Raw genomic sequence first — 68,855 nt, forward strand, 5'->3', positions numbered from 1 at the left:
CGCCCTGAAGCGGTTTATTGTTTTCGTTGCTCGTTCAACTATTTTGCGCCGCCTAAAAGTATGCAGCTAATAAATTGCGCGTTATTTCTGCTGTGTTGTAGCATAGTCTGAACGACCGGCCGGTTAATTCCAGATACATGTTGTTGTGCTCTTTGATTACGTGCACGAGACGCACAATCAGCCAGCGACTTGGCAAAACAACAATTGGCCAAGTTACATCAACAGCCCAACCCGAAACCCATCAAAATCCCATCTCCCGGCGCATCTTCCTGTTGGATTTGTAGACACAACGGGGAAGCACCCCTAATCCGCATGATCTGTGGAGAAACCTGAGCCTGGGTAAGCCTCCGGTGATAAGGATTTGAAATTGCGTCGCACGACAAAGAGTACGTATACATACATACAGACATATATATATTTGTCCATATATCTTTATTAGAAGGAAACATTGTTTATATCTGCCCGCAAATTATCCAATTTACTTCTTCCAAGGCCCAGGCACAACAAAATTGCATTCTCCTTTATCAATTTATATATATATAGATATATGTATTCTCCTTTATCTTTATGCTACCACAACTCAATTAAAGATCAATAAAACAGGTATGTATGCAAGTGTAAATAAACTAAGAGAAAAGTGTGTGAAACATTGTCATTTAAAAGTTTCGATGATTAAAGCATATTCTAGGCCAATGATTGCAATTAACGTAATAATAATAGCTAATCTTTTGGAATATATTTAATTTTCTTAATTCTAATTTCTTTAATTGGCTCATAATCAAAAATAATAGTGGAAAATGGATTTGCTATAAAAGAAAAATTATAATAATAATGTCTACATCAGAAAGCAAATGTTTTATAATCTGAACACAATTCAGCATTCATGATTATTTAAACTCCATTCCACTTTTAAGGCTAATTTTGTAGCTGAAAGATTCGCAATTCAAGAAAAATATTGCAATATGTTGAATTCCCCGAAGTCTTGATCTAATTATTATTCGATACATTTCCGACTAACTTTCTTCCTACTAAAGTAGAAACATTTTGTTTATTTTATTTCAATACAACATTTTTTGTAAAAAAACAAACCTATATTGTTTATTTTCATAATAATCATATATGCAGAAAATCCATCATTCAATGCTTTCCCGAAACCGTGCTGATTCATTGCGATATCAGTTCGAAGATCTTGACATTTCACAGCATATATTGGTTTAGTTGTACAAATTTGCGGCAATGCTTGTGCTAAATATATGCATTATAGGGGACCATGTTATGGAACCCACATGAACCGACATTAAACCATTTTATAATGGTCGCCACACACTCACAATGTCGATAAACATCCGATCCAATGGAAGCCGGTCAAGGAAGCTGTGACGTCTAGCGAGGCGTTGATAACAGCGACCAGAGAACCGAAACCTAAGTGGCAATGCTCACTACTAACAATAAATACATATATATATATATATATAAATATATATATATACATATAATATATGTATCATAATTGAAAGTACAAAATGATAAGTTTAATAAGAAAGCAACTTAATTTTATATGCAAGCAGACGGAGCCAGACTCATAAGCATAAGCGTACATGTATTCGTGTAATGTAAGAATGTGGCTGTTCTTTTCGTACAATGGGTAGAATGAATGCTTTGCATATTACATTTATTAATTTAAAAATTATATATTATTTGAATTCATTTTGTCGATGCTAACAACATGTGAAAACATTTTCGTAACTGAAATGCTAACATAACCAACAGCTGTTGAGATAACAGTTATCAGTTAACAGTTAACAGTTTTGATGCTCGTACTTTTGTGCGGAAACAAACAACTTAAAATACATTCTTCACGAATTTCCTTAAACTGTATATAGTTATATATATGATATAACGTGTACAAAAAAAAAAACAAACCAAAAATCTCACCATATCTTGAGTTAGCACTTTATGCCACGAAATATGCCCATTAACCCATTGTAGATTGGCGTCGACTCAAAATCTTGTTGTGTGGGTGACTCCTAACCGATAAGCTAAGTGGAAGGCAATTTCAGTTTGTATATATACATACATATATTTCTCTCTTATTTCTGCGGGCGGTGGTTCGACGACAAGCTGAGATTTTTGTTGAAACATATTGTTGCTTAGCGTTCATGCCTGACTTTTTTATCAGCCTTTATCCTAATCTATATATAAAAATGTGTGAGCAAAATGTATGAAGCCACAAGTCAGCGTTTGCCGGCTGTGTTTTATAAAGCTGTCGTTTGCCTCAGCTGGCAGCAGTTCACATCGGATTGTCGCCGCACTCGCTCGGCGGGAAGCAGCAGTTAAAGAACAATATTTTTTTTTTATTCATGCCCTACACAAGTGAAAAATAATTTCGAATTTTTTTTCGAGTGCTTAAAACGCTGGGCTATAAAATTTGGACTAAATGTGAGAGCGCATGGCATGTGAGTCCCTCATTTGGCAGGTTTAGCTGATTTTCAATACGATATTGCTAGCTGCCTTGTGAAGGGCTTACGTGTGATTGTTAAACAACTTAAACAACAAATAATATAAGTAAACCCGTAAAGGATAAATGGAAATCGTACGATTTGATAAACGAATATTCAAGCTTTCGCGCCTAAAACTCTGTGGGTTTCAGAACTGCTTATTAACAGATTTGCTCCACATTGAACAACCTGGCTCCACAATGCAAAAAAATATCAGCATAACAGAATCTGAATAACAGAATTATCGATAGCATTGACCAGTGACATCGATTGTTGTGCAGCACTGGCTCTTAGAGCTAGAACAAAAAATTATATATGTATATATAAAACAAAAGAATACGAAAAAACGAAGCAACAGCAGTGCGCAAATGTAAAATGCCGCTGTGATAATAAATCTGGACGACGCAGCGGCAGCGGCGACCCATAAGCAATATCCACAACAACGTTGGCGGCGGCGTCGAGAACGCGACTCCTAACGCGCGTGTGTGTATATTTTTGTTGTCAGTTGCCAATCTCTGAATGTATTGTGTGAGTGTGTGTATGCGTGTATACATGTGCATAAATAATACATACACACATATGCAAATGTGTATGTTATCAATAGAAAAACTCAAGCGAACCTAACTTTGAATGTTGTGGAACAGCGGATTGAGAATTCATTTTACACGCAGGTGCGTACCAATTAACAAGTACAAATATAAATACATATATATAAATACGTGTGCATGTGCTTGTGTGGGTCTGTGTGAGCGCGACGCAGACGTGAAGAATTTTCGATTTTCCACTGCAATTTTGCACTGGGCCTGCTCCGCGCCAGCCAAATGCACACATACATAACATACACACAAAAAGTGTGTATGTGTGTATATGTGTGTTTGTACACGCGCAGGGCAACGCAAAAGTTTCAGAACAGACAGCCGCAGTAAGCAAAAAGTTTTTCACGCAAAATCCAATTGACATCAAACAAAAATGTATTGCTACTTAAATTTGCATGCGCCGCGTCTCCGTTCGTAGATGTCGCATCGTATTTAAGTTAATTGTGTGTAAAACTTAATTGAATAAAACAGGCGCATTCGCACAAAATGGCGTCGCGATGTACATACGTATGTGTGTAACAGTGGGCAGATACTTTGGTTAGATAACCCGTTGGAGCCTTTGTGTTGTCTAACGGTAAATGTGCTATGTACAGGCATACAAACATAGCTGTTGTTGTTATTGTCGTTGTTGTTGCTTTTGCCCACCATTGGCAGCGGCGCTGTAGCCATAACATAAATTCCTACTGCGAGTGTCCGTAATTCAAACATGCGCCGTTCCCTGCGCAACGTTTTTTTTTCTTCCGTTACCTCTTTTATATGTTTGTCTGTACACGAACAGAATTCCATGTGAAATGCACATAATGATGATTGGCAGAGGTGAAGAGAGGGTGGACATACACAGTGGGGCCAGCATACATGACGTATGCGTAATACTTGATTTCATGTAGTGTCGCTGCTGGATATTTGCATCTTCTCTATTTCTGCTGCTCTTAGTCTCTTTCATTTTTTCTTTCAATTCCAAGTACGAATTCCAATTCGAATTTTTCGCCTGAGCTTGCAAGTGTACGCATGCATACATGTGAGTGTGTGTGAGTACGCTTGGGGGTTGTTGGGCAGAGCCCACCCTTGAATTGAAGGGCAGATACACACAGCAGCCGTAGCAACCGTTATGCGCATACCATGCACTTTGAACTGGACACCACTGTTTGCAGCTGAGCACAGTCTCTTATTGGTGTGGGTTCGAAAATTCTAAGTAGAATCTTTCGAAACGAGTACAGTTCCAATTGGAAACCGCTGCGAGTTATTTTCGCTATTCTGTTCTACCTTAAAACAACATAATGAACACGGGGCATGCGTTAGCCATTTGCTGCTGCTATTTTTCGGCTTAGTGTGTTGATCTGCGCCGTCGCTGTTGCCACAGCCATAACCGCCGCATGCGTAACTTAAGTTTGTTTTTTTACGTATTTTTCATTTTTTGTCATCACTCTTTATCGCCATACTGTTATTGTAGACGTTGTATATGTATACAGAGAGAGAGAGAGAGAGAGAGAGAAAGCACAAAAGCGCCAGCAGCTCGCTGGCGAGAGAGCAGGAAAAAACAATAGCTATCGATTATTTATAATGTGTATGTATGTACGTGAGCATTTGTGTTGGCGGTGAGCGCGCTGACGCAGTGGGAGATATGTGCACACATACATGTACATACACACACAGCCACGTATGAATGTATTAAGAATAGATTCTAGGCGGCGGGCGCATGCACTTACAAACACAAACAAAAACACGCGAGACAAGCAGCGCAAGTCACTGAAAGAAGCAACAACAACAAGAACAAATTTGGTGTAAAGAAAAATAAAAAATATCAAACAGCAAAAAAACAGAAAGAAAAACAAGACAGCAAACTCGCGCGCGCTCTCTTTCTCAATTTTTCTAATATACATAAATAGCCAGCCCGATTATAGAAAAACCGCAAAAGTGTGACCAAAGCGCAGGCGCCAAGTGTGACCCTCTTATGTATGTATGTAAGTACTTAGCTAACTGTACAATCAACTTTTGGCTGGCTGTGTGCCATATGGGATGTTTTCATTAATAGTTGTTGAACAATAGATTAAATTAACATACAACAAAAGTGCATTTGTTTATTATACTCTTACATATGTATGTATACACAAACGCACATACTGTTAAAATTGGCGCTGGCGCATTTGAAGCAGTCGCCTTTACGCATTGGTGGTCACACTCAAGCAAACATTACATATACAAACACAATTATCTACATGTGTATGTGTGTGTATTTAACTGCCGTGCTAAACCTTGTAGCATGCTTCTCAGCGCACTAAACCCAACTTTGTGCCGTTTTAACACATATGCGTATTTTTATATGTATGTATATATATTTATACATATATATATTTATATTTATATTTATATAAATAAGCCAACTAAACATTGCGCACGCACCACCCAACAACAGTAAAGTCGAGCAGCAGACAGTGGCAGCCATTAAAGTAAGCGCGGTTTAAATATCGGACGTAAATACACGGAAAACTAAAACTAGAAGTTTTATTCCTTTATAAAATTCGTTGTTTCATGTATACATTTTTCTTTATGAATTTTTAAATAAAGAATTATTTTCAAGTGTTAAAAAAAATGCATTTATGCTATAATAACAACAATTCTTATGTTTTGTAAGTTCTTATTTTTGAATTTACCATACATACACATTGTATATCCCACTCTGCGTGAAATCGATATCGAGTATGCAATACTACCAATAAAAACGATAAATCTATCGATTTTAATTTTGTATTCGATACGTGACCTATTTTTTCGCCCAGCACTGTTAAAAAAAATTGCGGCCGACTGTCTGCCTGGCACGCGCAAGTGAAACGAGCTTACCGCATGAACTACCCCGCATGGCTGGTGTTTTTCTTCTTTTTTTTCTTTTATGTGGCAGGGGGTTGGTTCCAAGGGTGGTGTGCTGCTGGTGTTGGTGGTGGGTGGTGCAAGCAGTGCATGCGTAACACGTAACCATAACCATAGGAGCATAATAAAGAGCATAGCACGTAAGCATAGCACAGCGTCAGCGTCGATGGCAGAGTAAAACTTCATGATTATTGCCCAAGCGCAATGCGTTTGCGTGCGCTGTTGTTTCTGTTGTTGTTGTGGTTGTTGCTGCTGTTTTAGCTACTGCTGCTACTCTGCTGGCAGTGTTTGCATGGGGGATGGTTCTGATTCGCTTTTGGGGGTAGCTGCGCGCAGCCCTTTTTGCTAACTTACGTCTCGCATACAAACACATGCAAACACACGCACACAACACAATTGACGCCCTTGCCGACTCAAATCTATATGTACATATATAGCTGTCTCTATTCGGTACTGGAAAAAAGTTATTTGGTTGGAAGGGGTGTTAGGCTGGGTACGCATGCAAGTGGCAGCTTTTGACCTGACAAGAGCAGCTTTCGCAAAGCTTTGAAATGCGCACCTCTACCTCTGCTGCTTTGTCGCAAGCACGAAAATAAGAATCCACACAGCAAGGGCAAAAACAAAGCACAACAGAACACACACACGCACACACACAGACTCACACATGCACAGACAGAGCACGTTGTATGGTCATCTCTGTCGCACGCTCGGCCTGGCAGCTGGCTGCCGTCTCACGCGTCGCAAAGCGACAACGTCGACGCATGGGCGCAGTATTGATTTTTAACTGCGTCGACGCCGCCGTTTGCGTCGTCGCTGCCGTCGTCTCCGTTACCGAAAATGAAAATGCATGCACACGGCGTCAATCCGTGGGGTGGTTTGGCGCAGTGTGGTCGGTAGCTCGTTGCTCATCTTGTCGCGCGAGTCGTTTGCTCCTCTCTTCTTCCTCTATATTTTGCTATTGCTTGCTATTGTTGTTGTTATTGTCAGTGTGCGCCGCGTCGTCGCCGTCGTCTGAGCAAACGCAAATAGAACTTCAACTGGGCAGGCGGAAAAGGCACCGCAGAGCAATCGCACGCAGTATCAGCCGAAGCAGCGACAGCGGCAGCAGCGCCAGCCTAAAGATACACAACTGCCAACAATAACAATAAACTTCAGCTCGAACTGTAACTGTAATCATATTCTCTTTACCCGTCGTGCTGTGCGTTTACAATTTTACAATATTTCGGTATCGAATTTAATTTCTATTTACAAGAATAAAAACAAAAAGCTGATAAAATCGGCCAAACAGTTGTTGTTTTTACTTTTTTTTTTGTTATTTTTGCAAAATTAGTTTGTGTGTTGTGAAGTGCGTTAAATTCGAAAATCAGCAAAAGGCAAGCATTCAACAAAGTGATATATATTTTTGTTATAAATTTCATTAATTGCAAAAAAAAAAAAAAACCAAAAACTGCAAACTTTGTAAAAAGTAAAAGAGCCAAATGAAAAACGCTCAACGCGCACGTGCAGCGACCGCTTAACATATTGAAATTATATACACACATATGGCAAACGGTGGGGTAGAAGGGGGGCGTTATTGACTACAAAATAAACTGTGTTGGAAATCGTTGAGGAATTGTAAGTCTACCTGCTGAGTCTGCGCGTTGTGGGGTCAGTTCTAAATGTTAAAAAAGCTTGATTAAAATTTTGACTTATGAATTTAACGCTTAGTACATTGAAATCAAAACAAGAGAAAAAGAAAGAGAGTGAATGAGAATAAGAGCGAGAGAGAGGTATTTAGGATATTAATACTAGATAAAACACAATTCTAAATCCAACTAGATAGTGAGAGGCATATTTATATCGCATTCTAATTGGAACGCCAACAAGAATGGTAACTTGCTAACTACAATTGAAAACTTCTAAGAGGGAAAATTCAATGTGAAAAAACCTGCTCACCCCAGGTTAAGGGTCGCCGAGCTCAACCTTTAAGGGTTGCATACCTAAAAATAAAAGCTTTGCTATTAAAAGAAAAGGAAAACTCGGGTTTTTAACTTCTGCTGCTTGTCACTTTCAATGCTTATGCAAAAAGAGAGCCAACAATCGATTTACATATTGGGAATCCATGTTCTTATCATTGAATACAGTAGGCACTCGCTATAGTGAACTTATCCGATTATATGTTCTTTGGTAATATATGCTTAATTTAAGTTTAATTTGCTTTGTATTATGTATTTACTTTTTATATTGTCACTAAATACAGTAAACGCTCTCTAAAAGATACTTATCCTATAATTGGTACATATATATATGTATATACATATATCTATATCGAATGTTTGATTAAGTGTATTATGATAGTGATAAATGAATACTATTTTGCAGGACACTTTGTTGATAAGAGAGCAGATGATAGATAAAGATCTGTTCGTTAACACGAATGCCTACTGTATGAAGTGCTCATTTCACGTTTCACTTTTCGTTCCGTTCCGTGTTCTCGTGTCCTCTAATGAGGTATTTGTCAGATGTGCTCGCCTATAGCGGCCGCCGTACAAATTTTTGACAGCAATATATAGCACACACAAATTGTTATTGTTCGTACTAATTCATTAAATATGTATATAGCGCATTTTATGGTTGTTGTTGTTGTAGTTGTTCTCGAATGTTGCGCATGCGCGCTTTTGACCTGATTCATTCAACGCTTATCAGTAATTGTTTTTTTTTTTTGTTTTTTGTCGCTATCAAGCTCTGTACTCTGTGCAACGCACACCACACGCCATGAGCTTAGAAACAGTGTCAAACTTAGCATATCTTGGCAACAAATGCATCATCATGAGCTTTTTACAACACTAAGATGTCCAAGCCTTGAATTTTATTATTTTTAAATAAATTTTTATTGTTTTTTGTTTACCAAAAAAAAACATTGATAATTGCATATTGTTTTTTAATCTAAAACGGTAAAATCATCTCAGGAAATCTTTACATATGACTAGCTTAAGCTAGCTAATTTAGTAGGTAGTATTCTTTTCTAGTAAATACTAAAATATATCTATAAATTTAAAAATAAAACGAAAAAGTCTCTTGGATGCGAATTCTATGGAAGTAGATTTTTGTGATATTTAAATCTTTGCTGTGAAATACTTGGGGTGTACCTCTGAAAATGCAAGAAATCGATGTTTATCGATTTTGTTTCAAATAGGCTTGAGATGCACAAGCAATAAAGTCATTGGCCATTCATATTTATCAATTTATCTTGAGAAGATTTCGTTGACATAAATATAAACTCAAGTCGCAAAAGAGACCTTCATTGGCTCTTAAATAATGAGAGGCATATAAGGCATACAACGTAAATCTAGATAAGGTCTTTTATACCGGGTCACCGGACGTCTCAACCTAACATTACTTGTGTACACATCCTTTAGTTAATGCGGATATACATTTGTATTAACTTATTTAAACCTACCAGATTTTGTTTCAAGTCTTTGCTATAAGATCAGCCTTGTAGCTCGATGTAACTTCAACTTGTAACTTGAATGGATTACTTAGTAACAGGCGGGACTGATTGAAAAGATCTTATTCGCGAATGACAAATTAATGTTATTTTCTTTTAAACCTTTCTCATTTGCAGCTCACATTACACACTCAGATTGCGCATGCGATTGGTGTCACGTAGCTTAGGAGCCGAGTCCACGTTCGAGTTGCAACAGAGGAGCAGCAGTAGCAGCATCAGCACCACCACCACCTCGAGCAGCCACCAAGCTGGCCACCACAAGCTATCGGCTGGTTGTGGCGCCGGCTGGCAGCCAAAGGAGCGCTGGGAATGTCGTCGTTAGCACCGGCGGAACGGTCAACACGACCGTCAGCACTGGCGGCGGCAGCAATAGCTCCAACAGCGGTGGCCTCAATGTGACCACAATAACAACAACCAGCAGCGGGTCACAGGTGCAATCGTCGTCCGGTGGCCATAGCAATGGCACCACCTACAAAATCGAGATGCTCGACGATGATATGCAGAGTCTCGCGACGGATGATGAAGACGACGATTTGATTAGCAGCGAGGGCAGTTTATATGATGGTGATCTCAATACATTGGCCAACGATGACGTTGCCCATCAGCTGGCGGCTGCTGGGCCAGTGGGCGTGGCAGCGGCCGCTGCCATTGCCAGCTCAAAGAAACGCAAACGACCGCACTGCTTCGAAACGAATCCATCGGTCCGTAAGCGCCAACAGAATCGTCTGCTGCGCAAATTGCGCGGCATCATCTACGAGTTCACCGGGCGTGTGGGCAAGCAGGCGGTGGTGCTGGTGGCTACGCCGGGCAAACCGAATACCAGCTATAAGGTATTCGGGGCCAAGCCGCTGGAAGATGTGCTGCGCAATCTGAAGAACATTGTGATGGATGAGCTGGATAATGCGCTGGCGCAACAGGCGCCGCCGCCGCCGCAAGAGGATCCGTCACTGTTCGAATTGCCTGGCCTTGTTATCGATGGCATACCGACGCCTGTGGAGAAGATGACGCAGGCACAGTTGCGCGCCTTTATACCGCTCATGCTGAAGTATTCAACGGGACGTGGCAAGCCGGGCTGGGGTAGGGAATCGACACGACCGCCATGGTGGCCCAAGGAGTTGCCCTGGGCGAATGTGCGCATGGATGCCCGCTCTGAGGATGACAAGCAGAAGGTGGGTGGGGTGGGTGTTCAAAAGCCGCCCCAAAATTGTGAATCGTGTCTTATTAATCGCCCCATCCTCCCTCCCTCCCAAAAAACAACAAAAACCCACAGATCAGCTGGACACATGCGCTGCGCAAGATTGTGATCAATTGCTACAAATATCACGGACGTGAGGATCTGTTGCCCACATTCGCGGACGATGAGGACAAAGTTAACCAGCTTATCTCACAGTCTGGCGACGAGGATGAGGACATGGAGCAGCTGTCCAACACGCCCACCATACAAACGGTGCAAACGGTCACACCGGCAACAAATACAAACACCAGCCAAGTAAGTATACGCCACGTTGGCAGCCATAGTTAAGGGACAACAAATATTTCGATGCTCCTCAAAAGAAAAATAAAAAGGAATGTTTAATTAATGTTTATACACGGGATTCCATCATAAACACACACAACACATCTTCACCCTTTTCATACTTAACTAATACACACAACATTACATTCACACAACAACAACAACCACATCAACTGCAGCCACAACAGGTGAACGTGGTGAAGATCAACAGCGCTGGCACCGTGATCACAACGCACACGGCGCAATCGAATACGCCGGCGCCAACGATCATCCAGAGCACAAACAATCAGCATGTAACCACAACAGCCACGTTGCCGGCATCCACAAAGATTGAAATCTGCCAGGCACCAGCGCCACAGCAGCAGCAGCAACAACAGCAGCACCACCACCAGCAGCAGCAGCAGCAGCACCACCACCAACACCACCACCACCAGCAGCAGCAGCAGCAGCAGCAGCAGCAACAACAACAACAACAGCACCATCAGCAGCAGCAACAACAGCATCATAGCGGCAATACGGTGCACATACAGGCAGTTAGCCACAGCTCAGGACAGCCGCAGACCATACAGCTGACAACGGCAAGCGGCACGGCGACGGCCACAGCTGTGCCAACAACAGCAGCCGCTGTAAGTGCATCAGCGGCGGCGGCTGCCGCTGCGCAAGCAGCACAGCAACAACAATCGAATGCAGCGCAGACCGTCACCGCCCAACAGATAGCCAATGCCCAAGTTTGCATCGAGCCCATAACGCTGAGCGACGTTGATGTTCGTACTAATCTGTCTGAACTTGTAACTAAACTAGTCAATTTTCAAATTAACGGCTCCCCGAGCCCCCACCCCCTTAAAAGCAGCTGGCTTGGGTATTATGCGCGTGTTTTGCTCTCGCCAAATTTAAGCAAGAGCACCAAAACAAACAAAAACTACATCAAAGATTACATACATATGGCTTAGCAGTTGTTTTTTTTTATAAAAGCTCTAATTCCGAGCGATTGTTCCCATAGAAGACGCAGTAGACCCGTTAGGAGAAAAGTGAAGCTCGCGATTGCAGAATAAGTCCAAGAGATCTTGAAGACAAATTACTTTTTCATCCAACACCTTGTTTTCGATCGATAACTCCCATGGCATCTATTGGATATAGTATTCCGACTGACTGACAAGGGTTTATCACCTCGACTGTTAATGCTGATCTAGAATATATACATATATACTTAATGGGATTGGAGTCACCTCCTTCTATACTTTACACATTTCATGACAGAATTATAAATAAGATTAAGGAAATCCGAATTGGTTGTTTATTATATTAGAGTGCTAGCTAATATTAGAAGACTTCCAGAACCAAGTACCTTTCATGTTATTATCTCAGTTTTCTAGATAGACACTTGGAACCCGAATTTATAAAAACACAATTTTGCATGCATTAGTTTCCACGTAAGTTCCACACTTGTGTGTGAAATTTTCACTACTGAAAAGAAATCAGTTTTCAAATATTTCTCAATATCTTTCAACCATAAATTAAAGTTTTCGAAGTTTTAGTAATTTGCCAATATACCTAATAGGAATACTACTTTTTAATAATTGGATGTCGCGCATAATGCTCAAACCCAGCTATGTTCGTTATGTTGTTTTTTTACCAGTTTAAAATTGTTTATTTTTTTTTACCTTTTGCTTATCGTTATTTATTATTAATTTTTTGCTTTGTTAACTGCATTTTATGAAAATATATTATATTATATGTAAGCAAATATAATTATTAGTTTAAACAACTTTTCTGCTAAAAATTTGATTTTTAAATATTTTTTTTGTTGCTATTTGTTGTTTTTTTTTTTTGTCTTTTCGTTTGCAGCAACATTTAAATATGATTTTCATGCCATGCGCCCCCACAATATAACCCAAACAAAGTACACACACATGTAAATACACTATATTCGGCAACTCGGAACACAATAACAGCAACGACCAACACACATACAACAATTAACACTACACAAAAAAAAAAAAAAAAAGATATAATATCATTTTTTCATATTGCATTGCATTTCTTTTTCATTGTGTTTTTTATAATTCTCTTTGCATATTCAGTTTTTTACTTTTTTGTTGTTTTCTGTTGTGCTGAAGCGCATCCTTAACATTGTGCTGATTATTAACATGCTCTTAACATTCTACTTCTTAACAGTACACCACACAAACTGTGTTGTCGCAAAACGCCGATGGTACTGTATCGCTCATTCAGGTGGATCCTAACAATCCGATCATAACGTTACCGGATGGCACAACGGCACAGGTACAGGGCGTGGCAACGGTAAGTCTTGTAACTTTCGGAAATTAACATTCTTTTGGTGCTGTTGATAAACATTATTGATATATTTTTGCAGCTGCATCAGGGCGAAGGTGGCGCCACAATACAAACGGTGCAAAGCCTCTCCGATGTGAATGGCCATGAGAATATGACCGTGGATCTAACCGAGGCACAGGATGGTCAAATCTTTATTACCACCGAGGATGGGCAAGGTAAGTGCAAATAGAAGTCTGCGCAGCGGGCAGCAAGCACACATCGGACATAACCTAATTTTTGTTGTAACACAATAGGATATCCGGTCTCAGTGAGCAATGTCATATCGGTGCCCGTCTCCATGTACCAGTCCGTGATGGCCAATATGCAGCAGTTACAGACGAATAGCGATGGCACCGTGTGCTTGGCTCCCATGCAGGTAGATAACAGCAACTCATCCAACAGCTCCAATAGCGTTACGCGCAGCAATAGCAACAACAACAATAATAACTGTAGCGGCAGCACGGCTGCTGCGCCAGCTCCGCTGCTGGGCATCTCAGTTATCAACGCTAATGCGGTGGGCCGGCGTATCGCTGGCAGCGGCGCTAGCGTCGCAGCAGCAGTAGCACCAAATGCCGCCCAACAGCAGCCGTTTACATTGCAAGCGCTGCCGGGCACTCGCTTTTACTGGACCGCAAGTCCGGCAAGCGGCAGTGCCAGCAGCAGCAATATGAGTACCGGTGCTAGCTATAATCTCGCCAATAACAATAATAATAGCATGCTTACTAACAACAATAATAACAACAACAACAATAGCATAAAAATGCCAATGCCCATAGTTTTAACAGCACCAGCGACGTCGACTGCGCAGCGGCGTCATGAAACTAACACTTCGCGCAGCGCAACAGCTCAAAAGCGACGAAAGCTTACTAACAGCAGCGCAAGCGCCAGCAGCGGCAACAACAACAGCAATAAAGTTACAAGTTTTCGCAAAAATGCAAAGGATGTAACGGCTGTTGCTGCTGCTGCTGCCGCTGTTGAATCGAGCAGCGCTGCTGCGGCCATACGCTGTGTAGACAGCGCCAGTCTGACAAATGCGACCGGCGCGAATCTGCAGCTTCCAGCTAAAACCATTAAAGAAGAGCATTTGGAATAAACTTGAAGCAGCCACTGTAGCAACACGCACGCACGCACGCACTTGCCACATACATCCCCTCCCTCAATCCAAAGCTAGCTACTATTGCACATATCTAATCTAGTCAAAGCGGCGCTGCATGCACACACACAAACACACGCACGAACCACTTGCCATTTTTACTTACATTTAAACAAACAAACATAGCTGTACATACAAACACACACACACACACACATACATACATACATACATACAAACAAATGCAAACAATTGTGAATGCCGACAAATACCAAAAATCAAAAAGAAAACAACAACATGTTAAGCTTGCAATAATTTGCCTTAGTAATCGATATGTAGCATAATCGATAAGTATACAACAAAATATATATATTTAACACCTTACTAACATCCCCCACACTGAATTTAAAGTGAGCCAAAAATCAAACTTGTTTAATATTGAAACACTGAAACCAAAAAGTTGAAAAAAAAAAACAAACAAAAAAGTTGAAAAAAACAACAACAACAAAAAAAAAGAAGAAAGTATGCATAAAATTGAATTGCCAAGTTCCTAAAACACAACAAATAATTATGCAAAAAATTAGATTTTGTTTATGTTTATTATTTATGTTTTTTAATTTTGTAGTCGCGTTCGTGCTTCAATCCAAAATGTATAAAAATAAAATCGAAACACAAGCCAAATATTAACGTATTTAGTTCAACAATTGATTTCATAATTATTTTCATTATTTTTAATTGACTTTTTTTTTGTGCAATCCATGGAAAATGCTATGCAAATATTTGATTTAGTTTGTTAATAATTATAAGTAGTTGGATTTAGCAAACAGGGAATTTGAATGCTATAGTTTTTAATTGTGTTAAAAAACATTTGTGACGTAATCAAAATTTTTAAAATTAAACACCCAAAACAAACCAAAAAACGGAGAAAAAATATCATAGTCATATTGTTGAACTCGTCCAACGTAGCCAATTTGCATTCAAAATGTAGCAATTAATTAAAAAAAAAAAAAAAAAACAATAACAAAACAAACAAAGAATTGAACCGCCCACATGCCATTTGAGCTAGTTAAAAAAAAAAAAACAAATTAAAAAAATAACTAAAAAAAAATATTGTGTATATTATCAAAGTCATGTGGCCAAAAATGTACGTGCATACAATAATTTTATGTTTATTACAATTATTATTATTACTATTATTATTATTATTATTATTATTGTGTTTAATGTTTTTATTGCTGATTATGTTTATTATTATAATTGTTTTAGAGCAAATTTTAATTATGTGTAAACCAATGCAATGAAGCGAAAACAAAACAAAAATCAAACAAACTTATTGAATAAATTCTTTGTTGTTGTGATTTTATAATTTCAATTCCCCATTCATTTTTTTTATTTATATACTCTATTTAATTTGTTATACAATTTTCTTTTTTAGCAGGTCCTCAATTTTGTTATAGGTCTACAAATTTCCTTGCTTTTTTTTATTTACCTGATTTTTGAGTAAGTATGATTTTTCAATATCTTTATTTTTTGACTGTGTACAAAAAAAAAAAAGGCCAGCGACGAAATGATTAAGACAATCAAGTAGTAACAAGTAGTAACTAAGTTCAATGAAATATGTATTTAAATTATTATGACTAGGTGCATTTATATTGATTTCAATTTTTTGTCTCTTCCGTTTGGCAGGTGGAAAATGGGGATCAGCTGGAAACCATTACCGTTTCGCCAGGCATGCACCAAATGATGATCCAGGGCGGACCTGGCCAGGAGCCGCAGCTAGTGCAGGTGGTCAGCCTGAAGGATGCCACGCTGCTTAGCAAGGCCATGGAGGCCATCAATTCGGGCAACGTCAAGGCCGAGGACACAATCATAATGGAGCAATAGACAAATTGAAATATGGAACTGGCACCGCAATTGGAACTCAACATGAGCTTCAATCATAATCTAGATTGATCACGCATGTAAATGCTTGACTACACACTCATAGAATTAATGCATTTTTTGATATGATTACGCGAATATATATTCTATATTATATATATATATATTATAAATAGTTACTCAAATGATTATATATAGAACATAATCCACGACGCATAAACGAAAATATTTTAGAAGTACCTGAAAGGTGTTGCTAAAACAAAACAAAATGAAAAGCAATTTATCATTTAATTATTTGTTATATTTTCACAACCCAAACCCAAGTTATTTGTGTCGATCTAGTCTATGCAAACAAATGAACAATTCTAGTCTTCAAATATCCAGTCGTAATAAATATAAAATTCTATTTTTCTGTTTCTGTATTTGTACAAACAGTTTTAAATATGTCTTCGCATAGAATAATAATTGAAGAACATGTTAACTTTGGTATACAATTTTTTTTTTTGTAATCTTATTTAGTTTTAAATCAAATTTTCGTCGGCTTAACAAATAGTTAAATTAATATCAATGGAAAACTCTTAATTGAAATAACAGTTTTTGGGGACCCTCCCCACTAGCAAAGGGTACCGTACTTAACGTTTCTGCACGTACTCATATACCTATGCATATACCTAAACAATTTATATATATATTAAATATAAATAAAAAAAAACTATGCAGAGTTACTTGTACGTATGTTATGGGCTTTATCACATTAACTCACTACAATAAATTCTCATTTGCATTCATGCATTAACATCTAGTCATAAAGTTAAATTAAATATATATAAAAACCAAATTATAATTCATCTTAGGCCAAACAAAACTTCAACAGGAAACCCAATGCAATGTAAACAAAAACATCACATTAAATTTAATTATTAACATTAATAAATAAACTGTATACAAAATGTACTCACACTTATTATGTTCCTTCGAAAACTTTGGACCACAACGTACATAGATGAATCCACTTCCATGCCAAATCCTAAGATATATTCTTTAAAGGCTAGTAAACACAACAATATACAAAGAGGGAAAGACAAGGGATATAAGTTGGGATCTTCCCGATCGGATCAGTATGTTATACAGCTTCCATAGGAACGATTGCCCTTGGAATGTTCCAAATGTATACCAGATTTAGGGTCTCAGGCCTATAAAGACGGTTGGACATTGATCACGATTAAAACAATCATTTTCCCGTTGGACACAGCGGGGAACCCCCGAGAACGGGTGATTATCATATGGACAACACTTGTTTAAGCCTTGTGGTTTCTCTTCTTATTGTAGGGGTATACAAAATTTGAAGCTGAAAATTACTTTCACGAGAGAAACCCGAAGCAAATACCATGTATGAAAAACGTGAAAACCCTAAGTTGATTTCAGTTTAGTAAGATAAACTTTATATTGTCATTCATAAAGATGCATTTTTGAGTAGATCAAAGACATTTATATTTACATAATACTTACATTCAATGCCATAACCTAACCTAGAGATCATCGCATGATCAATTTTTCAGCACATTTCAGACAGATTTTTTCTTTTCTTGTTTTGTTCAACTTGTTTTGGAATTGGAATAAAAACAAATGTTTCTTTACTTTATTAACGGTATTTTCATTAATAATTATTGTAATTTATTAATAGATTACAGACTATATAGTTAATGCTAACATCTGTAACGCATTATTATCATTATTTGTTTTTAAAAATTAAATTGTACAAAAAATCTACACAACAACGCAAAAAAGAACACGAAATATATATATATATATATACATTTATATCTATATAAATATATATGTATATACATTATACAGGTGCATGTATAGCATATGTACATATATACATTTATGATGTACGCATGTATGCATGTATAACCCATAAGTGTTTTAAGAGCACAACTCGTCCTAAAAAAACAAAAGGAAAACAAAATTTTACAATTTTTCTCTTAAATTAAGATTAAAGTATATTACGCACTAGAAAAAAACCGAACAAACGAGCGTAAAGTGGAAAAAAAAAATATAAGCCAAAACAATAGCTTCGCAACAAACATACAAACAAATATAATATTAAATAATTATAATAATTATGGTTAATAATAGCTACACAAAAATTTCGCTATTAAACAAAAGGTGCTAACCGATAAGGCAAACCGAAACATGGAAGAGGCGACATCATCGTCGAGCACAAACAATGTTTGCCCGAGCTGTCGATGGGCGCTGGGGGAACTGGGGGTTTGTAATGAAAATTGACTAAACTTGTTGCATACGTGGGGCGGAGCGACGTTGTCAACAAAAATAATAATAATATATATATACATAAAGTTATATACACATGCCACGGTGGGTATATATATATTTATGTATATATATGTAGATAAATAATAAGATAAACTGTGTGTGCCCTATAGCTCAGAGTGCTCAGCAGAAAAACTCCAGTGCGCCTGGCTGGGATGATATTGTTGGCGGCCGATAAATAGTGGGTTTAGTTTTAAATTGAATATATATAACTGCTATTGTGTGTATTATATAATTGAGTATTAATTAATTACATTAGCATTGTATTTTTGCTTTCAACAGTTTGGTTATTGTTTACTGATTATTGTTCAGTCGCCAAGTTTTTCCGTTTTTTTTTTTTTTTTTTTTTTTTTGTAAAATATATTAAAGCTAAAATCTCTCTTCTCTCTGTCTCTCACTCTGTCTCTTTCAGTGTTATGCTATAATTGTGTTTTGTTTCTTGCTTCTTTTTTTTTCGTAGTTTGCAAAAGTTAAAACCTGCTAAATGTTAATGAGTAGATGTTCTCTTAAAAGAATATATGATTTTGTACTCTGATCGCACTGGGTCTTCAAATGGGATTTATTTTTTGGATGGTGTGTTGGTGCGGAAGGAAGGTGGGGTTGGGGGAGTCAAAGCTTCAGCGGTGCACTGAATACTGAGCTATTTGGACTAAATAAATAAACTTTGTAGCTAATCCGAAGGCAAAGGGCGTTGACTTCTCGCATTTCGCAACACTGGCATTCTTGAATTCCCACACTATTTATCGCCGCCGCCGCTCTCACTGGACGTTGTCGTCTGTTTGGTTATCACTGAAACCGGCTGATGCGCCGCTGGCATTTCGGTTGTTTCTGAAGCCGCCTTGTACTCGCTCTTGATGTTGACCAGCAACTGCTTCTGCATCTGATGCTCCAGCATTATGGCATCCATTTGCCGCTCAAACTCCGGCAGCAAGGTGCTGTGCTGCTCTTGCTGTTGCTTGTAGAGCGTTTGCGCATCCTCGCGCATCTTTGACAGCTTGGTGTCTAGGTTACGCAGCGAATTGGACAGCGCTGCTTGCAGCTGGGTTGTCGGCGACGGCAACGGCGACAGCAACGGCGACAGCAACGGCAACGGCAACGACTCCTCTGTTGCTGCTTCTGGCACCTTTGGTGTTGATGTCGGCGACGGCGTCGTCGTCATTAGCCTCTGCAACACACTGACGCGCGGCGATGCTGCTGGTGGCGGGGATGCATTGCTATTAACGTCGTCCGGCAGCTCCAGGCTGCTCGCACTCGCCGGCGACAATGTGGAGCTTTCACTTAAGCTATAGCTCAACTGGCGTATGACGCCGCCATTGGCTTCGCTGCGCTCCCGCTGCTCCTGCTGCATCTTTTGCTGCTGCTGCTGCTGCTGGTACTGAAGATTGCGCGCCGATGTCACGTTGACGACATTAACGGATTTGGATATTGAGTTCTTGACGTGACCCGGGGCCGGCGGTACTAGAGCCAACTGTGCCGGCGATGGCGCCTGCTCCTCCAACGTCAGCGTCGTGTTGCTCGAGGCGGGCGAACTGCAGCAGATATCTTCCATGGTATCCATGTTGATATCACCATTCGACGCATCCGGACTGCCATTGACACCAACACCATTCGCGCTCTTTTGCAGATTCTCAATTAGATACAGCACAATGCGCTCCAGCTGTTGTGGCGCCCTCGATGCAGGCAGATCGGGACTGGTATGCGTAGGTATATCGGCCTTGATAATGGTCGAGAATTTGTTCTTCATCTCCTGCACCTTCCGCTTGCCAGCCTGCTCGTCCAGCAGCGTATTGACGCACAGAAACGAGTGCACCTTGTTGCTGCTCTTGTCAACCTCGAGGAAACCCTTCGATTGCAGGTATATGAAGTGACCATTCCGGGACAACAGGCGATAGCAGCTCTCACCATAATCGCTATTGCAGTCATACATTTGCCTCAGCGCGACAATTACCCAGCGCACATCATCCAAATGCATAAAGCTGAACGGGCTCAAGTTGCGAACCTACGAACAACAAATGCACACATATACATATATTAGTTAAAACAAATGCGCAATAAGTTATTATAGTTATTACTAATATGTACTAACTACAGCTATATCTATATCTATATATATATGTTATGTATGTTTTGTAAATGCGGTAAGAAATATGAATACATATGCATGGATTATTCGCCCCTCTATTATACACTTATATGTCATATTCCTGTTCTGACCTCGAGCTGCGTTTATGTAGTCAACTATGTCTGTTTGTTAATCAAAAATTGCAAGCTCAGCGACAATAAGAGCTGTCTACATAGACACAGCAAGTTCAATGCAGATTCTCTGTTCAGATGCACGCACATTAAGTTTATTTAACATATTTTATCGCAAATCCCTCCTAGATTTTGACCTTCTATGCAATTGTCATCAGTTTAAGTAATTCAATGCTATATTTGATAACTGTTCTCACTGCCTATCTCTATCGTTCTCTTAATTTACTGTTATCTCTGTTGCCTTCGAGCGAAGACCTAAATATCGCCTTTCTATGCGATTTTCATGTGCTTAAGCAAATCGATGTCATTGGCATGTACATATTTGAAATAGTGATATTTATTAAGGTTTCTTTCATATCAATCGATCCTAAAAGCGTGCATATGTTTGTATGTAGTTGCCTGCAAATTAGAATGATTCGTTGCCAGTGTTGATTCTAATGTGCGAAAAATGCGAACTTCACGAAGCTCTATTCTTCTGCACGACAAATACAAATCCAATGCATATATACAATAATTAATATGTAATGATTTCGATTGGCTAATTTGATGGGGTTTTTCAAAAGTCTTCAAATACAAAAAGGCGAGCATACAAACAAACAAAAAATGTTCAAATTTAAGGCGTCAAATGCATGGCCAATGGAAATTATAATGTAGAAACTAGAAAGTTATTTTCAAAAGTTCTTGTTTGCCAGCGACGACTGTGCTTGTGCAAATAAATTGACATTGACATGCAATTAATAATACAGTTGAGTAAAGTACACAAGGTTAGGGGGCGGGCCACTCACCTCATCCTTCATGTAGCCCGCCACAATGCCAATGCGCTGATCACAGTCAATGATGCTGCCATCGATGAGATGGCGCGTGCGGTACTCCAGCTGATACGGCTCCGGCTGGCGGCACAGGAGGCTCAGGCAGGAGGAATCCTCGCGCATTACGCGTGCCATGGCCACCAGGACGATGTCGTTGCCGCTGATGCCGTGCAGCGCCGCCTGCGCAATCGCATCGTGTTGCGGCAGGCAGGGCGGCGTTAATGTCGCTGCTGATGTCGTCGATGCTGGCACCGTGCCTGCTGCGGCTGCTGCTGCGGCGGCGGCTAGCATATTGTTATTACGCGAGCGCCTTATCAGCTGCGATACGATTGGATAATTGGCGGCCGCCCCGCCCGTTACCGATGAGTCGCTGCGCCGAAAGCAACCGTCAATTTTGACCACCTCATAGTGACGCGTCGCCTCGGCCCGGGTCGAAGCACGCGCCAGCCGCACCGTGAAGCAGCGACGATCGGCACGCAGACGCTCATCGATGGCCGCCATATGGGCGATTGTTTGGGGGCTGGGCGTACGTGTACGCTCCAGATCCTGCTCCAGTTCATCATCACCATCATTATTGTCATCATCGTCGCTGGCCGACGTTGACTGCGACTGTGAGTGCGACTGCGAGTGCTGTTTACGTCGTTGCTGATAAAAGAGCGTCTCGATGTCACGTGGTATTAGCTGTTGACGCAACAACGCCTGATCATCGGGATGCGTTATCTGCAGCAGATTCTGTCCATATAAATCCGACTGGCAATGGCCCAGCAGCTGTTCCACGCTCCCAGACACAAGCACTATCTGCCCATTGCAGGTGAGGGTGAGAAAAAAGCTGTCGAGCAACTGCATCAACGTATCCGTTAATTGCGGCGTATCGCCAGCGATGACACCGTTACCATTGCCTCCACTTCCGCTAGAATCTCCACCTCTGCCGCCGCCCTTCACATTCAGCCTGCGTCGACGTCGTGTCGCCGACTTGCCAAATACGTACTGCAGCCTGAGTCCGTGTGTGGCAAAGCGCAGCACCGCGGTCTTATCCAGTCGCCGCGTTGATTCGGCCGCATGCGGCACCATTGTGGCCAGCTCCTGTATGCTGGCATTGAGCTTGTCCCGCCGCTGCTTTTCGGCCAGATTGCGCGCCTCCCTTCCATTTGAAGCGCCGCTGGCGTCGTTTGTCTCACTATCGGCGACGGCTACTGTCATAACTGCGACGCAGCCGCTGCCGCCGCCGCTGCCGTTTGCCGTGGCTGCAACTACTGCTGCCATTGTGTTTGTGTTTGTGTCGGGTGTGTGTGTGTCTGTGTGTGTGTGTGTGAGTGTAGGCGCTGCTTTTGTTATGGATGTAAATCGTTAGCTTGTTTTGATTTTGATTCTTACGTTTACGTGTTAAACGGCTTCCCAATTCGCTTTTCTCCATGCATTTGGTGTTTTATTTGATTTGTATTTTTATTTTCTTCCTATTATTATTTTTAATTGGCGCGCTGCGGAAAATTGTCACTCTCCATAACTTAGCGGCCGATGCCGATGCCGTTGCCTCTCTGCGCTCGGCTCTGTTTGCGTTTTTCGTTAATAATTTTGAGTTTTTTTTTGTTGCTATTTCTTTAAAGTTTTCAAGGTCTCGCTTGCCGTGTTGTTGTTGTTGTTGTTGTTGTTGTTTTTGTTGCTTCTCTTGCTGCTGCTGCTGCTGTTAACCACCTTTGGGCTATGCGCGCGGCCCCCTCCCTCTGTCCACTCACTCTCTGGCAGCGTATGTTATTTTCCGTTTTATGGAATTTTTTTGATTGCGTTGCGAATCTCAATCTCCTTTGCGTTGTGGCTCTAGCTCCGTTGTTTTTGTTGTTGTTATTGTTTTCGTTGTTGTTTTTGTTATTGTTGGTCTTACCGTACAGCGTAGACCAGTTGCAAGCGGATCAATGGAAGGTACGTACAATTACATAGAACATCGCACGCACTATTTTGTTTATATTAGTGATTAATTGTTTATTAAACAATTATGTAGCTCAGCGACATTTGGGGCAAAAAACACATATCGATACATCGATATGCGCGCACTCCTATCGGATTCCACGACAGGACAGTTCAAATAGTTCCGTCTGACTACAGCAAGCTACAATTATTGCGTGAAATATACGACAATATTTTAAAAAAAATTTACAATTATATGCATGTATACTTTACATAGTCGAGAAACCATTTCCACTAAATTTAACAATCACGTCATAGGGTCAGATCCGTTTCACCTGTGAACCAGCTCAAAACGATGACATCACGACTCCGATAATAATTCCAATGAACACGAACTCACACACGCCTAATCATCGTGTGTGATTCTTCCTCTTTCCCTAGCTCCACACTTGGCACATTTGCCAGCTGTGCACGTGAAAGCCGCCGCCGCAGCAGCAGCACCGACAACGTAAACGTAAACTATTCATGTTTGCTGATCATAGTGCTTGCGAATTTTAGATAATTTTAGTCCATTATACAGCAGGTAACCTGTCATCTACACCCTACACAGACATGTCCAAGGCCAAAGGCAAGAAGAAGGAACGCTTCGATGAGGAAGAGGAACAGCCAGAGAAAGTGAGTGCAAACGAAAAGAAAAATGCGTCAAAGAAGGGCAAAAAGGGAAAACGTGCTGGAGGTGGCGGCGGCGATTCCAGCGATAACGAATCCCTTACTGCCAGCAAGTTGTCCAATGTTGACGCAGATGATCTGGAAAGCGTGAAGTCCTCGCAAAGCAAACAGCAGCAGCAGCAGAAGAAGGCTGGCAAAAAGGGGAAGAAGGGGAAACGAAACGACGATTGGAGTGAGGATGAGCAGCCTGCGAAGCCCCTGGCAAAAGCAGACAGCGATGGCTCCGATGAAGAAACGGCGCCCGTTGCTAAGCCAGCTCCCAAGAAGCAACAGCAACAGACCAAGAAAAGTAAAAAGAACAACAAGAAGAAGGCGAATGATGGTTTCAGCGATGATGATGATGATGAAGATGACAAGGATAATATAAATGGTGAAAATGAGGAAGAAGATGAGGAGGAGGAAGAGGTGGTGGTAGCTATAGCCAAGCCGGCAACCAAGAAATCCAAAAAGAAGCAGCAGCTTAAAAATAAATTTGCGATGAGTGACGATGATGATGATGATGACGACCTGGAGGACAACAAGGATGCAGAAGATCTGGATGAGGATGAGCCAGAACTTGAAACGGCCAAGCCAGCAGGAAAGAAATCTAAGAAGCAGCAGCAAGATCAAAAGAACAAATTCGAAATGAGCGACAATGACGACGACGAGGAGGAAATCGAGGATGTGCAGCTGCTCGCGGCGGAGCCAATACCTGAACCTAAGAAAGAAGAGAAGCTAACTGAAAAGATTGCTGCCATCACGCTGAAAGAAACCGAACCCGAACCAGAGCCAGAGGAGCCAGCGACCACGCCCAAGTCCGAAGAGTCAACGGAAGCAGTTGCTGAATCCAAAGACAGCAAGGAAAAGAAAATCACGCATAAGGAGAAAAAGAAGCAAAAGAAACAACAGGAATACGAAAGGCAAATGGAGCTAATGACGAAAAAGGGCGGCGCCGGCCACTCGGATCTAGACAATAATTTCACCATGTCGCAGGTGCAGAAAAGCGCTGGCCAACAGGCAGCCCTTGAGCATGCCGTGGATATCAAAATTGAGAACTTCACGATATCGGCCAAAGGTGAGTGCATTTTAATTTCACAAGTTATGCAATTCTTAAATGAATCATATTTTCACCCTTTTGCCAGGCAATGATCTATTTGTGAATGCCAATTTGCTGATTGCCCATGGACGTCGCTATGGCCTGGTGGGTCCCAACGGTCACGGCAAGACAACGCTGCTCCGACACATAGCTACACGCGCGTTCGCAATACCGCCCAACATTGATGTGCTGCTGTGCGAACAGGAGGTGGTTGCCACTGACAAGACAGCCATTGATACAATTCTGGAGGCAGATGTCAAGCGTACCAAGATGCTGAAGAAGAGCGAAGAGCTAGAGAAACAATTCGCCGATGGCGATATGAGCGTTCAAGAGGAGCTGAACGATACATTTGCCGAGCTGAAAGCCATTGGTGCCTACTCGGCCGAGGCAAGAGCGCGTCGTATTCTGGCCGGTCTGGGCTTCAGCAAGGAGATGCAGGATCGCCCCACAAATAAATTCTCTGGTGGCTGGAGAATGCGTGTCTCACTCGCACGTGCCCTCTATTTGGAGCCAACGTTGTTGATGTTGGACGAACCGACCAATCATTTGGATTTGAATGCGGTCATTTGGCTGGATAACTATTTGCAGGGGTGGAAGAAGACGTTGTTGATTGTATCCCACGACCAGAGTTTCTTGGACAATGTATGCAACGAGATAATACATCTGGACCAAAAGAAGCTGTTCTACTACAAGGGCAACTACTCCATGTTTAAAAAGATGTACGTGCAGAAGCGACGCGAGATGATCAAGGAGTATGAGAAGCAAGAGAAGCGACTGCGCGAGCTGAAGGCCCATGGCCAGTCCAAGAAGGCGGCTGAGAAGAAACAAAAAGAATCGCTTACACGCAAACAGGAAAAGAACAAGACGAAGACTCAGAAACAGGAAGAGGAAGATGGTCCTCAGGAACTACTGGCCCGACCCAAGGAGTATATTGTCAAATTCCGTTTCCCGGAACCATCGCAGCTCCAGCCGCCCATTCTGGGCGTGCACAATGTGACGTTTGCTTTCGAGGGCCACAAGCCTTTGTTTGTTAAAGCTGATTTTGGCATAGATCTGACCAGTCGCGTTGCTATTGTGGGGCCCAATGGCGTGGGCAAATCCACGTTCCTCAAGCTGCTGCTCGGTGAACTGGAGCCGCAAGAGGGCGAGCAGCGCAAGAATCATCGCCTGCATGTGGGACGCTTCGATCAGCATTCGGGCGAGCATTTGACTGCAGAAGAATCCGCTGCTGAATATCTGCAGCGTCTATTTAATTTACCTCACGAGAAGGCCCGCAAGGCGCTGGGCTCCTTTGGCCTCGTCAGCCACGCGCACACCATCAAAATGAAGGATCTATCTGGCGGTCAGAAGGCGCGCGTTGCTCTCGCCGAACTGTGCCTTAGTGCGCCCGATGTCCTCATTCTCGATGAGCCGACCAATAATCTGGACATTGAATCGATCGATGCCCTGGCCGAGGCCATCAACGAGTATGAGGGCGGCGTCATCATAGTCTCTCACGACGAACGTCTCATACGCGAAACAGGCTGTACACTCTATGTCATCGAGGACCAGACAATTAACGAGATTGATGGCGAGTTTGATGATTACCGCAAGGAGGTTCTCGACTCCCTTGGCGAGGTGGTCAACAATCCCAGCGTGGTAGCCAATGCAGCTGTGCTGCAATAGCCAACGAATGAATTGGTCTCGTTCTCTTTAATTGTTGAAAATAACTTCACTAGATAGCCTTTTTTATATGTGGGCCACAGATCCCAATAAAGCAAGTACATAATGTTGAACTATTTGGAAAATAATTACGTGTTTATTTGAAAAAAAAAAAAAACGAAAAGAATGGACTTAAACCTAGTTGGACGCTGCGGGCTAAGCGGCTTAGGGAACCCTTACTTAGCCATGCCGATAGAACTGCTTCACATTGTTCAGCAGCTGGGTCATCGCGTTGTAGCTATCCGTGTCAAAGTCAATGTTGTCGCCGCCAAATTCAATAACCTGCGAATCAATTGAGATTATAGCGAGAATTTCGTCAGACATCAGCTCCACTTACCTCTTTGGCGCGTATGGCGTCGCCAGCATTTGGAATGCCTATAACCTCCACCCAGGCGCCCTGGGCAGCGCCTAGCTCGCTGGGTAGGCTAATGCGCAGCTTCTGGTTATCCGTGCTGACGCCCATTAGCGTCGTCCCGGCAACGCTCTCCACGCGCACCATAATGCTGACGGTTTGGCCGGCAAACTGTTTCAGCATGCCGCCATTAACAAGAGTACGGGGCTCAAAGGGAACATTCATGTTTGCAATCACAATATAAGTTTTGATACAAATTAAACGACCAACAAATGCAAATGCGTCGCTCAGCGAGAAAATAGCGCGTAAAAGTCAAGGAAAGCAGCTAAGACTAGGCAAATATCGATTGCATTTCGATAACTTTAGCGCAATATCGAAATGTGACATTAAAACCGAGAAAGGTGGCAACAATTTTAAAATTCGAATTGCCTTTTTTTTGTAATGAAAATTTAGTTTTATAATTGGCAGCCATTGTATTATATAACGCATGTATATGTTAAGCTGATGCTCCATGAAGTTTCAAGAACATTAGCTTCGATAGCTTTAGCGCAATATCGAAGTGTGACATTAAAACCGAGAAAGGTGGCAACAATTTTGAAATTCTAATTGGCTATTTTTTGTAATGAAAATTTAGCTTTATAATTCACAGCCATTGCACTATATAACGTATATGTTTATCTGGCGCTCCATTATGTCTCAACAACGTTTGATTAAATTAAAAATAGCATTTATATGTATTTAAAGCAAAATCGAGTTACAACACAGTTGACAAAAATAATACTCTTAATAATACTCTTAATTTTTATTAAGTAAGGCCCCATCTGTTGATTAAATCTACAAACGCTTTCGCAGCTTTAGAGTACGATAGAACGAACCCACCTCCTTTGGCAGAATGGAGGAGCGTGCAGCAGGCTCAATGGATTTCTCAAATGTATTGTACGTATCATCGTGAGCGATCTCGACGACCAAATTCTCATCGTTATCGTCACTGGACGGCGGCTCTACGCAAATATCCGGCGGTGGCAGTTTAGTCCGCTCCCTTTTGGCCGTGTGGCCCATGCTGCGTCTTCCCAAGCCCGAGCTGCGTCGTAGCGTGTTTTCCAGCACACGCACCTTCCTGATATGCGGCTTCAGTGTCTTCTGCGTAACAGCCACTGGACGTGGAACGGACATTCGCAATGCCGGGGATGCTTTCAAGCAGCTCAACGTCTTCATCAGATTCCGCTTGGCATTTGGTGTCAACACCTTAACGCCATTACCAGAAAGGGGCAACTTTCTCTTGTGCAAATTGCCGGTGGTTTTCGCCGCCGAACTTGTCATAGAAGACATCTTTAAATTGGACGGAGTCTTGCGCAATGACATCGTTGATGCAGACAATGCTGACGTGTTCCTTAGCGACAAAGGTGTGCGTGGAGCCATCGATCCGGGTGCAGCCGGTGGCAACATCTTGCCGTGAGTTGATGGAGTTGTTCCTCCCTGTTTCCGAGCAGAACTCTGCAGCTCCTTGGCCTGGCGAAGTCGCACCCAATCGTTGGCCATATGCTCCAATATGTTCTCCCCATGGACCAGAAACGGCGATTTATGGCGCATCTCATAGGCCTGCACCAATTCGGTAATTTGCTGCTCTATCTTTGGCAGCTTAGTGCCTATAGCCTTGCGCTCCCGTTCCTCCTTTAGAAGCTGTCCGCCGCGATTGTTGAAGCGATTGGGTTCGTTGGCCTTGGCCTCTAGCGCCTCCATACGTGCCCAGAACTCGGCGCGACTAGCAAAGAGCTCAAATATCTCCTTGTTGCTATTATAAAAACTCTTAAGATCATCCAGTTCCAGCTCATGCAGCTCCAGTAAATCCTCGTTGTACCACTCATTGTAAAAGTTGGAAAAGCGTTTGCGCTCCTGCTGTGATTTCAGTGTCAAATCCCACCACTTTTGAATCTCCACTCGCAGCTGCTCGATGAAGGTCTTCAGGTTCTGACGACGCAGCTCCTGGCAGCGCTGCAGCTCCTCTTTGAGCACATCATAGGTCGCCTGTGTATACTCTTCGGCCTCGCGAACTCTGCGCATTGCAAACTCGTCCGATTCCTGCAGACGCTCCCAAAGCACGTGGATCTTCTCGCGCATATCGTCGATCCGTTCGCGCAGTTCTAGCACCTGCGCGGCGAATTCTTTCTGCATGAAACGCAGCTTTTCGAAGATATTTGGAGTCAGGCTCTGGTTTGCCTGGCTGAGCAAATGCTCTTCAGCGGCTGTGTCCGGCCGTATACCGAGCAGCCTCATGTCCTGCTTAATTTGGCTACGCAGCTGGAATAGCTCTTCCATGCGGCGCGTGCGCTCTGCTCGCAGATGCTCGAGGTGTTTACAGAAGGATGACATTTCTTCCGGCTTTGGCAGTGGATCGGCCAGCAGCGGCAGCGGCAACTCACCCAGTTCTTCGCACAGCTGATCCTGCTGTAGAAGCAGCTCACATATCTCAGCGCGACGTATGCGCAGCTCCTCCCGCAAATGCTCAATACTCTTGTCTAGCTTTTGCAGCCAGACATCCAGCGGCATCTCCTCTGGCTTCTCGCCAATATCCAGAGTCCTGTGCAGCAGGCGCCTCAAATCTGCGGCCTCTGCTTGCAGTCCACTGATATCGTCCTTGATTAGCTGCTCCTTCTCATTTGATTCTGTCAGCAGGTCGCTGTAGAAATTTTTAACGCGGTCGTTTAGTTTGCTCTTAAGTATTAGACAATATTCCTCATCAAACATATACGACCACTTGCTGAATAAACGATCGACATGATCGCTGGTAACAGCCAGAATATCTGATTTTTGTGTTTGCTCAGTCATTATTTTAAGTCATTAATTGTTATTGTTATGAAAATTGCAAAGTGCAGTCAAAAGGAGACGCCAACATCAATTGAATGTTTCGGTAAATTTAAAACACAAATAAATGTTGCCACCTTTTCAAAATACTATCGGTTAAGTGAATAACGTGGAAAGCAGCGACACCTAGCGACCGTTCACGGCTGTTAAACGAACAGGTATTCTCCGAGGGCTGCAGAGAGCAAACCTAGCATAATTAACAAATAAATATCAATCTGGCGGTTGGTATTTATCGGCGTAACTCCTTTCTGTGGTGAATTTACCACATAAATGACATTATAAGAAGATATATAAAATGGAAAAGAAATTAAAAAAGGATAATGAATTTAAAAATCATTTTCTAACTGGATGGCGCTGCCAACTTCTCAAACTCTAGAATGCTGCGCCTGACTTAACATACAGTATTTTTAAAAGGTGGCAACGTTAATTTGTGTTTTAAATTTACCGAAATATTCAATTGATGTTGGCGTCCCCTTTAGGCTGTATTTCGTAATTGTACAAAAAATTAAATTTTTAAATACGTAAACATGGCCGAACAGCCATCAACAAAATCAATGATCTTGGCTATAACCAGCGATCATGTCGATCGTTTATTTAGCAAGTGGTCGTATATGTTTGATGAGGAATACTGTGTTACCCTTAAGAGCAAACTAAACGACCGCGTTAAAAATTTCTACAGCGACCTGCTGACAGAATCAAATGAGAAGGAGCAGCTAATCAAGGACGATATCAGTGGACTGCAAGCAGAGGCCGCAGATTTGAGGCGCCTGCTGCACAGGACTCTGGATATTGGCGAGAAGCCAGAGGAGATGCCGCTGGATGTCTGGCTGCAAAAGCTAGACAAGAGTATTGAGCATTTGCGGGAGGAGCTGCGCATACGTCGCGCTGAGATATGTGAGCTGCTTCTACAGCAGGATCAGCTGTGCGAAGAACTGGGTGAGTTGCCGCTGCCGCTGCTGGCCGATCCACTGCCAAAGCCGGAAGAAATGTCATCCTTCTGTAAACACCTCGAGCATCTGCGAGCAGAGCGCACGCGCCGCATGGAAGAGCTATTCCAGCTGCGTAGCCAAATTAAGCAGGACATGAGGCTGCTCGGTATACGGCCGGACACAGCCGCTGAAGAGCATTTGCTCAGCCAGGCAAACCAGAGCCTGACTCCAAATATCTTCGAAAAGCTGCGTTTCATGCAGAAAGAATTCGCCGCGCAGGTGCTAGAACTGCGCGAACGGATCGACGATATGCGCGAGAAGATCCACGTGCTTTGGGAGCGTCTGCAGGAATCGGACGAGTTTGCAATGCGCAGAGTTCGCGAGGCCGAAGAGTATACACAGGCGACCTATGATGTGCTCAAAGAGGAGCTGCAGCGCTGCCAGGAGCTGCGTCGTCAGAACCTGAAGACCTTCATCGAGCAGCTGCGAGTGGAGATTCAAAAGTGGTGGGATTTGACACTGAAATCACAGCAGGAGCGCAAACGCTTTTCCAACTTTTACAATGAGTGGTACAACGAGGATTTACTGGAGCTGCATGAGCTGGAACTGGATGATCTTAAGAGTTTTTATAATAGCAACAAGGAGATATTTGAGCTCTTTGCTAGTCGCGCCGAGTTCTGGGCACGTATGGAGGCGCTAGAGGCCAAGGCCAACGAACCCAATCGCTTCAACAATCGCGGCGGACAGCTTCTAAAGGAGGAACGGGAGCGCAAGGCTATAGGCACTAAGCTGCCAAAGATAGAGCAGCAAATTACCGAATTGGTGCAGGCCTATGAGATGCGCCATAAATCGCCGTTTCTGGTCCATGGGGAGAACATATTGGAGCATATGGCCAACGATTGGGTGCGCCTTCGCCAGGCCAAGGAGCTGCAGAGTTCTGCTCGGAAACAGGGTGGGACAGCCTCATCAACCCACGGCAAGATGTTGCCACCGGCTGCACCTGGGTCGATGGCTCCACGCACGCCCTTGGCGCTAAGAAACATGTCGGCATTGTCTGCATCAACGATGTCCTTACGCAAGACTCCTTCTAATTTGCAGTTATCTTCCATGACAGGTTCGGCGGCCAAAACCACCGGCAATTTGCACAAGCGAAAGTTACCTAATACCGATAGTAGCGGCAGGGAAGAGACCCCAAATGCAAAGAGGAGCCTAATGAAAACATTGAACTCTTTGAAAGCATCACCGGCGCTGCGAAAGCCGATGCAACGCCTAGCGATTGCCCAACAGAAGTCAATAAAGTCGCCGCTAAAGAAGGTGCGTGTGCTGGAGAATACTTTGCGTCGCAGCTCCGGCTTGGGCCGGCGCAGTATTAGTCAGTCCAACAAAAAGCGGCGCAGTAAGATGGCATCGCCAGGACGGCACATGCAGCCGTCTTCCAGCGATGAGCAGGAGCATGAGGACATCGGCAACTATAATAAGTTTGAGCCACCAGTGCGATCATCCGAGCTGCCGCGGACGTTGGCCTCCTGTCGTCAAATGCCCTCGACCAGCAATCGTCTCCACAGTAAAGAAAAACAGTATGCGCAGAGGCAGTTGAACGATGATCATATGCATCAGATAGAACTACCCGAGCCACGACGCAGCAGAATGTGGCAACCTAAGCTTAAGAAATGAGATTAGCCAACAAATGTACTTATTTTTATTTAAAACTACTTAATATGCCTATTTTTAATTCTTTTATTATTGTTTTAACGTTGCTGTGCTTTGACATTTATATTAGTTATACATTGTCTGTGTATTTAAACAAACTCCTTGCGTGAGGCACACATATATTTTTTAGATAATTGTGAAACTTGCTTATACCAACGTTGACAGCATTATAATATCGCAATCCGTCAATATCTTGAATAATTATAAGATAAAGAAATCAATAATAATTCCAATGCTATATGAGTAAATATTAAAATCTCGTTACAAAATTGGAGGACAGTGTTAAGATCAAATTAATATATTTTAAAGTGTTAACCATTTAATATAGTGTTTCGATCTAGCCAGTTATATACCATTCATGTATATACTGTCTGTGGTACGCAGAGGCAGCTTAACCAAGTTTCATCAACGTCGCTGCATAGAAACAGACCCGATTTTATCGACTTGCCTTTCTGATCAAGAATATTAATATAATTAATGTCGAAAATGTCGAATGAAAAAACACTTATTTACTAGCAGGAACCATAAACTACCCCAAACATCATCTGCATATCACAGCCCATCCATTGAATACAGTTTTGGGTTAACTGGACAACAGGAAATCGGGATGCTGTGATGTCTAAGTCAGGGCAATATTGCATTAGCCGTGTAAGTTAATAATAAGAAATTATGCTATGTAAATCGATGTACGCAATTTGTTATAAGAGCTTGTTAAACATCATATAAATAAAAATATTATTCACGCTTTTCGATTAAAACCACATTATTTTGTTCTTCGCTTCATTTGCTATTTTAATATGTTCGAATTTATTTACACGGTAGGTTACATCATAATTTGATATAGCTATTCGATATCTAAAGTTATACAAATTTCATTTATAAAACAAAGGGTTTGCAATTTTAGGTTAACAAATCTTGGAACATTTGATATACCTAAACGCATATTTTATATTATAATTAATAATTTAGTATTGCTGGCTTACAGAACTTTATAACGGTCTCACTGGTAGAAAATAGTTTGCTCAATGCTTAGATACAGTAGAAATCGCTTAGTCTATATATATATATATATATATATATATATTTTCAATACAATAAAAGTTGCTGTTAAGCGATTTTTACCATATACACATTGTTAAGGCGCGATTTTATATTGTACATATATACAAGATGAACTTAAGATTAGTTTGGAATAGCAACTTATTCAGTTGCTTGCGAATTTTATAAGGAAACTTCGGTTATTTTCCCGCCTCGCTGTCGCTGGCATTGCTCTGCTGGCTGCTTCCCCCATGGTTGTACATGAGATGCGCTGAGAGAACATAATAGATAGAAAGAGATGGCATTAGTTGGTGCGTTTGTTTGGGGGATGTATTTAAAGAAGCCTACCCATTACAACGGGTGCTATATTAAATGCACCAAAGGGCGCCGTTGCAGTAGCTGTTGCATTTGCCGGCGTACCCCCAAATCCGGCTGCATCCGGCACTGGAACGGATACCGATACCGGCGACGATGTATTGTAGGTGACCGGCGAATGTAGAATGGGCGTGGCAATTGTCGCAGCTACAGTGGACGGTGGCGGTGGCAATTGCGTGGTCACGGTGGCCATAGCATGCGTATCTGGTGTCGTTGTTTGCTGAAATCGGGCAGGGGGCATTACCACAGTGGTCAGGTGGGAGTGATTGGGCTCGTCCAGCAGGCCGGTGCGTTGTAGCCGACCAGTTTTGGTCTCAATATGCTGGTTGTGTGCACTGAGGCAATGGTTGCGCATGTGGTATAGCTGCAGGAAGTAAGCATCACAGTGCGGACACTTATAGCGCTCTCCAGTGTGCCGTCGTATGTGCGCCTTCAAGTCATTGCTCTGGCTGAAACTCTTGTGGCACTGATCGCACTTGTAGGGACGCTCGCCCGTATGGGTGCGCATATGTATGGTCAGATTGTAGGCGCGATGGAAGCTCTTGCCACACGTGTTGCACAGGTTGGGTTTTGTGCCCGTGTGATAGCTGAAAATATGGCATATAAATTAAAAATTAAAAAAATGGTCTGCATTTTGGATTAGGTCACGCAGTTGGGTCTCTTACCGTTCATGTACCTTAAGATCTGTCGCGCGTGGAAACGCCTTGACGCAGTAACGGCACTTGTATGGCTTCTCGCCATTGTGTCGTCGCATATGGACGCGCAGATAGTCGTTGCGTGCAAAACTGTCGCCGCATATGCAACAGAGGAAATTACGCTGGCCGGTGTGGGTCTTCTCGTGGCTACGTAACTGTTGGCGCTCCTTGAATGTCTCGTCGCAACTCTTGCATGCATAGAGGAATTCAGTATGGAGCAGTGTGTGCTTGCGCAGATATGTTTTGCTGGAGAATCGCTTGGCACAGTATTCGCACGTATGCTCGTTCATTTGCAGCTTAAGCTCGCTGCTGGCGTCCAGGCCCTCGCCATTGTGCTTGCTCATCTTGTGCCGTTCGAGGGCGTCGAGGCGGGCGAACGCCGCATCGCATAGCACGCATTTGTGCTCCTTGTTGCCGTGCAGGCTCTGCACGTGCGCCTTTAAATGATCGCTGCGCGCAAATGCTTTGGGGCAATGCGGGCAGCTGTGCGGCTTCTTTTCCAAATGCGACAATTTGTGGCGCAGCAAATGGCAATGACGGGAAAAGGTACGCATGCAGATATCGCAGCGATTCTCTGGATTTGCTTCCGCTTCAGCTTGTTTTTTGCGTCGACGACGTCGCTGCTTGCCAGTTGCCGGTTTCTGCAGATACTCGCGCACAATTTCCACTTGGGCTCCCTGGGCCAGCTTAGATTTGTGCACGGCCTGTGTCTCCAGCTCGTCATCCGGTTCGTCTCCATCTTCGTCGTCGTCGTCGTCGTCTTCATCAATGTCACTCTCCGCATTTCCGAACTCTTCCCCGTCTTCGTCCTCATCTGCGCTGTGCAAAATGTCAGCTGTTGCGGCCTCCATATCGTATTCCTCGTCCTCTTTGATGCTATCAACACGCTGTCGCTCCTGCTTAATGGACAATTGTTGCTCACCGCCGGTGACCGATGGCTCCTCTGTATAAGAAAATGAGAAATTATAGATCTTTATGGCCTTACGGTTCGTGAACCGTGACTTACCTTTTACCTCAGCTGCCAATGCACTAGCCGCAGTTTTCTGTTTGTCCACGCACTCATTCTCATCCTCCGTGTCCGTGTGAGCTGCAACTTTTAGAATTGCTCTTTTTCTGCGCTTGTCGCGATTTACTTGCGACCCTATTGTCTCCGGACAGTGTTCGAGTTCCGGCTCCGGCTCTGGTTTAATGTGCAGCCAGAGTGACTGTTTAGCCTCAGCATGCATGTCTTCGTCTTCACCTTCCTCGTTGCTTGATATGGGATTAGTGTGGCATTGATAGCCGCTCTCGGTGTTGTCATTCTCATTATCATCAGGATCATTGAATAAAACGGCAGCCGACTCCAGTTCATCACCGCTATGCATGGTCGCCTCATCGATGGGCCGCCAGGCCACATTGGATTGCACTTCCTGCTTCTCGGCCAGCGTCCGGTCCAGCCGACCCCGGCCATCCGCATTGTGCACAGAGCGCATATGGCGAAGCATATGATCACGTCGCGAGAAGGCGCGTTGACAGACCCGACATTCCAAACGCCGACGCAGCAACGGTGATGCCGAGTGTTGATCATGCTGCACGACGAGATGGTTCCGCAGCTGGCGCAGCTGCTGGAATTGTTCGTCGCACAGCTTGCACTTAAGCTCCTCTATGTGCATGTGCTGCCGCTTGCTATGCACGCGTAGTTCAAAAATGTTCAGAAATTTATCGTTGCAGATGCCGCACGGCAACATCGGCACCTGCTCAGTCTGTGTGCACACATCACTGCTGTTTGGCTTGGTAACGGGTGTGCGCCCCAGTATGGTCACAAGCGAGCGATAGGCCTTCTCTGCGTCCTGCTTAAAACGATATGCCTGACAGGCGGCTTTAATGCAGGTGTCGCACATATGATGCGGCATCTTGTCGTAACGCTCACAGGTGTAGCGCGTGCACTCGTTAAGTATCTGAGCGATGTTCGCGCCCTGTTCCACAGGCGCCTCATCGTAGATGAAGTAAAATTCGCCAACCTCGCGCAGGCACACGCGACAGACGCGTTCCGCATCGAATTGGCCGTAGGTGTCAGGCATTGCAGCAGCGTTGGTGTTCTTTAATATGTCTGTTACAATTTTTTTTTTGCTATTATTGCCGCGGCATTGCGTTTTGTGGGTGGTTTGTAAATGTTTGTGTTCTTTTTTTTTACATTTTCACTTGAATGGGAATTTCGCACTGGTCTGGCAGCACCCTCAACGCAATCCAGTGGCAACGTCATACGCATTGTTAGTGCTGCATAAAACCATCAAAGCGCGCGCATTTAAAAGCAAGTTTAGTAAAGTTAGTGCAAACGAAATCAGCATTTTTTTATTATTTACAAATTTACATAGTTAATTAGCATTATGTGGACATTGACAGGATAGTTTTAGAAATGTTTCTCCTGCGTCTTTGTCTGCAATCAATGTTAAATCCCCATGTGTCGGCTCTACCCAAGCAGAGGGAAAGTTTTTGTCCTTGTCTGCAAAAACACGCTGTAAAAGAATAAATGACATATAACTGCTGATTACTTTATTACCAATTGATTGCTGTTCATACCTTAACAACATCAGCTTTACTGGCACCTGTTACAACAAAGACTACATCTTTGGCATTATTTATCAGTGGCAGGGTAAATGTGATACGTTCTGGCGGTGGCTTAGGTGAATTACGTATCGGAATGACAATACGGCTGCTTTCCGACAGGGCAATTGGTTGCTCTGGAAACAAGGAGCACGTGTGTCCATCTGGTCCCATACCCAAAAGCAACAAATCAAACTCCGGACAACTTGTACCAAATTCGTCCCTAATGCATGCCGCATAATCGCTGGCGCAGTTATCCAATGACAGTGTCGTATCAGCCTTGATTAGTTGACTATCCGAAATATTGGGCAGTTTTGTTAGCATTTGAGTTTTGTACGCCCAGAAGGTGGATTCATTGTCATTGTCTGGGACATAGCGTTCATCGCAGAAAAAGAATTTCCAACATTTTGTGTTCAGATTACTGGATACTAGGGCACGGGTCAAGAGCTGCACAAGCGAGCCACCTGTTGATCGTATACATGAATGACCTTTAATGACTGACTTTGTGAATGAAAGTATGCGGCGCAAGGTCACCTTAAGTTGAGCTTCTCACACATACATGCACACACAATCTATCATGTATTTATGTGCATATAAAAACACGCACCTGAGAGCCCGACCCGGAAGGTGCCACTATTTTCGAGAGCCCGATTCGCGCAACGTTGCAGTACATCGCGTAGACTTTGCACTAACTTGACCTCTGTCTCGGCTATCGTTACATGGAATGGGCACTTTCGTTGTAACGACATGTTTTGTGTGAAAAGAATTCAGCCGGTCCACGCCAATAATGTTTTCAAAAGCAAATGAGCAAATTTATAAGTGTGGCTATTGCTTTTTTAGCTGTCAGCGTTGCCACATCGAATGAAGTTGCACTGGAATTGCACAGCACTAAACGTATGTCAGGCACCAGTTAGTGCTGTACAATACCAGCACGCCATTGTCATGACATCTGTCATTTACACAAATACAAATACATAAAGTCTGAGAATTTCATAAAATTGCGTTGCAAATTCGCGCTCTTTAAATATTTCGTCGTGCATCTCAGTTGCTTGCGACATCTTGTAAATATATTGTACACAATATTTGTGTTAGTTTTGTTATTTTTGCAGTGCATTTTTGCGCATTTGCCCATTTTGTCGGAATATAAACGATATAACAATTACAACAACAATTGCAACGTGTGCGCGCACCCAGAAGACCTTGTTTATCATTTCTGCGGTTGGTGCCATTCCCTTAACTCCTGTTCCGTGTGCTTGTGAGCAATGCCTAAGCGCGGCGGAGGCGGCGGCGGGCCACGTTACAACAACAACAATGTCGGCAATGGCAGCGGCAGTGCTGGCGGCGGCGGTGGCGGTTCCCGCTTCTCCGCCCTAAAAGACTACGATGGTAGGCTGTCTGTGTGGCATTAGCCCAATCTTTATTTATTCACTCAACCTTGGCTCAATTGCAGATGCTGACGACCACCAGCGCCGCAAGGATCGCAACAAGCGTCGCGTCAGCTTCAAGACCTCACAGTTCCCGCACAAAAGCGATGTCAAGCTGCGTCTGCAGGATGTGCGTCGTTGGGATGAGGATGATGACATGAGCGAAATGATAACAACCATTAAGGTTTGCTTAGCCCGGTCTTTGTGCTCATTCAATGCGCCTTAAACCCTTTTTGTTTTTGCTTGCAGGACCGTCCCAGTTCTCGACGTCGCGGTTCACCCATTCCACGCGGCAAATTTGGCAAACTGGTCCCCAATGGAGCTGGCTGGTACCAAGTGACGGTAAGTCCGTCTTTAAATACGACATATCAAATAGTGTACACTATACAAATACAGTGAAAGCTTGCACCGGCAAGTTTGATGTTGGATTATATCCCAACATTTTGAAAAGAGAAACTGAGTGCGTATGTACGCGCTGATATTACCAATCCATATATTAGTCGGAGAACAGTTTTTCAGTTACAAGGAAGCCTATTCCTTCGTCTGCAGACCTATACCCATATAATATTACACAGTGTCGTTCTTCACATAGCTTAATTTTTGATTTGATGGTTTTGATCTTTTCCTTTGCATTAAAATAGCCTAAAATTGCAAGACCAGTTTGCATAGACAAACGCATATGCATATTTCGACTTGGCTGTTGATACGGTTTCAAGATTATTATATATATATGTTATTTAGTCAAAGATTTATCATGCAATGTGCTACCGATTTCGTGCAACCGACAATAACTTTTGCAAACGTTAATTGGGTATATCTCATGGAGATTACAATCAAAAGCTAAACTGATTGCATTTGTTAAAATTCTATCTCTGTTTAGCTTACAATTTAGTCATATCGTGTGCTTGTTTTGGTCTCCTACAAACAACACCATCAACATTATTATTGTTATCCATAAAGGATTTGACACTTAAGACGAGATATTAAGGATAACATGAATGCTATTATGATTATATTTCTTATATATGTTAGTTATGCGGCAGTTATTTACCAGCAACCATTATTCTCGAAAACCAGACTGTCTTAACGTACACTTGTAATTTGTTTAGCACAGTTTACCTTTCGTTTGCTTATCGCATTGCGTACACGTTTATCGTCATGTAGAAAGCACACTACAGTCATCTGTTCCTGGCGTCTATATAGATATACAACAGTCTGTGCGATAAACGCCAAGACTTTGGCATTAATATTAATAAAAAATTAAAATCACATTTATTCTTGGCACATAACTCGTATTGCACTATAGTAGTTTAGTTTAGTGCTTTAAACGGACTGTTTCCATTTCAATTATGTATTATCATTTAATTGGCAGCAATAAAACAAAGTGACTGTGTCGAAATTTCTTTACCCATTGCTAGGTTTTTCCGAGAGCCTAGATAGCATAAATACAAATGTGCTCACGTGATTTAACTGAAATACCCTGTAGGGATTAAAGGGGTAAACTTCAATGCACGACAAGTGCCTGATATCACAAACATGCACATCTATAGTTATTGAAGCTGCTAATATGATTACATCGAGTGCAGGCTGGCAACAGTTTTAGTCCGCCATGAGTTTATTAATTCCGCTGAATCGTAAAATTCGTAAACAAAACAGTATAAGAATAGATCCAAACTGGCATAATAATTACAGTCTACACAAGCAATTGATTGCATACTAAACATATACATATGTGGGCGACAGTGCATCTCCTACGTTTTGCTTAAGTTCTTATGAGTAATTCTGGACAGGTTGAAGGCATGCCGTTAACGGCCAGTAACATATACATATGTTAAAGTGACACTGTTAAAATGGCACACTCTTTATGTTATCTTGATTGCATCTTTTAGCTTCAAGATATGGTTACAAGCAAAAGCCCCTTACCTAACTCTAACGACCTTGTTCGCATTATAATCCATTATAAAACCTCGATCCTAGCTTTGCAAGCTGGTATTTAATATTGATATTCATGTTAAATATAATACCATTTATACCTATACATGGATTGTATGACATGTTTGCACAATATGCGTCTGTTAAATAGTTGAATTATTTGACAGCACTGTTTATTATCCTCATGCTGATCGTGGGGCCAGAGTCCACTGTACCGCATCGGTCACAGCGTGTGTCCCAAGTGCTAGTAATGAGTATTGTCGCCAGCTAAGCTGCTATCTCTCAGCGGCGGCCCGATGAAGCTATAAAAAGTGGCAGCGCAGCGCGGTTTCCTTTTAGCCGCTAAAGCTGTGTAGTTTTGGTTTATTGTGCAGTCGTTGGCTGGGTATTTGGGTCATTTCATTGACGGCCGGCAAACGTTAAAGACGCGCGCGTGTTCGCCAGCGCAAGCAGAATCTCGAGAGCAAGTTGGACTTGCAGCTGCTACATGTATTTGATATTGCTGGGTATTATCGCCTGCGCTTATCAACAAGCAAATATTGTTTGTCTGTCGATTAAAGGGCAAGGAAATTAACAGCTTTGTGCACGCCCAATAATACGCTGACGATCTGCAGTGTTGAGAAACGCAGAAACGCGCGCATCGCTCTCTCTTTCTCTCTCTCGTTCGCATAGCCTGCAATTGTGCTGCCAACCCGTCGAAGAAGAAGAGATCAGCAGCTAGAATGGCCACTCTTGGCGCCTGGGACTATATCATCCTGGCCGTAGTCCTGATCATCTCCATTGTTATCGGGATCTATTATCGATTCGTGGGCAAAAAACAGAGCAACACAACGGAATATTTTCTGGCTGATCGCTCCATGGGCGTTACGCCAGTTGCATTCAGTTTAATGGCCAGCTTCATGTCGGCTGTTACAATACTTGGCGTTTCCATGGAGATGTATCAGTATGGCACCATGTTCGTCATCATCAATCTCTCCTATGTGATATCAACGCCCATTGCCGCCTATCTAATACTGCCGGTATTTTATCGCCTGAAAACCGCCAGCGTCTATGAGTATCTGGAGCTGCGCTTTGGCTATGCCACCCGCTTGGCCGCATCGCTGGCCTTTTCTATACAGATGATACTCTACATGGGCATTGTTGTGTATGCCCCGGCACTGGCGCTGGAGGCAGTCACTGGCCTGAATCAGATCTTCTCGGTGATAATTGTTGGCGTGGTCTGCACCATTTATGCTACATTGGGTGGCATGAAGGCGGTGCTCATGACAGACATATACCAGTCGATCCTGATGTTTGTTGCCGTTTTCAGTGTCATCATCTGTGCGTGGATCAAGGCCGGCAGTTTCGGTGTCGTGTGGCGTACGGCTGTGGAGAATGGACGTATCGAATTTAATAACTTTAGTATTGATCCAACTACACGGCACACCTGGTTTACGCAGGTCCTGGGCGGCTGCGCCACCTATCTGGCCATCTATGGTGTGAATCAGGCGCAGGTGCAACGCCTACTGGCTGTACGCAATCTGCGCTCAGCACGTGCCGCACTCTGGTGGTGTTTGCCCATTCTGTGCCTGCTAAGCATCAGCACCTGCTTATCGGGCCTGTGCATCTATTGGTATTATCGCGACTGTGATCCGTTGCTGGCAGGCCGTGTCAGTTCTCGGGATCAGATTATGCCGCTGTTTGTGGTTGACACCATGGGTGACTATGACGGCCTGGCGGGCCTCTTTGTATCCGGCATCTTTTGTGCCAGCCTGTCGACCATCAGCACGGCTATCAGCTCGCTGGCTGCAGTCACGCTGGAGGATTACCTGAAGCCGCTAATGCTTTGCTGCACGAAACGCTCGCTCGACGATCACCAGACCATGTGGTACTCCAAGCTGTTGTCTGTCTTCTATGGCGCACTTTGTGTTGGCATGGCGTTCTTGGCTGGCTCCATTGGCGGGCTACTGCAGGCGGCGCTGTCCATCTTTGGCATCATTGGCGGTCCATTGCTGGGTCTCTTCACGCTGGGCATGTACGTGACGTCGGCAAATCAGAAAGGCGCCATTGGCGGTCTACTTATATCGCTAGCCGCATCCTTCTGGATTGGTTTCGGTCAGCCGAGACCGCCGATACCCAGCCTGGACATGTCCATTGCTGGCTGCCCCGTTCAACGCAGCTTTGCCCGCGACATACTCCTCCTGCAAGCGGATGCACAATTCACAGCTGCCCCGGACCCTGAACCGGAAACGTCCTATTTCTACCTTTACCGCATCAGCTACATGTGGTATGCCCCACTCGGTTTTCTCATTGCTTTCTTCGGCGGCTGGCTGTTGTCCTGCTTGTTTGCGGCCTTCAACTGGGACAGCAATCGTCACATCTATCAGGATGCGGACTGCACACTGATCAAGCATGATCTCTTTGTGCCGCCCATTGCCAAGCGTTTGCAGCGCCGCCAAATGCCGCGTGTTGTCGTGACCAACACCAGCAGCGGCAGCCACAGAAGCAGCAGCAGGAGCAGCAGCGGCAGCAGCGTTAAGGAGCCGAAGCCTACGGCACCTCCGCCGGACTGGCAGGACACATTACCAGCGTCGGCAGCGGGGGCGGGGGCGGGGGCGTTTAAGCAACGTACACTGGCATAAGCACAATTTTAATTTATTTGATTTTTTTTTTATTGTTTGATTAAGTGCATCGCATTTTACATGAACAATGGATATAGCTTGGTAATAAAGTTCGTCATAAAATCACAACCTACAAAATAGATGACTCTGTCGGGCCTAGCTTGGAATGGGCCGTGTTGTGGCTGCTGCTACAAACTGTTCCGTTCCATGAGCATGTTGTCCTTCGGCCTCGTAGAAGTTGCGCCCCTGCGTCATGTGCCAGAGAGCTAGCAGACGAGTCAGTTCCTTGTAGCTGAGCGTTGGCAGTGGCTTCTGCTCCGACGTTTGTATGCCGGCGGCGCGCAGCTCCTCGACTATGGTATCGTAGACGCCAGTCCGCTCCTCAGCCAACTCGGTGTCCGCCTGTTTGGGCGCTATTTTCAAGATATGCCGCATATCCTGCGGCTGTTCGACCTGCTCGACAGAGTCCAGTGCCACGAGCTCATCCTCGTTGGCCATGGGCAAAGACGTAGTTAGGGCTATGGAAGCCAGGAGCACTATGGCCAGGCATCCGCTAAATTGCATGATCACTTTTGGCCTGCAGATGATTAATTTGTTGTGATTTGATTTGATTTGATAGTTTTTGGTGCGCGTTTGCTGATCCGTCTGGCTGCCTACTTGTCGGAGGGTCGCGTTTGCACTGACAACCGCACACAAACTTAACATTTGCTGCCGTCGGCTGATCGCGCCGAGGCCGGGGCCGTGCCGGACCCGCCGGCCCCCTAACAATCGGCGGGGGCGGCGGTGCGCTCCAATTTCTGTTTTCTATCATTTGTGCCCAGCTAACCGCCCCTCGCAACCCGTTCACAATCGACGGTCCACGGTTCGGTTTTGTGTGTGTCTTGTTCCTCGTTTGACTTTAGGGTCGTTCTTGTTGATGTTCAAATTGTTTTATCTATATAAATGCGTATACATGTACGTATATAATATATATATATATGCATGTATGCATGTCGTTCCCTTGTTTTGCATTTTCTTTAATTGCCTTTTCTGCGTCGTTTGGTTTGGTTTGGTTTGTTTTTTATTTTGTTGCTTGATTTACTAATACAAAATTTCTGTTCTATATGTGGACATTGTATATTCTGCATTTGTCCACATGTACATAAATAAATACGCACAGAAATACACACATATATAAATGCACACCTATATAAATGCACACGTAGATGTGTTGGCAAATTCTTTGCTCTCATCTAATCTTGTACTCACACACATATATATAAATATATATATAATACACCAATGTAATAATTTTGTGTACAATCTTATCTTTAGTTGGCTTCTTTTTTTTTAAGTTTTAACGCAACGCATTTTGTTGTTCTTAAATTTGAAATCGAATTTGTTGCATGCATTCGGGCTGAGGTTTTAATGATACGCTACGACTTGCATGACATGCCAGCCGGCTTTTAGTTAGATGGCAACGCTGCTGTAGCAAAAGTTAACGGCTTTAACAATTTCAAATATTGAAATCAATAAATAACCATATAGTCCATTTTATTTCTCTTTATATAACAAAAAATCGTTCAATTGTTGTTTTGTTTGTTTCTTTTTCTTTGACATCTGCAAACATTTTAAAACATTGTTCCACATTATATTTTAAATATTTAAATTTCAATATAAATCTTGTTCGTTTGATTGAGCAAACAGGAATCTCCGTTCTATAAGATTGATTCAATTATATACAAATATAAATTTATAAAAATTCCAATTACTGGTTAACCATTTGCATATTAACTGGCAGTACATGTTTTACATATAACATTGGTTAATTAATATAATATGTAAATATGCGAATGAATTACAGTATGCAAACTATGAGACGACAGCATTTCGATTTCGATTTGGCATTGTTATTGTTAGTATTATAATTGTTATTTTTATTGTTAATGAGTGCAGGGAGAGCAACAGCAAGTGCATTTATAACAGAACGCACGTGCAAGGTGGCAGCTTAGTCACCATTTTATTTACTTGTTAAATGTATTTTTGTTTTGTTTTTGCTCTAGGCCAAAACCATTTGCGCGAAAAGTCCCAATGAGAGAATTGGCACAGAAACTCATAAGAAACTGAGTCACGAAGCGTCCAGAATAAGCCCAAAGCCACTGCATGGGTGTGTTTTACCTTGCATGTGTGTGTGTGTGTGCGTGTGTGTGGGTGCGTATGTATGGGCATGGGCATTTCCTGCGCTCTCCCGCTCTTTTTCTTCTATTCTCTCTTTCAATTTTGTTCTCTGTGCATCAACAGGCGGCATCAGGCCCTGATGTCATCGACAAGCAATGTGCGAATGCGTGTGCAGCTGAGCTTTGACAGGCGGATGGTCGGTGGGTGGGCAGCAGGGTAACGGCTCTTATCGCGCCGGCAATTTTCGTCTCGATTCCTAGCCCAATTTCGATTTGGATTTCGTTTGTTTTTTTAAAAAGATTCTAGGCAAAACGAAAAACACATAGTTGTTGAAAACGCTAACCGTTAATTGTTTATTACACGGTTCAACTCTCTTTGAGCATAATAATAACAGTACTCTTTAGCTGGCAACAACGTATTAATCATTGTACATATATTCACAAACACACACACGCACGCACTGGCTCTGGCTCTGCCTCTGCCTCTTGCCAAGCAAACACACATGTCACAAATGTTTCTTTAAAAAAAAAATTATTTATATATGGTATATATATATATATATATATGTATGTACATATATGCTTAGTTAACAAAATTATGGAATTAGGTAAAAAAAAAAAAGTAAAACAAAAAAAAATAGAAGGAAATTGGAATTAAGAGCTTTTGGAGTGTTGGAGCGTGTGGCTACTGCTTAGCCTCAGGATCTGCATCAGCATCAACTGCATGTGCTGTTGTGTGTTGCTGTTGTTCTTGTTCTTGTTCTTGTTGTTGCTGTTGTTTCGTTGTTGTTGTTGTCGTTGTTGTTGTTGTGCGCGTTAACGTAAAAACACCCGTTGTGCCCACATCATCCATGGGCTGTGCTATGATAGTCGATGTGGTGCTCTGTGTATGAATTCGCATGTGATTTTGGTTTAACATGAAGTTTAAGTGCATTGCCTGGGACTTACGCCATTTTTGGTCTCCTCGGGACTCCATGAGCGCTTATCATCCAAATCCTTTGAGCAACAGCTGCCCATTTTGTTTCTTTTTTGTAATTGTGTGTGTGGGTTGGTTTTTTTTGTGAATTGTGGGTGGGTTGCTGGGTTGTTGCTTTAACCTCGCACGGCTGTTAACGAATGGCGCTGCGTTTGCCGGTGCGCGCTTGTTAGCCAGCCCAGTTGCCGTTGACGCTACGTCGCAGTAGCAGTGGCAGTCGCAGTCGCCATCGGCGTCGCTGTTGACGCGTCGGCGTCATCAGTCATATCAATTCTGGAAATACATGTGTCTCAGTGGGCGCTCGTATTTCTCATTGTTGTGCACAAAAGCGGCATTTATATACTCATAGATTCATACTAACCAACCCATGTACGCACTCATTCACTCGCCAATACACCCAACCAGGCAACCAATCAACCGCCCACCCATCCATCCATCCATCCATCCACCCACCCATTCATCCTCTCTCAATCTCAGTCGCAGTCGTCGTCGCAGCTCATCTAATTTCCGATAGGAGTCATGATTCTTTTTTTTTTAGCAAATGTTTCATATAACCGTTTCGGTCTCTCATATCTGATCTATTCTTTGAGCATTTCTTACAAATATTTGTTAAAGATCACAATTGTTTAATTAAATTCTATATAACAAACCTAATTCAATGACTAATTCAGTAGGTACTCAAGTACCTTAACATATTCATTTGAGGCTTATCAAACAACTCAAGACCAACCCCAACTAACAGATAACAGATACTAACAGATACCTACATATAAACGGCTAGCAAAACTTAACGCAAAGCGCTTTGATTGAAAAATTTTAAGGATTTTAAGCGTCGCCCAAATGAGGGCAGGCAAAATAAAAATGAATTAGAGTGTCTATCGACAGTGTCCAAATGGCAAATTCAGTGATAAACATAATAAACAAACACTAATGCTTCATAATAAATAAATTTATCGCATATGCATATGCGCAGCAAAATGAAAATGAATGGAACCGAGTAGTAAGTGGTCGGTCATAGCTACGCCCATCTTCTTTTTATTTATTGTATACCCTGTACCCACTCAATATGGCTAAACGGGTATATTGCAGTTGTGTCCACACCCAATCTATAAACATACGTTACCGGGTCGAGTTGATTAGGCAAAGCGAAAGAAGAATAATAAGTATATATTATATTTATGTTGTGCACTTGGTTACAGAGTATTTACTAGCCGAGTACACTCACCTTTTTTTTTTATCTAATGAGCACAACGGATTCATCGCCAGAATGAGTGTGACACAAATACTATGTACATACGTAGTATACATAGTGTATAATAACGGTATATGATCTAGTTTGAACTTAGTTAAACTTAGTTAAAGAATTGTTCTCTGCACTAAGGAAGCGACAGATCTTAATATACCCACAATAGAAGAAAGCTAAAGCGCACAGTCACTTGAAATCGGCTTTGCGTAGTTCCTGAACAGAGATCTACACAAGAAAAGCTAATGTGTCTGTGTGTGTCTTTGAGTGGGTGGATGTGAGTGTGTGTGTGTCTGTGTGTGTGCCTGTGCGTCATAATCATAATCAAAATGCTCATAATTAAATCATAGACACTTGAAGATAAGCGCACCCAAAAGTAATTAAAACACAAAGAGGCCCCAGGCCAGTCACCGAGTCAAAATCGTTTCGAATTGGTATGCAAATATTGAGTAATTGGGAGTGTAGCGTTTAATGAGCAACGGAAATACAATAAACCATACAATAGCAACAAATATATAATGCCCAAAAATATGGGACCAAAACAAACGATACGATAACTGGAAAAAATGCAATGCTTCAAATGGGGCCAACTCACATTTCCCGTAATCGAACACCGAAATTAGGGCAATTGACTCATTTACTTTGGAAGGCGAATCGGAGTCAGATGTAAAATCGATTATATAGCTACAATAGTCTATATAGGAGAGTTAGCCCTGTCTGAGAGATTGACTGACTGACGCACTGCCCGATTGATCACGGATGACGCATAGGCTAAGCGATAAGAAGTTGTAAATTGAAGCTTCCTACCGAATGTCGATACTAAGCCGGGGCTATGTAAAATGTGTAAAATGTACGGAAGTTCTTTATAGCAAATCTCTAGAAATGTCCCCCATTCAATTGTTTTAAAATTATACTTGAACTTGTGTTTAATAAGCGACATTTCCTTCGTTTTTTTTTCGCATATCTCCTGACGAATGGATAATACAGATACACAATGGCCAGATCTATGAAAAGGAGACGCTGTTGCGTGCCTTGTTGGCGGCAATGTCACCGCATGTGTTTGTACCGCAATATTGGCGCTCGGAGCGCCATTGTGCCGTCTTCTTTACGGATGACTTTGAGGTGGCCGAGCGTATACAGCAGCTGGGGCGGCATGCACAGCTGCCGGATGGGTTTCGGCTGATGCCACGTGTGCGCAGCGGTGTCCCATTGGTGACCATCGATGAGGAGTTCAAGGCAAAGATGAAGGTCGTCATGGCCAAGCGTTATAATGTACAAACCAAGGCGCTCGATCTGTCCCGCTTTCATGCCGATCCCGATCTGAAGCCCATCTTTTGCCCGCTGTTTCGTGTTAACGTTATGACTGCAGCGCTGGACATCATTTGCGACAATATTCCCGATCTGGAGGCCATCAATCTCAATGATAACAACATGTCCACCATGGAATCGTTCAAGGGCGCCGACAAGCGTCTGCCTCATCTCAAGATACTCTATTTGGGTGATAACAAGGTGCGTTCATTGAATTCAAAATGTTGGCTTCTCAATTCTAAGATTTGTCCGTCTTCTGGTCTTTGATTACAGCTGCCTTCGTTGGCCCATCTTTTGGTCTTTCGCAATTTGCCGATTGTGGAGCTGGTCTTGCGCAATAATCCGTGCCGTTTACGTTACAAGGATCCTCAGCATTTTGTCAGGTATACTATGGTGTGATTTCTTGTTCCTTCTGCATTCTAGAGGATGTGGCAGCGCAGACAGCGAATCATCAACGTGGGAACTGGGCTAGAGAGGTTGTCAAAACTGTTGTGGATCTCGTATCCCGTCGACAAATGCCTTGTTCTTATTTAATCCTTCTTTCCTATTGTGATTTGCTGTGTTCAGCTGTATTTTGTTTACACTGTTGCAACTGTAATTTGGAAACTGCAGTTGTCCGTACCCCTCGCTGCTTTTATTTCCAGGCATTTTTAGTAAGCAAATGCATTGGTTGGCATGGGAAAATTAATTTAAAATTGTTGCCATTTTTATGATAGAAGCAACTAAGGCGGAACCAAGCTTTTGACAGTAAATAGAAAAATAATGAAACAAAAAAAAAATAAAGAAAAAACAAATAGAAAAAAATAAACAGAAAAAAGAGAAAAATGATAAAAAAAAAGCAAGAAAAACAAAAAAAAAAACCCCAATGAAAAAAAAAACAAGCAAAAATCTACATGCATCTGAAAAGCAAACACAACACTGACTGCCAATTCGACGATATGGTAACTCCAAACAGACTTCATACGCACACACACACAGACATACAAACAGACTTTACTACGACGCACTTGCATTTCCAGTATGTAGGCAAGCATGCAGCTGCGTTTGGATGTCCTGTTATATTATGTGACGGACAAGCGCATCAAACATAAATCCAAACAAAGCAACCCACGTAAACGCACAGACGCATGCGCGCGCACCGCAAACGCACGCATTGCAAACACACGCACGCGCGCTCGGCCGGCTCCATTGTGAGCTGTTGCCATTTGCAAATTTCTAATTGCGCTGCGCTGTTGTGTTGCTGTTGTTGCACTTGCGGTTAGCGGCAGCGTCAATATCGTCGGCTTCATTTTACGGTGGAGTGCGCGCGCCCAGCAGACAAACACACTGACCCCCAAAGACGTTCAGACTGCATCACATTCCCGCCCCCCAAACCAAAAAAAAAAAAAAGGAAAAGAATAACACGACTTTACAACACTCGCTGGCGCAGGCGGCTCTGATAAAAGCTTGTCGACTGCGTTTTTATGCAAGCCTTTCATTTGTGTATTGATTGGCGGTGGGCGTGTGCTTTGCCTGCGGATGCTAGGCGCAGACGACAACGACGATTGTACACAAAAATACAAAACGAAACGAAAATACAAAACGAAATCAAAGACAAACGGACAAAACAGATCGGATGCAGCAGTGAGCTTTTGTCCTACGCTTTTGGGTGTCAGAAAAAATGAACAAAAAAAAAAAAAAAAAAAAAAAATGAAAAACAAAAATACAAAAAATACAATAAAAAAAAAAGAAAAAAAATTAAAAAAAAAAAAATATATTTCTGCCTAAAAGTTTGGCTCTCCTGAAAATGTAACAATCGCTGCAAAGTTGCCCAGCCTCAAGCGGAAAGCAATCGCTAACATAAACCAGATGCATCTGCTTGTTCAATAGTTGTAAAAACAATATGCCAAAAGTAATGTTAAATTATACATTTTAAAAAGAAATTGATATTGAGCAAGTCTGGCGAGGCAGGAGCAAATGCAATTCGAAATGACAGTGCAACATGATGCAACTGCAACAGCCACACAAATATGCATACATATGTGCGTGCGATAACTTAACATATTTGTATGCATGTGTGTGTATATATATATGTATGCATGCGTGTGTGTGTGTGTATGCCAACTGTACAATACTAATGCCACAACAAAAACGGACGCATATCCAACTGCAAACTATTTACAGCGAAGTACGTCGCAAGTTTCGCAAAATTTTGAAACTGGTAAGTCTCAAGCTTTGAAATAGCCAGACACTGCTTAAAGCCTCACTAATGATAATAATAATTTAGGATGGGGAAACATTGCCGCCACAGGTGCATTTCGATTTGAACGAATCGGCCGTCTTGCCACCGGCAAAGGCATCCTTTTTGTGCGACAGCGCCGGCGCTGAGGTGGTCCGCCAGTTTTTGGATCAATACTTTAACATATTCGACTCGGACAATCGCCAGCCACTGTTAGATGCATACCATGAGCACGCCTTGCTCTCAATGTCAATGCCCTCGGTCAGCCAGGCGGGCAGGTAAATATGCGTTTAACAGTCGTTTCAACAGTCTAACGCCAACTAATCTTGATCTTGATCTTCGCAGGCTGAATAACTTCTGGAAATTCAATCGCAATCTGCGCCGCATTGTGAGCACCGAGCGGGAAGATTTGCGTACACGCCTTTTAAAGAGCGGCCGACTGGCCTGCGTATCGACCTTGGATGAGTGGCCACGCACACTGCACGAGCGTCGCACTTTCACCGTCGATCTGACAATATATAATGTAAGCAGCAGCAATTGCAACACCATAATAAGTTGGCCCTTAACAAATGCCCGCCTATTTCTGTTTGCAGCCCCAGATGATGGTGTTCACCGTGACGGGTCTATTCAAAGAGCTAACCGGCGATACTGGCAACTCCACGCCCAGCTCTATGCAGGCCTACGAGCTGCGCCACTTTGTGCGCACATTTGTTGTGGTGCCGCAGAACTCTGGCTTTTGCATTCGCAACGAGACAATTTTCATAACCAGCGCCACGGCGGAGCAGACGCGCGAATTTAAGCGTTCGCAACATCAGCCAGCGCCGGGCGCTGTCAGCCTAGCTCCAATCAGCTCGTCCATTGCCGATAACTCAATACAGAACCGCCTTCAGCAGGGTCAGCCCGTGGCTGGCGGTGCCGTTGCCTTGTTGTCGCCGCCAACCAACATGGCCAGCCCGGCGGCGGCGGCGACGACTGCTGGCAGCACAGCCGCACCCAATGATGCCACAAAAATGCAAATGGTGCAGGCCATGAGTGCACAGAGTCAAATGAATCTGGACTGGAGTCGCAAGTGAGTAGCCGCCCTACCATCTATTTTATTCCTGTACTATAAATATACATATTTACATTGTAGATGCCTTGAGGAAACGAATTGGGATTTCAATCATGCCGCCTTTGTGTTCGAGAAACTTTTCAAGGAGAATAAAATACCACCCGAGGCCTTTGTCAAATAATCGGTGCCTCGAAACCCCCGCTGCAACAACATCAAACATCAAACATCAAACAACATTAAACACAACTATCAAAAGCAATAGATTGAAAATTATAAACAACAACAAAAAAGACGCCATTCTTGGCGTGCAATTGTTTAAATGTGTCGCCTCAACGTTTGTTTATAAGACACAATAAAATTCAAATTGTGCTATTTTCACACAACTAACATACACGTTAAGCGTTTACACTAATCTATTATTTTTTAGTAAATTTGTTTTTCATTTTTTTATAATTTATCCATTAGATTTTAAGATCGGTTTTATGCGCGCTCTGGCAAGGGCTTCTTCCAAAGCAAATAATCATATCATATGAGCTAACACATACAAGCCTTTGTGTATACATAGAACATTATTTTGATACACCTATTTTGAAGTGTATTCAACGTTTCTCATATTGGAATTGTCAAAGCCCTCGCCAGGGCATCTTAAGCTCACACACTACAAGAAATAATAAACTAAAATAAACACCAACAAAACAAGCAGCAATCAAAAATTGGTTTGCAATTGCACAAAAAGAACAACAACAAAATAATTAATAATTAGCAACTTGTACAAAATTATATAGAATCTTTGATTAATTACACTGAACAAAACATTACACTAACAATTGTAAATTTCAGCTTCTGGTCTAAATGCTGTACCTAATACACACACACACACACAACACACACACACATACAGAGTTTTTCTGCTTAGATTTTCGTTAACAACTAGTTTTTGTAAGTGAAAGTGCATTAACGGCATCGTATCCATAAGTTAGTAGGATTAATATGACCAGACCACAAACGATCTAAGCTTGTAAGCATATATATTTAGCTTAATAATTTCATAATAATAAATAACCTAAAAGTACAGGTTTATGTAATGAACGAAACAATTTTAATTATTTTGCTAAAATGTTTTTTAGAACTCAGAATGCATAGATCCTATACTCTGTTTACGATGCGAACAAGTGTATATTGGTTTTTTTCATTTTTTTATTTTTATATGTACTCTCTTATACCAGTATCAGATAAAGTATGAACATTTCCCAAATCGCCAACAATTTATATCTCTGAGAGGATATATTTTGATCCCAAGTTAGAAGGGAAAACGTTTAGATTTAATGCAACTCATTCTATTGGCTTTCTTTTCTTCGAATTTGTTACGAAGTTCGAAATTCGAATTTCTGGAGAGACAATCGCCATTGCCAAAACTGCAAAATCAGTTGAAAACCGTTCGCCGTTAGCTGAGGTCGTCGCAGCAGCTGCATTTAAAATTCGGATAAATTACAAAATGGAGGCGAAAAAAGAGCTTTAAAAAAGAGTCGCCTTAATGTTATATTCAATCAAAACAAGCTCATAAAGTAAGCAAAAAGAAATGGAATGCAAATCATACGAAGTGTCAGTGGCTTTTTTTTTCATTTTTGTTTTGTGCTCTTGTGTTCTTAGTGCGTTTATTACCGTTGTAATGTTTACAACGATGGCAACGCTTTCGAGGAATGGAGTGTTTACCTATGTAAGTGGAATATTTCTCTTTAATTTGCGCAAAACATAAGAACGAAAGTAATTCAAGAGAATGGCATACCAAAAGAAAATGGTCTTACGTCCAGTCAGAAAGAAAAAAAACCATTGGTGTTGAGGGAATTTTTTAAGATGGGAACATAATTCAAAAGGGGTTTTATGTTATAGACCTAAATTTATTTCTCTTATATTAAATACATATGATTTATTGTTTCCCATTTTCTTGAATATTGTGATGCATTTTCAATGTCTTGAAATTGACTCGGGCAATATCGCCTAATTTCTTCTAGTAATCAGTTAGTATCTTTTTGGCCTGTTATAAAAAAAAACCAATTAATTAATTGCACAATCCAACGATAAATTTAATTTGCCTAAAATCCCGGTCCAATTGCAGTTTTTGCAGAGCTGCATAGCGAAAAGCTTATCAATTTACCCAACTTTATTTTCGTTCAAAAGCTCATTAGTTGCAATAACAACCACTTTTTAACGAAAAGATTCGGTGATCAAATGCCAGACAAATGTGTTGATAAAAGCCGCCAGATGTCGACGCGTTGCCAATCATAACTATCGTATAAAAAGCTCTTGTGTTGCATAGTCAAGACATGTACCAATTCAACGAACGAACTCAGTGATCGAATGCTAATCAAATGTGCTGACAAAAATCTCGAGATGGCGAGACGTTGACAATCGTAACTATCGTTGAAAAGCTCTTCCGCTGTATAGTCATGAAATCCACCATGTTAACGAACGGATTCGGCGATCGCAGGCCAGGCACATGTGCAAATAAAAGCTGTCAGATGGCGACACGTTCTCAAACTGTTGCTGAATTAAAACGCAAATAAAAACAGAAAAACCTAAATCGCAAGTAACAGTTATTTGATATTTGAATGTCCGCGAAGAAATTGATATAACACCCTGAATGCATAGACACACACACACTCACACAAACACAGCTTCGGTCGCTGGCGTATTTGGCCCGGCTTAACAAAAGAACTCATAACAAAAAGCTTTTCTAGTTTCCTGACGCCACAGCTGCCAATAGGACAGGCCGGCGTTCGGCGTTCGGCAAACTGGTCAACTGGTCAACTCGTCAGCTGGTCAGCTGTTCAGCCGGTCGGTTGACTAGTCCTTGGCCAGGGTGTGAAGCGCCGGCCGCACAGCATCCCAAGCGCAGGCGTCCTGGTTCCCATTGCGCTGGCAGCTGTCGGCAATCTTCGGGCATCTTCAACAATGGGCATTGAAAGGGGTTTTTGGGCCAGCTGTGCCGTGGCTAGATGCTGACCGCTGACCGCTGCTGGTTGGCGCTTTTGTCATTCATAATTAGCCAACAGAAATGTCTTTGTTGGCGGGCATCTGGTTAAGATTTCAAATCGGTTTTGGGTACAATTTGGGCCGGCTTTACAGCTGCCAAAAAAATAGAATACAAATTTGGGCGCTTGGCGAAACAAAAAGAACAAGTCTATCTTGTTGTAACTAACGGTCATCATGGGATTTCATTAGACAATCAGAGCAAAAGAACATAACGAAATAAATTCCCACAACAACAAGCATATGTTCTTTTATGTATGTATGTATGTACATACATCCATTCATACAGCTTGCATACACACACATACATACACACAGATTCACAAACACACACAAATGCACTTATGAAGAATTGCCAGCTTAAGCGCCAACCAACCAAGGCCCGTTAAGCTGCACTCATACATGCACCCACACCCACACTTCAGACTATTTCTCTCTCTTGCTCGCTCTCTTTAGCGATAAGCACGGGCACGCACGTACACACGCACACACACAGGCACATGCACTGAGCGATAGAGAGGCGAGCAGTGCACGTGCTTTTGCTTCTGCGTTTGTTTTTTGCTTTGCTTTGCTCTGCTTGCAAATTGCATTTTGGCTTATTGCTGTTGTTGTTGTAAATGGCGTCGTTGCGTTTGCCGATTGGACATTGGCGTTTTGTTGTTGCTGCTGCTGCTGCTGCTGCTGCTGTTCGTCGCCACAAAATGGCCGCTGCTATTGCCTACGATTGTTGCTGTGCTTGCAAAAGGTAGCAGAAAAGTAGTAGGCGCCAATGTCAGAGCGCCAATTGTGCCGTGAGAGCGCGCAAATGCAAAATATTGCCTGCTCTCACTCTCTCTGTCACTCTCGCTCCCTTGCGGACTCTCTTACACAACCAATCCCATGGCTTGTTGTTGCGCTGAGCTTAATGAAATTCATTTTTGCTTGCTTTTTTTTTGTTTTTTGTTTTTTTATACTTAAGCATTTAAATTTGTTGCGCATCTGCTGCCTGGCACACACACACACACATATAAATGAGTAAAATGCGTCTTATTGTTGTTGTTCTTGGTAATCGTTGATTTTTACGATTTTGCAAATAAAATGATTGAAATTGCGACAAAAATAAGCTCGAGAATAGCACGCAAATAAACACTAATGGCAAAATGAACCGCAAGCATGTGTGTGTGTGTGCGTGTGTGTGTGTGTTTCTGTGCATGCATGTATTTGTTAGGGGTATTCAGACAATGCACGCAATTTTATCCATTACCAATTCTTAACAAGTTTGATTTTTAAAATAAATACGCACATGTAAGTACTTAAGCTACACACATACATACATATTCATTTATTTTTTACAAACACGTATTAAACATTTCTGTCATTGCAGTGAATTTGGCCTCCTTGAGTTGTAACGTTATCCTTGCAGGCAGACACACAGATACGGCAGGGGAGCTGTAGGGGCAGGGGCAGGAGCTGGGGCAGGGGCAGGGCATTGCATTGCCTGACAAAAGTCAATGATCGCACGGCTGTCGGGGCCGCAAATATGCGAACAGCCAAAATGGGAACGGGAACGAGAATGGGAATATGTGAAATCGCAATCAAGCGCTAAGGATCAGCGCTGTCCTCTGTCCTCTGTGCTCTGACGCGGGGACGGGCCGTTCCATAATCCGGCTGTCGCAGGATCAGAGCACACGCAGCGCAAACCGCGAGTGGATTCGCTCGTTCATTCGGAACATTTTCGGCAATTACCGAAAAATAAAGAAGCGAATTAATGCCAGCGCGCGCAGCTAGACAGAGAGTAAGATAGAGAGAGAGAGAGAGAGAGAGAGAGAGAGAGAGAGAGAGAGAGAGTGAGAGAGAGAGAGACGTCAACTAAGGAACAGACATGCCGAAAAACACACACAGGACCAAAACAACAAAAAGGAAAAGAGTTTGCACCTGTCCAGCAAAATGCAGAGGAACGTCAACGGCAACGGCCAACGGGACAACAGCCGGGCGCAAAAAGTAAACGAAATTAAGGATAAGCAGTGCAAGGATCAACTGCGAGGACAGCGCGCGCGTGCCAACTCGGGGTACAAGTAAGAGGCTCCAGTCGGGAGTTCCCGACTAGGGGATACCCATGTAATAAAAATAAATTATGAAAAAATAAAATTAAATAGTTCCTTCATTCGGACTCGAACTCGCAACAGACCACACCACTTGCCATCGCCTCTACTCAATAGCCACACCAACAATTGACTCTTAACGAGCAAAAAAGGAATTAATATAGCAGCACATACACACAGCCCAGAATACAATACAATCGCAGTTGCAATGCTGTTGATAGAATTCAATAAAGACGCGCTTGAATGTGTGTGTGTACATGTACATATACAGAAATTCTTGGCGCAAACACGTGGCCAGCCAAAACACGTTTGCTTTAATAACTCTTGTGTTTCTTAACTGATATCGATGAAATTGTCAACATTAGATCTTATTGTGCTATAGAATATTTGTAAGCTTTCAAAAAGTCAATTGCATTTAAATTGTGGCTTGAAGGTAGCTTTGAGGTGGTAGCGGGCAGGTGGTGATACCTATAAAATGAAAGAAAATTGCTATATATATTTAAATTCTATTCAAGAAGTTAAATGGCAAATTGGGTGACTCTAGCACCAAAACCCTAAAAGATTTGGTCAAAAAACACGAATTCGATATTGATTTTTATCGATTACTTGAAAACGGGGCAAGTTTTCGATTATCGGAAACAAACTTGAACTGCGACGAGACAGACGGACTAGGTTAGATCGACTCGAATACATAGACTTTATGGGGTCGGAGATGCTTCCTTCTGCCTGTTACATACCTTGGCACATATACATAATAACCCTTTTAGTCATTTTCAATGGGTGCACGGTATAAAAATGCCAGCTTAATTTCGCAAAAGGTGCGCACTCACAGGCGCCCCGATCCTCGGCTGTCCCTTGCTTGTGGGTGCATACGGTCTACGTGCGCCCGATCCCGATCCCGTTCCCGATCCCGCTCCCGCACCCTTTCCCGCTGCCGTCTCTGGCCGCCTAACATTGTCTAAGTTTTGCGTGCCGCTTGCTTTTTGTTCTCGTTCACGTTCCTTATTCGCGTCTCATTGTTATGCATTTTAAATATGAATTTTTTATTGCCGCCAGACATGCAACGCGGCGCAGCGCAGCGCGGCACAGGACAAATGTCCTGTCGCTGTCGGCTTGCCTTTGCCAGCTTCAGACATCGCCGGCGATCCTTGAGCCCAGTTCTTTTATTATTATTATTATTTTCTTTTTTGTTTTGTCCAACTAAATGCTTGTTAATTCCTGGCGTTAATCAGCACGAGCGCCCGAGGCGCTGAGCACTTGGGTGGCCCGCAGATGTCCTGCCTGACGACCAGGCAGGCGCCCAGCCGATCGAACTCTTCATGGAGCCTGCAATTGGCCCGGGCCAATTAAAAAAGGCCTCAATTTCTTTCGCCCATTTACGGCCCCTAATTAATTGACATTAACACTCTGTGGGTATTAACTGGGGGGACTCGAAAATATGTTTCACAACTTTTTTTACTTAACTCACAACTGGTTTTGTTCTTGGAACAGAACATTTGAAATTTAATGCAGCCACTTGAAACTTGCACAGAGCTGAAGCCATTCCCGTGTCAGATTTGCCTTTCAAACTTATTTATTCAAATGACTAAATGAATCTCATCAAGTCTCAGCTGAAGGCCATAGCCAAGTTTTGTAATAATAACAATTTTGTGTAAATAGAATTTGCTTTTTGTATTTTGAACATTGCGATGTGTTGTAAATGCACGCCAACGCGTAATTTTGGACAATTTCACTCGCAACATTTCACGGAAACATTCGCATGATACTCTCCGAATAGAAACTCAAGTTCTAAGAATGTCGTGCAAGCTTATGAAAGGGCTTCAAATTGGTTTCCAAGTAGTTCTATAAAAATTCATTTCAAACGTATTTCACACTTTTCCCAAAATCCGCACCTACGGATGGAAAATGCGTGTAAAAGCATATATTTAATTTTCGGCTTTAAGCTAAGGACGTGTTGCGGGCATAAAGCTTTATCTTGAGGCTTGATTAAGTCAGGGCTAATTATAAGTTGGGTTGGACTTCAAGTCCTTTTCTCTGTTAAAACTCTCTCATTTCTATCTGATAAGCTGTTCCTGTTGTCTAGCAACTTTTATCAGAGTGAGGATCGAGGTGTTCATAGTTTGACAATAGCTTGTGTCTTAAAGGAAGCTTAGCTTAGATATTTACAGTAAGTAGATGATATATGTGTTAATTTTGTTTAGTCCAGACTAGGTGCTAGGTCAGCGCTAGGTGCTCCACTAAAGGCATCGATTGACTAGATCTGGTGGGAAGGTCCTTTTAAGCCTCCTTCTTCTTCGCTTTAAGATCTTTTGCGATGTCCCGTGTGCAAGTTCTTGGCCTGGATGATGCGCACTTTGTTTAAGAGTGGTTTTGCGGCTATACCGTAAACTTGGAGCCCCTAAAGCCACGCAGGGTCAAGGATTACCTTATCGATAAGGCAGATTACTTCAAGTACTTCGTTTTTATATGGGCCCTTTAGCCTGTGTATCTTTTTCTTTAACTGCAGCTTCTCTGCAAATGTGTATTTCGTTGAATGTGGTGTTAATGTTTTAAACGAAGAGCTAGGCTTTTAAATTATACATCCACGTTATTTTTTTTGTCACCCAACTTGTTTGACAGGGCCCAGCAGATCGCTTTGCGTATAATTGAACGATCTGTTGATCGGCATTTTGTCTGCTGTCTCAATTGCTTTATCACTCGATGTACACGTTAATTGGGCTGCTTCAATTAAATTGAACGCTGCCTCAGACACGCCCAGTGACCGCCCCTGTTGCCCCGGTTGCCCCTGTTGCCCCTGCTGCGCTTGCTGCTGCCCACCTGCCCACATCTGTGGATATACATACATAAGTATATATATGTACAGATATGCAACGAGTAGCCGGTTCAGTTGCAGCGCGTGCCCCAGATGAGGGGCGCAGCTGCTGTCCTTTGCCCTGCCCCCGGCCCTGCCCCCGGCCCCGGCCTCGGCCACGGCCACGGCCCGATTATGTAATCACAACACATTAAGCGCCGTTTAAGGCGCAATATGCAAAAAAGAACAATAAAAAGAAGAGCGGCTCGCTGCAAATCTTGAGATCAGATTGCACATCGTCCTGCATAAATTGGCAACTGGCTGTGGCACGCGCTTGAAAGGAGGCTGCACTCTGTTGCAACAAGGGGTTGACGCACGCTGCCGCTGCCGGCACGCTTTATGCATTTTATCCACAAAATGCAATTCCTGCCCCGACTGTGCCGACAGCGGCGAGTTGCCTGCTCTCCGATCTTCAGTTGTTTTTTTGTTTGCTGTTCGCCTCCTTCGCGTTGTCTGCACTTCGTGTTGTTGTTTCTGCTCGCCTTTCGGCTGCAACTTTTTGTTGATATGATAATTATGAGAAACTGGCGCAGGTATCAAGTTGCATGCAACGAGGAGCAGCAGCAGCAGCAGCAGCAGCCGCCGCCGTCTTCCTTTGACTCCTGCGAGCTGTGAGCATCAGCTTGATTCCGCTGCATGCCACATGCAGCTAACCGCTGTTGTTGCCGCTCGTGAAAGAGACCCGAAAACAAATACCAGTTGAAAATGAGCCGCATTACCGTTAACCGTTAACAGCTAAAAGGGTCAACCCCACCGACAAACAAAAAGGCAGCAACGAAACTCGCGTGGCGCGTCGTGTGCCGCCGCGTGGTTGCGCAGGTGCAGCTGACGTCGCAGATACCCGATGCTGACATTGATAAGTAAGCGAGCACTTGCCCCCGCTACGTGCCTGCGCCCCCTGTTCCCCCTCTAGCCCCCATTTAACACCAAGCGCAGCGGCATTATTGTATTTGAATTGAGTGCAATGCAGCATGGCTGGGGCAGGGGCAGGGGCAGGGGCAGGCTTGCCGAAATATATACTTATTTGCGCATATTGCATGCAACACGCTTTCTTTTTCCACCTTTCCCCGACAATCTAACAGACTGCTCTCCTGGTGTCCTGCTGTCCTGCTGTCCTGGTGTCCCGCATCCTGTTTGCGTGAGATTGTCATCATCCAATCAGCCGCGTGTCAGTCGACAGCATTAACTAAATATTCATAACTTGAGCAGAACTTATTAAAAGCACATTGAGGTCAGGCCCATATATATATTTATATATATATATATACATTTATATAGCCAATGATCGATAGCACTCAAGTTGCAACTGAAGGATCTAATGCAACTAATTGTACAGCGATCGTCTTTTTGCTGATCGTTAATCATGCTTTGCCTCAGCGAAGTAAACACTTTCACTCCAATCCACCCTTTGATCCATATGTGCATTATATGTACATATATACCTACTCGGGATCATTAAGCGAACCCTAAGAATATCATCTTAATGATGCTAATGACATACACGTGTCTGATAGCTTCGCAATGGACAGAAAATTTCTCTGCTAACATATTGTTAGGCTTATAAATTTTGCGATCTTCAAAAACCTCGTTATAATAGGATTTATTGGTGATCGGTAAATGTCTTGACTTAATTCAATAAAAACTTTGTCTGCTTACAACTTATTGATCTACATGCTTGATCCATGTCAGAGTCATGCTTGGTCCATATTTGATCCACGTTGAATCCATGTTTGATCCATGTTTGATATATGTTTGATCTATGATTGATCTATGTGTGAGCCATGTTTGATCCAAATTTGATCTACGTTTGATGCAAGTTTGATCTATGTTTGATTTGTTTTTGTCATATTTGATCCATGTTTGATCTACGTTTCCTCTATGTTTGAGATCGTATCTCTAAGAGTGTCATCTATAATTAGTGTGTCATCCTAATTAACTGATCGCCTGGCAGTGACAACATAAATCTAATTGCAAAGGTCTTCTCTAAAGATTTATGGTTCTAAACTAACGGCTAAATTTGAACATAAATATGATCGGTTCGTGTTATCCATAAACCGCCTTTGAACTGACAGATGATGATGAATGCTGATCCGTTCTTCATCTTCAGACACTTTGCCCTCATCGCATTGAGTGGATATATGGAATATTATTATTAAAGACTTTATGATCGGTCTCTAGAAATCTGAGCTAATAATCACTTATCAATTCACTTTTTCTTAGTTAATCATATATGTATTTTGTTGCTTTCACAGTTACACAAAACTATTTAATTTTAATCATCTTTCATGAGTCAAGCAATCTCCCTGCCATCATCATGTGATGCTTATACTATATTCTAAGGATCTACGGCGCTGAACTGGATCTGTCTGTGAATATTGATTATGAATATGCGAATGATCTATAGATAAAGATTAGCATGCAGATCGATTTAGCTCGGATCGATATCGATATGTCTTTTGTTATTATAATAACTTTTTGATAGTTATCGCTTTGGTGGACTCTGTCCTTTGGCTGGGGCTGCTGGGCAGCATCTGAGTGTCTTTCGCTGTGACGTCAGCTGGTGTCCAGGTGTCCAGGGAGCACGACGCAAGTTGAGATGAAAGCAAGTTATGGGCTAATGGTGAATGTTGGCAAACATTTTTTTACGCACTTCCTAGGGCGACGGCACGGGACAAAGGACACGCACAGTAGTCGTCACATCATGAGGGTTGCAATCTAATGAAATAATAATAATAAAAAAGAAAGAGAAGAGAAGAGAAGAGAAGAGAACAAAAATCAAAGGCTCGCACAACAATGCCGCAGACGACGCACAGCCGTGCCGCGGTGCACGGGGAGGGGTGGGCGGTAGCCAAATACGGGACGCCGTCCACGAAAAGCCGGCAGCACGTTTATCATCTGCAGCCGTTCCGATCCTGGCCAAGGCCAGTGAGTGCGACAGAGGCGGCAGGCAGCGCGTAACGGGATACTCGACTAGTTTTTTCTTTCCGGCTCGTGGTGGTGGGCTAGACCGACTAGACTAGAGAGAGAGATAGAGACGTGGAGAGGGGGGAGAGGGGGCTGCACCCCTTTCAGCTGAGTGACTGTAGCCCTGACTAGGCCCAGGATGCTCTCCATAATCGCGATGCGTTCCCAAATTCGAATCCAACTACGCACTATGTATGCACTACACTCGGGGGTGGGTGGTTGTTGTTCAGTTGCTTCCCTGCCTGCTGCCCTGGGGTAGGGCACAGGCACATGCACAGGCACGGGCACGGGCACGGGCCCAGGTCCGGACCAGGGTAGCGCCGGCTGTAACATTCCAGGCATACGCATCAGTTTTCTACCCGTTCCTGGGGGGTTGAAAAACTACGCAAGACGCGGTCGAAAATTCGAAAATGGGACGTGTTCAAAGCGAACAAACTGGAAAGGGAATGTCTACAAATTTGTGTGCGTGTGTGTGTGTGTGTGTGTGTGTGGTAACAAACAACAGCACATCTAGTGCCACGTTTTTGGGGTGCGCATCCGATTTAGCAGGGCGTTGTAAATGAAAATGTGAAAGAAGCAACCGAAACGTTGCAAGGTCACAGTCCAAGTCTCTGGCACCAGCTTGAACGCATTAGAGTCCAGGCATAACAGAAATATCATGGAATATGTGTCCAGTGGGTGAAATAATAGATCTCATAGAATTGTGATATAAAACATACATAAGTAGCAGATGAAAATATAATGAAAAATGTAATAAAATTATACGAATAATAATTATCATTATTATGATGATGACATTTATGTTGAAATTATGTTGAAATCATCATTATTTTTATTATTTATATTATTAATATTATTATTATAATTATTTTTATTATTATTATTATTATTATTATTATTATTATTATTATTATTATTATTATTATTATTATTATTATCATCATCATCATTTTTATTATTATAAGTTGCTATTATTATTATTATCATCATTATCATTATTTATATTATTATTATTATTGATATTATTTTTATTATTATTATAATCATTTTCATTATTACTATTATCATTTTTATCATCATTAACATTATCATTTTCATTATTGCTATTATATATTATTTTCATTATTATTATTATTATAATTTAATTATTATTATGACTGTTATAATTGATTATAATAATTAGTGTTATTATTTTTATCATAATTGTGATGATTTTCAGCATACGCACTTTAATTATGAGATTTGTATTACCTATTTTTAAGCCTTCAGCTCTTATATCGTTGATATTATCGATTCTGCCGATTCCAAACTTTTTCTAGCTATCTTGGGAAGATACATATACTTTCGCAATAGCCTCATTTTCAAGACTAATTTTCGAGACTTGTCTTTATACCATAGGAACATGATATAGGGAATGTGTACAGTACATGATATATTGAAAGATATACATATGTATAAGAAACCCCTTATAATGGTTGTAAATTCCTGAAACAAAATACTTGTTCCTCAACTTTCTATATTAGATGAGATGAGACGAGATGATGGACTATAGATAGAGCTGTCTACCATATTAAAGAAAGATCTTAACTAATCCGAGTTTAAAGAAATGCCCTGCATTTTACATTATACTGAGCCTGATTCAGTTCCGTTCTACAGATGCTCGCCAGATGGTTTTTTTTACTGACAAAGCTCCTAAAAAACGTAGTTACTAAAATCGGAGAATTTACGAATATTTCAACTATAATTAATTCATCTAACCTTTTGAAAAAAATTCAAATTTGGATTCGAACCGAGATCCTTCTTGATCAGATCCCCAAATGACTGAAACACTTTGACAGCTACTCTTTTGAGTAAAATCGAATCCCAGGATTCGAACTGGGATCCTTTTTGTTCAATTGCCTAAATAACTGGAACACTGAGACTGTTTATTTTGTGAGTGAATTGAAGGAATTGAAGGATCGTTTTTGTTCTTGAATAGAAATCTTACACAATTCATCTTTTAACTAAATTCAAACCGGAATTGGAAGCTCAATGAGTGTAACATTAAGACGTTCATTTAAACCAGGATTCGACCGGGATCTTTCTTCGAATGCTTAAATGACTGGATGACTTAAGCGGTTTATTTTTTGAGTGAATTCGAACCGGTATCCTTCATGATCTTGACTGGAAAACACAGAGAATACACATTTTTCAAAAATTCAAACCCTGATTCGAACCGGGATCCTTCATGTTCTTAACAAGAATACTTAGAAAATTCGTCTATTAAATTAATTCAACCCGGGACTCAAACCGGAATCCCTCTTCTTCGATTGCCTAAACGACTGATACACTCATAACTCTTGACTGGAAAACTTCAACGATTTAATCCGGGATCTTTCTTCGATTGCTTGAATGACTGGGTCAGTTAAGCTGTTTATTGTTTGAGTGAATTTGAGCCGGTATCCTTCAAGTTCTTGACTGGAAAACACAGAAAGTTCAATTCAAAAAATTCAAACCCTGATTCGAACCGAGTTCCTTCTTTTTCGATAGCCGAAATGGATCATTTAGATAGTTCATATTTTAAGTAAATTCAAATCAGGATTCGAACCGGGGTTCTTCTTCTGACTGGATTACTTAAGCAGTATATATTTTGAATAAATTAGAACCGGGACTGGAAAAAGCAGACTATGCATATTTTAGACAAATTCAAACCCTACTTCGAACCGGGATCCTTCTTCTTTGATGGCCTTAATCACTGGAATACCTGGCTAATTTATTAAAGACAACTATATACAATGATATATTAAAGCAAGATTAATTAGGAATATGCATTGTTTTGTGCTTGCCTAAAACAATTCATGGGCACTTGTCTAAGTTTCTACGTCTACTTGAAATTAGTAGCATTTCGGTAAGCGCTAAGCGGACACTTCAACTTGCAGTTGCACTTCGCGACAACTAATTTGTTAACTTGTTAACTCGAGGACCAATTTGGCGTGCATTCCGCTAATGGGACGATCATTAATGGGCATTAAAAACTAGCATATGCTCGAGAGCTGCTTCAGAGTACAGAAATAGTTAGATGGGCTCCGCAAAAGCTTTGGCTGGCAGCTGGCAGCTGGCGCTAACACAGGTAAATCCACTCAAAGGCTCGCTGCCTTTTCAGAGCAGCCAAGGCCGTAAGCTCCTTTGAGTGCTTTGATGAGTTTTCACATAAAATCATAGCGGATTCGCGGCCAAAGGCAACCTAAACTCAACAGTCAGCGTGACTGTCGGGCGCAGGCACTCGCACACACACACACACACACACACACATATATATATATAGATATGTATCTCTCACACACGCTCTCAAGCGCGTACATAGACAGGCAAACGAATTTTCCGTATTTTCCACAACCGCTAAAGACTCGTCGCAGCGTCAGAGAGCCACACGGACGCTGCCGCTGCCTCTGCCGCTGCCGCTGCCGCCGCTGGCGTCGACGTTGACATTTGGCTTTGCCACCCTTGTAGTAAATGTGAGTTTTCCTTGCGTTTTCATTTTTCCTGCGTTGCTTTTCATTATTTTCTTGGCTTTACTTTTTCTTTTTTTTTTTTTGGTTTTTTCACACGACAAACATGAAATGAAAATTCGCTTTTCACGCTCTCACCCTGGCTGAGAGCTCCTGCACCCGCTGTCGCTCGCTCTCGGAAATCTCGACAGCGACGTCAATGTCAATGCGTCGCTGCCGGCGTCGCTGCCAGCAGAGACCAAACCACTCACTTGGAAAATATTCGGTTATCCGTTTGGAACGTTGGCGGCGGTGTTTTTATTTCTTGTTATTTTTTTGTTTTTATTTTATTTTACTCTCCTTCCTCTTCTTCTTCTTCTTCTTCTTCTTCTTATTCTTTTTTGCTTTCAATGGAGGAGCACAGGTCAATACAGCTGAAATAGCTTGAGCTAAAAGTATGTGACATCTTGTAAAGTCATTCGATGTCCAGCTCATGGCAACTATCTTTAACGTTGGCTTCAGATTCAGCTTCAAATCATACTTAATCATACTTTAGGCCGATCTTCGCTTCTTTTAAGAAGTCTATTCGAACTACTTTAAAACGAGTTCTTTATATCTACGGCAAAAATCTAGCCTTTGATTGGTAAACTGCTTTTTTTACGATTTTCCAAGTTGAACTCACAACAAAATATTTCCAATGCATTGAAAGATAAGCTTCATAAATAAATTTTTGTTTAATTGCATTTTTATTCGGATTAAATTAAAGTCATTAGTTGCCAGAAATGATGACAATTTGCAAAATTGAAAAATGTCGTCTATGGGCTTTGTCTTAAGACAAAATTCCTGCAAATCGATTGAATTAAAAAAATATACATATTTACTATATAAATGTAAATTATGGGGCAAAATAAAATAAATACAATTAAATAATAATATTTAATTAGCTGGCACAAAGTCCGAGGCTTAATTTATTAAAATCAAAACTGAAAACAATTTTCTGTTAATATATATTTCTCCTCCAATCTATTTTGTTGGCGCCTTGACAACCGTCTTCAGGGAAATTATTCTACACGTCCACGCTCTTTGATGTGGAGGATGAACAAAAAACATAAAATAAAATATATATATATATAAAATAGAGTATAAATAATAAAAAATATATATAATCTAGTGTAATTGAGTACATTAAATTTTATTTAAAATTTCAAGCCACTTTCCGGACTTCTTTCTGTAATAAAATGCTAAAAATAAGCAAATAATAGAACCAAACTCTAAAAAAAAAAATTAACATAAATTAGAATCCCAATTTTTCGAAATTTGAATTTTCCAGCAACAATATATATTGATTGACAACATAAATATATTCATACAATATTTAAGTTTTTATTAATAGTATTATAATTGAAATATATGTTTAATATTACAAAAGTATATCCCGAAAATATATTATTTTAATGTATATATAATATAGTTACAGTACATTAAATAGTATTTGATTGTTTAGCGAATCTTCTAATCACTGTACTGCATTTTTTTATTGAAATATTATTGTAATTTAAAAATAAATTTATTCAATTCTTTTATATATTCCTATATAGCTGAAAACATATGAAAGCATTTGAATGTTTTTTCCAATCACTATAATATTATTGTAATTAAAAAATTACTTTATTATTTGAAAATTATCGAATGAGCTCTTTCCATATATCCACATATAGTTAAAAACATATGAGAGCATTTCAATGATGAATTTATCTGCCAATTGGTTTTCTTATATTATTTTCTATTCGATTTTCTTTTTAGTTGAGGGCGCGTTGCAATCACTTGTCTGCCGACTGCTTGTAGGCACTGTGGGATAGGCCGCGTGCAACAAAAAAACACAATCACAACAACAACAACAACCAAAACAACAACAACAATAACAACAACAACAA

General features: G+C 42.1%; 12 protein-coding genes across 16 annotated transcripts; 5 read left to right on the forward strand and 7 right to left on the reverse strand.

Moving 5' to 3' along the window:
* The first annotated feature begins 9,634 nt into the window (after window positions 1–9,634).
* On the forward strand, window positions 9,635–17,224 carry ewg (DNA-binding protein Ewg). Of its 4 annotated transcripts, XM_064681092.1 has the most exons (7): window positions 9,639–10,615; window positions 10,717–10,935; window positions 11,142–11,726; window positions 13,138–13,263; window positions 13,337–13,472; window positions 13,551–13,672; window positions 16,076–17,224. In XM_064681092.1, the coding sequence occupies exons 1-7, from the start codon at window positions 9,929–9,931 to the stop codon at window positions 16,271–16,273; spliced, it is 2,073 nt and encodes a 690-aa protein (XP_064537162.1). In that variant the 5' UTR covers window positions 9,639–9,928; the 3' UTR covers window positions 16,274–17,224. The 4 variants fall into 4 exon arrangements, with proteins under 4 accessions (XP_064537163.1, XP_064537164.1, XP_064537161.1 ...); XM_064681093.1 differs by lacking the exon at window positions 16,076–17,224 and having other exon boundaries at window positions 9,635–10,615; window positions 13,551–15,426; XM_064681094.1 differs by lacking the exon at window positions 16,076–17,224 and having other exon boundaries at window positions 9,635–10,615; window positions 11,142–11,588; window positions 13,551–15,426.
* Window positions 17,225–18,924: 1,700 nt separating this feature from the next.
* Window positions 18,925–23,684, reverse strand: Met (Methoprene-tolerant). 2 transcript variants are annotated; one of them, XM_064681089.1, is made up of 3 exons: window positions 23,044–23,684; window positions 21,646–22,964; window positions 18,925–20,606 (listed from the first exon to the last, which is right to left on the reverse strand). In XM_064681089.1, the coding sequence occupies exons 1-3, from the start codon at window positions 23,081–23,083 to the stop codon at window positions 19,344–19,346; spliced, it is 2,622 nt and encodes an 873-aa protein (XP_064537159.1). In that variant the 5' UTR covers window positions 23,084–23,684; the 3' UTR covers window positions 18,925–19,343. The 2 variants fall into 2 exon arrangements, with proteins under 2 accessions (XP_064537159.1, XP_064537160.1); XM_064681090.1 differs by having other exon boundaries at window positions 21,646–23,684.
* A 170-nt stretch (window positions 23,685–23,854) lies between these two features.
* LOC135427552 (ATP-binding cassette sub-family F member 1) lies at window positions 23,855–27,165 on the forward strand. The gene is made up of 3 exons (XM_064681087.1): window positions 23,855–24,085; window positions 24,140–25,354; window positions 25,422–27,165. Exons 2-3 carry the CDS (start codon window positions 24,184–24,186, stop codon window positions 27,038–27,040), a joined length of 2,790 nt encoding a protein of 929 aa, XP_064537157.1. The 5' UTR covers window positions 23,855–24,085; window positions 24,140–24,183; the 3' UTR covers window positions 27,041–27,165.
* Window positions 26,877–27,758, reverse strand: RPA3 (Replication protein A3). Its single transcript, XM_064681100.1, has 2 exons — window positions 27,414–27,758; window positions 26,877–27,358 (listed from the first exon to the last, which is right to left on the reverse strand). Exons 1-2 carry the CDS (start codon window positions 27,651–27,653, stop codon window positions 27,257–27,259), a joined length of 342 nt encoding a protein of 113 aa, XP_064537170.1. The 5' UTR covers window positions 27,654–27,758; the 3' UTR covers window positions 26,877–27,256.
* Window positions 27,759–28,133: 375 nt separating this feature from the next.
* On the reverse strand, window positions 28,134–30,306 carry LOC135427558 (protein regulator of cytokinesis 1-like). The gene has a single exon (XM_064681097.1). The coding sequence runs from the start codon at window positions 30,252–30,254 to the stop codon at window positions 28,263–28,265; it is 1,992 nt and encodes a 663-aa protein (XP_064537167.1). The 5' UTR covers window positions 30,255–30,306; the 3' UTR covers window positions 28,134–28,262.
* A 424-nt stretch (window positions 30,307–30,730) lies between these two features.
* Window positions 30,731–32,944, forward strand: LOC135427556 (protein regulator of cytokinesis 1-like). The gene has a single exon (XM_064681095.1). It carries the CDS (start codon window positions 30,818–30,820, stop codon window positions 32,891–32,893), a length of 2,076 nt encoding a protein of 691 aa, XP_064537165.1. The 5' UTR covers window positions 30,731–30,817; the 3' UTR covers window positions 32,894–32,944.
* Window positions 32,945–33,724: 780 nt separating this feature from the next.
* Window positions 33,725–37,236, reverse strand: LOC135427553 (zinc finger protein 287). The gene is made up of 4 exons (XM_064681088.1): window positions 36,044–37,236; window positions 35,008–35,980; window positions 34,316–34,929; window positions 33,725–34,238 (listed from the first exon to the last, which is right to left on the reverse strand). Exons 1-4 carry the CDS (start codon window positions 37,095–37,097, stop codon window positions 34,168–34,170), a joined length of 2,712 nt encoding a protein of 903 aa, XP_064537158.1. The 5' UTR covers window positions 37,098–37,236; the 3' UTR covers window positions 33,725–34,167.
* Window positions 37,237–37,332: 96 nt separating this feature from the next.
* On the reverse strand, window positions 37,333–38,463 carry Pgls (6-phosphogluconolactonase). The gene is made up of 3 exons (XM_064681098.1): window positions 38,228–38,463; window positions 37,597–38,084; window positions 37,333–37,532 (listed from the first exon to the last, which is right to left on the reverse strand). The coding sequence occupies exons 1-3, from the start codon at window positions 38,367–38,369 to the stop codon at window positions 37,392–37,394; spliced, it is 771 nt and encodes a 256-aa protein (XP_064537168.1). The 5' UTR covers window positions 38,370–38,463; the 3' UTR covers window positions 37,333–37,391.
* Window positions 38,464–38,580: 117 nt separating this feature from the next.
* On the forward strand, window positions 38,581–53,600 carry sbr (small bristles). The gene is made up of 10 exons (XM_064681096.1): window positions 38,581–39,006; window positions 39,071–39,228; window positions 39,294–39,386; window positions 48,939–49,460; window positions 49,533–49,642; window positions 51,423–51,459; window positions 51,526–51,755; window positions 51,823–52,000; window positions 52,071–52,546; window positions 52,610–53,600. The coding sequence occupies exons 1-10, from the start codon at window positions 38,883–38,885 to the stop codon at window positions 52,707–52,709; spliced, it is 2,028 nt and encodes a 675-aa protein (XP_064537166.1). The 5' UTR covers window positions 38,581–38,882; the 3' UTR covers window positions 52,710–53,600.
* LOC135427531 (putative sodium-dependent multivitamin transporter) lies at window positions 39,870–43,597 on the forward strand. Its single transcript, XM_064681064.1, has one exon. It carries the CDS (start codon window positions 41,699–41,701, stop codon window positions 43,595–43,597), a length of 1,899 nt encoding a protein of 632 aa, XP_064537134.1. The 5' UTR covers window positions 39,870–41,698.
* On the reverse strand, window positions 43,595–44,270 carry LOC135427560 (uncharacterized). The gene has a single exon (XM_064681099.1). It carries the CDS (start codon window positions 44,138–44,140, stop codon window positions 43,733–43,735), a length of 408 nt encoding a protein of 135 aa, XP_064537169.1. The 5' UTR covers window positions 44,141–44,270; the 3' UTR covers window positions 43,595–43,732.
* On the reverse strand, window positions 46,060–46,855 carry LOC135427562 (phospholipase D A). Its single transcript, XM_064681101.1, has 2 exons — window positions 46,681–46,855; window positions 46,060–46,615 (listed from the first exon to the last, which is right to left on the reverse strand). The coding sequence occupies exons 1-2, from the start codon at window positions 46,747–46,749 to the stop codon at window positions 46,418–46,420; spliced, it is 267 nt and encodes an 88-aa protein (XP_064537171.1). The 5' UTR covers window positions 46,750–46,855; the 3' UTR covers window positions 46,060–46,417.
* Window positions 53,601–68,855: the final 15,255 nt, after the last annotated feature.

Source organism: Drosophila montana, unplaced genomic scaffold, assembly GCF_035044405.1.
Source record: "Drosophila montana isolate Dmon_TW-CO22-7 unplaced genomic scaffold, ASM3504440v1 contig_2178_1, whole genome shotgun sequence".
Classification (NCBI taxonomy): Eukaryota; Metazoa; Arthropoda; class Insecta; order Diptera; family Drosophilidae; genus Drosophila; species Drosophila montana.

Coding starts and splice junctions, on each gene's coding strand:
- LOC135427531 (XM_064681064.1), top strand. CDS start 41,699: ATGGCCACTCTTGGCGCCTGGGACTATATCATCCTGGCCGTAGTCCTG.
- RPA3 (XM_064681100.1), bottom strand. CDS start 27,653: ATGAATGTTCCCTTTGAGCCCCGTACTCTTGTTAATGGCGGCATGCTG. Junction 27,359..27,413: donor ACGCCATACGCGCCAAAGAG/GTAAGTGGAGCT, acceptor ATTGATTCGCAG/GTTATTGAATTTGGCGGCGA.
- LOC135427556 (XM_064681095.1), top strand. CDS start 30,818: ATGGCCGAACAGCCATCAACAAAATCAATGATCTTGGCTATAACCAGC.
- LOC135427560 (XM_064681099.1), bottom strand. CDS start 44,140: ATGCAATTTAGCGGATGCCTGGCCATAGTGCTCCTGGCTTCCATAGCC.
- sbr (XM_064681096.1), top strand. CDS start 38,883: ATGCCTAAGCGCGGCGGAGGCGGCGGCGGGCCACGTTACAACAACAAC. Junction 39,229..39,293: donor AAATGATAACAACCATTAAG/GTTTGCTTAGCC, acceptor TTTTGCTTGCAG/GACCGTCCCAGTTCTCGACG. Junction 52,001..52,070: donor TCGATCTGACAATATATAAT/GTAAGCAGCAGC, acceptor TTCTGTTTGCAG/CCCCAGATGATGGTGTTCAC.
- Pgls (XM_064681098.1), bottom strand. CDS start 38,369: ATGTCGTTACAACGAAAGTGCCCATTCCATGTAACGATAGCCGAGACA. Junction 38,085..38,227: donor CTTCCGGGTCGGGCTCTCAG/GTGCGTGTTTTT, acceptor TACGATCAACAG/GTGGCTCGCTTGTGCAGCTC. Junction 37,533..37,596: donor GTAAAGCTGATGTTGTTAAG/GTATGAACAGCA, acceptor ATTCTTTTACAG/CGTGTTTTTGCAGACAAGGA.
- LOC135427562 (XM_064681101.1), bottom strand. CDS start 46,749: ATGGGCAGCTGTTGCTCAAAGGATTTGGATGATAAGCGCTCATGGAGT. Junction 46,616..46,680: donor CCGAGGAGACCAAAAATGGC/GTAAGTCCCAGG, acceptor ATTCATACACAG/AGCACCACATCGACTATCAT.
- LOC135427558 (XM_064681097.1), bottom strand. CDS start 30,254: ATGACTGAGCAAACACAAAAATCAGATATTCTGGCTGTTACCAGCGAT.
- Met (XM_064681089.1), bottom strand. CDS start 23,083: ATGGAGAAAAGCGAATTGGGAAGCCGTTTAACACGTAAAC. Junction 22,965..23,043: donor AAGCCGTTTAACACGTAAAC/GTAAGAATCAAA, acceptor ACACACACACAG/ACACACACACACCCGACACA. Junction 20,607..21,645: donor CGGGCTACATGAAGGATGAG/GTGAGTGGCCCG, acceptor TGTTGTTCGTAG/GTTCGCAACTTGAGCCCGTT.
- LOC135427552 (XM_064681087.1), top strand. CDS start 24,184: ATGTCCAAGGCCAAAGGCAAGAAGAAGGAACGCTTCGATGAGGAAGAG. Junction 25,355..25,421: donor CTTCACGATATCGGCCAAAG/GTGAGTGCATTT, acceptor CCCTTTTGCCAG/GCAATGATCTATTTGTGAAT.
- LOC135427553 (XM_064681088.1), bottom strand. CDS start 37,097: ATGCCTGACACCTACGGCCAATTCGATGCGGAACGCGTCTGTCGCGTG. Junction 35,981..36,043: donor ATTGGCAGCTGAGGTAAAAG/GTAAGTCACGGT, acceptor TTTCTTATACAG/AGGAGCCATCGGTCACCGGC. Junction 34,239..34,315: donor TATAGCACCCGTTGTAATGG/GTAGGCTTCTTT, acceptor ATGTTCTCTCAG/CGCATCTCATGTACAACCAT.
- ewg (XM_064681091.1), top strand. CDS start 9,929: ATGCTCGACGATGATATGCAGAGTCTCGCGACGGATGATGAAGACGAC. Junction 10,616..10,716: donor CTGAGGATGACAAGCAGAAG/GTGGGTGGGGTG, acceptor AAAAACCCACAG/ATCAGCTGGACACATGCGCT. Junction 10,936..11,141: donor CAAATACAAACACCAGCCAA/GTAAGTATACGC, acceptor CATCAACTGCAG/CCACAACAGGTGAACGTGGT.